We start from the raw sequence: 72,089 nt of genomic DNA, 5'->3' as shown, positions 1-72,089 counted from the left end.
AATCCTACCGCAGGGTGAGATCGACATTCCTATCTCCCAGAAGACACACACGCTGGCACCGTCATCATCCACTAGATCAGAAGTTTTGAGTCTCCTTATCAGGTGGGAGCTTCTTTGCTGGCACTTGGATAGACTGTTGCCCTGCCAGGACTATGATCATCTCAATGTTATGGAGGAGTAAAACACCCTGTTATAAAAAATGTTTCTGTTGCAGTAGAAAACTCAGATGATATATTTCATTTTCAGGAGATTAGGAAGAAATATAGCAAAAAGTCACATAAAACCACCTTGTTATCTCCATATTTTTTCCAGGAGTACATACTGAGTAGATGTTATTGGACATCTTTGGAAAGGGGAGATATGTCAAAGAGTATGAGGTTACCTTTGCTAAATGATGGAGATATCCCTAACAATAAATTAATATTGCTTCTGTTCCATATCCATCCTGATATTGTAAGCTACTGAGGCTGCATAGACAAAGATTTCTCCAGACACCTGAATGCAAAAATCTTCTGCCAAAAGCCTTAGTCCTGGCATGAGTAGACTATTCGAATTAAGCTTTTTAGCAAACAGCAGTAAGTGAGCATTCCTGTGGCCATCAGCAGTAAATATATAAGCATCAAAAAATGCAGCACCTCCAAACTGTTCAGCTTGGGCTTTATCATCCAGTCAGTGTAAGCAGAAGTATCATGGTTTGTACAGTATCTCATGTACTACAAGAACATTTCTTGATGGACAGGTTTGCAAAGGCTTGTTTTCCCTCTCTTTTCCTAGGAGCAGCACCTGTAAGACCACATTCTCAATATATTTAACATGGCCATGGCCTTGAAGAGTTGCATGCAGCTCTGTGCTTGGATCTTTTCACCAATTCCTTTTACAGTTGTATTCCAACTATTTTACATGTCCACATTTAAAAAGCAATGGGAAAAACAACCACCCAAAGACAGAATTCTACATTAGTGATCCAGCCTGTGCATTTTTATTGTTTTTTCTGAATGTGAGTGAGATTTTTATATGCCTTCCTTAACAGATTTCTTTGTAAATAACCTCATTTTTTTTTCTAGAGGAACAATAATAATTCATCTAATATTCATGACTCATATCACATATATCATATTTGATACATTTATTATTTTATAATAGGATTTTTGTTTTCTTTAAGTATGTTGCAAACTTTCAAAATAAATACATAGTAAAAGGCCAAGGCAAGCCCTTAATTAGTCTGTTTGTGACAGGAAGAGATATTTATCTTTTTTCTTTTCTTTGTGATGACCTCAGTGCAATTATACAAGCTGAAGTATATAACAGTATCACAGTATCACTAAGGTTGGAAGAGACCTCAAAGATCATCGAGTCCAACCTGTCATCACAGACCTCACGACTAGACCATGGCACCAAGTCCCCTCTTGAACACCTCCAGGGATGGTGACTCCACCACCTCCCTGGGCAGCACATTCCAATGACGAATGACTCTCTTGGTGAAGAACTTTGTCCTCACCTTGAGCCTAAACTTCCCCTGGCGCAGCTTGAGACTGTGTTCCCTTGTTCTAGTGCTGGTTGCCTGGGAGAAGAGACCAACCCCTTCCTGGCTACAACCACCTTTCAGGTAGTTGTAGAGACCAATGAGGTCACCCCTGATCCTTCTCTTCTCCAGGCTAAACAATCCCAGCTCCCTCAGCCTCTCCTCATAGGGCTTGTGCTCAAGGCCTCTCCCCAGACTCGTTGCCCTTCTCTGGACACGATCAAGTGTCTCAATGTCCTTCTTAAACTGAGGGGCCCAGAACTGGACACAGTACTCAGGGTGCAGCCTAACCAATGCAGAGTACAGGGGCACAATGACTTCCCTGCTCCTGCTGGCCACACTATTCCTAATGCAGGCCAGGATGTCGTTGGCCTTTTTGGCCACCTGGGCACACTGCTGGCTCATGTTTAGGCAGCTGTCAATCAGCACCCCCTGGTCCCTCTCTGTTTGGGAGCTCTCCAGCCACTCTGACCCCAGCCCCATAGCCCATGGGGTTGCCATGGCCAAAGTGCAGCACCTGGCACTTGGACTTGTTAAATGCCATGCCATTAGACTCTGCCCATCTGTCCAGTCAGTCGAGGTCCCTCTGCAGAGCCCTTCAACCCTCTAACTGACCAACATCTGATCCCAGCTTGGTGTCATCTGCAAATTTGCTGATGGCTGACTCAATCCCCTCATCCAGATCATCAATGAAGATGTTAAAGAGGATGGGGCCCAGTACTGATCCCTGGGGGACGCCACTGGTGACTGGCTGCCAGCTGGATGTGGCACCATTCACCACCACTCTCTGGGCTCGGCCCTCCAGCCAGTTCCTAACCCAGCACAGAGTGTTGCGGTCCAAACCACGAGCTGACAGCTTAGCCAGCAGTTTACTGTGGGGGACGGTGTCAAAGGCCTTGCTGAAGTCCAGGTAGACTACATCCATAGGCCTATGGTAACAGGAATTTAACTTTCTACTGATGCAACACGACAGGAGACCATTTCACAAAAAACACTTCAGAGTGGTTAATAGCAAATCATGTGTCTATGGATTTTATTTTTTTAATTGTTTTTTTTTTTGCAAGCTATCAGAATGGTTAGCATGACAAACTTTGTGATTGCTGTTTTCACATCTTTTTTGCAATATCATCTATCTTTCATAGGCCATACTATGAAAATGGTGGCAAAACCCTCTGAAAGCTTCATTTTGTCGATGCTTTTGTGCTATAATTTAATTGACTACTTACCTTTTTAGTTCCTTAGAATCATATGTAGTGCACATTTTGCTATTTACAGCCTTTTTCTTGGCACTAAATAAAACCCAAAAATGTGGCTACCAGTTATTTCACAGCTTTTTCTTCATCTGAAAAGACTGCTCCCATTTTGGAGTGGATACATTGTTGGCAGAATACATATTAACAGCTCCAATTAAAGCTGACTAATATTTTTCACTTTGCCAAACTCTAATGCTTTGCAATTTAAAAAAAAAATTATTGTTATTAATTCAGTCTGTACTGAAAAAAGTTATTTCAGCAAAATTTATTCTTCTGCCTCCTAGAAGGCAATTTGAGAAAAATGTATTGTTTGGATCACATTAATATTTTAAAGTAACTTTTGCTGTACTTCTTAAAATCAAATTTGTCAAGTTCTGAGGTTTTGGAACATCTGTTTATACATGTTCAGAAGAAATATACTTGAGTCAGCAAGAATCTGCTGAACATGTAATCTACACTGAGCATATTCCATTCTCACCTGGATGCCCAAAAACCCTCCTGCCAATATGCTATAACTCACAGATAAAAATAACCAAATTCTAAAGCATTAAAAGCTTTTTGATCAGTGTTCATTTTTTACTCCTTAGAAACTATTATGATGAGGGGAAGTACAATAAAATAGAAGATTTGGGGGTTTCTTTTCTTCCCTTCCTTTTTTGACTTCATGACAGGCCTACTGGAACTGAGGAGCTCTCCTGAAGTTCAGGGTAGTGAGCTTGCTGTGCACCCTGTCCACCATTTCATGATCACTGCAGCCAAGGCTGCCCTAGAATTTCACATTCCCCATCAGACCCTTGTTGTTGGTGAGAACGAGGTCCAGTACAGCCCCATTCCTTGTTGGCTCCTCTGTCAACACATTCCAGGACCCTCCTGCACTGCTTATGGCTTGCTGTGTTGTCTCTCCAACAGATACTGGGGTGGTTGAAATCTCAGGGCTTGTGAAAGTGAGGCTGCTCCTATCTATTTATAGAGGGCCTCATCCACTTGGTCTTCTTGATATGGTGGCTTGTAGCAGGCCTCCACTATACCGGCACCTGACCCTGCCCTCCATTTAATCCTTAGCCATAAGCTCTCAGCTAGCTCCTCATCCATCACCAGGTGGAGCATTATGGACTCCACCTGACCATTGGCACAGAGGGTGATACACCCACCTCACCTTCCCTGTCTGTCCTTCCTAAAGAGCCTGTGCCACTTCATTTCAACACACCAGTCTTAGGAGCCATCTCATCCCATTTCCATGATGCCAATCATATCATAGCCCTGCAGGCATGCGCACATCCAAATTCTCTTGTTTATTCCCTGTGCTATGTATGTTGGCACAGAGGCATCAAGTTGGCTTTAATGTACACATTATTAAATATATTCACATTATTGTCAATTCAAGGAGCTAGACTCAGGAAGCCTTTTCTTGCCCTTTTTTTTTTCCTACTTCCTATGCTGTATATTTAATATGTACTTATCCAAATCAAAATTTGTCCAGGCACCAGACTTTCGGCTTGAATTTTGTGATTAGCAGTGGGTCTTGCAACGATGTTGTTAGAGGATGAGCTCAAGACTAGCTCAGCCTTTTAACTCACCAGTTGCACCCCATCATCACATAAATCCTGATTTAAAATAATCATTTCAGCCTCTGCAAACAGATGGGGCTGTATAAAAGGACACGGCTGCAGGTCACAAAACACTCAATGTACTTTAATTAAAACCAAACACAGGCAGTGGCACGCAGTGGCACGCACTGTCACCAGAGCACTGGCCAATCTGAACAGGCCATTTGGAACTGTCAGAGCCCTTCTCTCTTCATGTTCACAGTCTCTTCAGACTAAGACACTCCAAACAGTCCACTCAATTCCATCCTACAGTGATTTACTGAGTTTGAACACATGAACAAAACTTATTAACTTGTATAACCTCCTACATGCTACAGACCATCAAGTTTCCCACAGTAATATACATACAAGGTCAACAAAACAATCAAATCTGCACTTCAGAAGAACAGAAACTACTTGTTGAAGTATGCTCACATGGCAGGAATCAAGGCTGTGACTACAGCCCACAAAGACAAATCTGAGTTATCCAGTGCTGATAGGGACAGGCACAGAAGCATTGGGTCAGCCTAGGTTGTAAAAACACTTGCTAGCTGTGCTGTGCTCTCTGCTGCTGCCACATTGACATACCAATACCCAATGTGGCTGCTTTGAAGGTCCTTTAATAAAGATCTTTGAGTTAACTTTGAGTGAAGTTCTCACGGACTCTCCATGTTTTGGAAGAAGCCTGTATCTTCTAGCTTTTGAGTTCTACACAGGGTTTGCCTACAGGACCTTTGGAGAGACTCAGCATTAACTTTGTTTAAACATCTTGGATTCAAAGGTCTGGACTAATTCCCACACATGTGCCAGCATTACACACCCATTTACCCAAGCCGTTGCCTTCAGCAATATGGTCAAATCAGGCTCTCCCTATGAAACAATGTCCAGGGTGCAACTTAAATGTCCAGTGGAATGAAATATCTTATATACCTTTCTCTCTACAGACAAAAATGATAATGACTCCATGCAACCTGGAAAATTCTGTACAGGAAGGAAAATTCTGTGATTCTGTGAAAAGAGGATGAAAGCAGGGCAGTTTATGTGTTTTGTTCAAAATCAGGAGCTGAGGCTGGTAATATAACTCAGATCACCTAGTTACATGATCCATGCCCTACTGAAATACAATTGAGTTTATCTTTTTGTTCTGTGATTTTATAGCACCATGTAAAATGAGAGTTGGATTTTGTGATGTAGACACTTATGGAGCTATACATCATAAAAGCCTCCTACTGGAAACATTGCTTTTATGTTATTACTGTTGTTACTCTTGTCATTGCTGCTCATATTGTTATCTTTTCATGTCCTCAAGAAAAATATTGAAAACAGAGAAACTTAAATACTGCTTTGATGTAAATAACACAACTTAAAAGTCACTTTAAAGAGAACTAGAAGCAGGCTGTGGAGCATTTTCTACCCTGATACATGCATGGTATGCTGTAGAACAAGTCTGAGGACTGTTTTAGCTTACACAACACAAGCAGAAGCCATAGCTCAAGAAACTTTTGAGTGTGTCTCTCATCTTCAATTGCATCTGAGTCCCATAACCTTGTCTCATGAATCTCTGCAGCAGGCAATTCCCATTAGTGGTCACACTGGCTAGGTCAGCTTGGTTTCCTTGGCTGAGTTGGGGGTCAAGTGCAGGACAGGGATTAAAGCATTGCTTTGAAAATACATGAGATGGCAGCCTGGCTGTGGGAAAGCACACAAGGCAGGACAACTGTGCAAACCTCACACTTAATGCTTAGGCTTGGACAGGTCTGCAAAAATAATCTTCCTTCTGGTGAGAGGACTGTAGAAGTAAGGAGGGATGTTGTATGGGGAGCAGCTTCTTGTGTGTTCCTACAGCATCAAACATAACAGCTCCCTGATGCTTTTTGAAGCTCTTGGAAACTAGCGTAACAAAAATGATAATAGATTATCTTCACTTTTATTCCCTATCTCTCTTCTCCCAAATGCTTAACTCACTAAGAGGAGGGAGGGGAACTGAACCAGAAATGGGATACACATTCCCTGCAATCCAGAATCACATCGTAACTTAGAGATGTTGTGTGCAGGTTGCTGACAGGTTTGAAGCCATAGCTTAGAGAAGCCCTAAATCAGCTCTTGTATTTACACTTCTCTTTCCCCCTCAGGAGCACTGCACTAATCACTTGCAATCCTCTTCTTGGAACTGGGTGGTAACTTCGTGCAGTCAAAACCACTCTTTGCTACAATTAAAGCTTGTCTCCTTTATTAATAGATGTAATTACAAGGTCACACAGCCCTTGCTTGAAGAAATGTGTACATTCTTCTGACTATAATCCTAGCTTTTATTATCTAGGAGCATGTAGAAAGTGTTGTGTTGTGTTTTGGTGTTTTTTTTCACATGTTCTTAAGAAACAAGAGAAAAAGTGTTGTCCTCAAAAAGAGCATCAGAAGGGCTGGCTATGTAAACAACAATTCTGCCTCACAGTCTGCTGCACAGGTCTCAGTATTTGTGACTTACACCATGGGGTAAGGGTAGACTGAAACTTACTAGGTATGCAAAGAGGAAAGATGTTCTGTTTCACAAAAACAGTGGATCTGGTTTTGCCAATGTATGTGTGAAAGGCAGCCAGAGCCCTACTGCAATCAATAGATATTTTTGCTCTGATGGTTCTGCTTTGCCATTGCTCTTGCTTCTCAAAGCCCATGGTGCTACTAAGCAGTTGCAGTAGGGGCCAAGCAGTAACCTCCATCAGTGTCACTCCAACGCATACATTGTTTGATACCTTGTTCTATTCAGGAAACGGGTGGGAAACTGCTCTGGGCTGGAATGAGTTTTCTATGTATGCCTCAGAGAGCAGGGAGGATAAACAGTTTTGCTTATTCTTGCACTTTTTAAAACCATAACTAGCATACTACAACAGGGAGTAATTGATATATCTATGGTATTTTTGTAGAAGCACACAAAAATATGTTGTAAGAATCTTTTTCAGTATGATTTTCGCATTAAAGATTTTAACCTAATTTAATACTTAACTTGAACCCTTATGGAAGGTAGTGCAACCTAAGAGCTCAACCATGGGTATTTAATGCAGAATAGAACATGTAATTGGTAAAGTGAATCTTAGCATATCTTTTGTTATGGTAAAATGAATCAACAACCTTTCAACATTTCAGTCTGGTTTTGCACAGACATGTCCCTTTGTGGAGTTGTTTGCATGACTGGAGCCTCCATTTACTTCTATTATTAGAGAGATAATTAGTGCATAATGAAAAATATTTGAACAACCATCTCTATTATAGAGAGCTGAATTTAAAATTATTCATGATACTGTACTTTTTGCTCAGCAGGAGCTAGGAACACCACAGGGTTTGCGTGTATAATCTGTCCACCTTCCATCTTATGTGTGGCTGTTTTGTAATGCAAATATTGTTCTGTTTAAGGGTGGAACAGGGACAAAGCTTCTTGTTCCACATATTTTTTTTTTTATTATTTTTTTTTCTTTTCACCTCTGTGTTCTGTAACTGTCTACAAAGCAATTCCAGTACTGTCAAGTAAAATCCTGACCTCCTGGGTTTCATTTCTTTTTCTCTTTCTTCCTTTTTCCCTTTCTTTCTTCCTTCCTTTCTTTCTTTCTTTTCTTTCTCTCTTTTCTTTCTTTCTTTCCTTTCTGTTCCTTCTTTCTTTCCTTTCTTTTTCTTTTTCTTTCTTTCTTTCTTTCTTTCTTTTTCTTTCTTTCTTTCCTTTCTGTTCCTTCTTTCTTTTCTTTCTTTTCTTTCTTTTTTTCTTTTTTTCTTTTTCTTCTCTTTCTTTCTTTCTCTTTCTTTCCTTTCTTCTTTATTTTTAGCTCTTTTTCTTCCTTTCTCTTTTTCTTTTTTATTTTTCTTTTCTCTCTCTCTCCCTTTCTTTCATTTTTATTTTTCCTTTCTCTCTCTCTTCCTTTAATACAGAAGTTATGCCTTTATTACTGATTCATAACTAACTCATAAAACACCAATGCAATTATTTTGTGATAGCGTATGTGCCTTTTGTTGGGTGTTTGTGCTGACCACAGATTTTGAACAAGAAGGTATTCTTATTTGTTGTATTCCATGCTCTTGATCTTGATGAGATGGTCAAGCACTGCTTGAAGCTGAACTTCTGTTCTATCATAAGAGAAGTGATCGAGTGCTTCTTAATTTTCCCTGTGGCTAACTACTAGATGGGGCAGTCATATTCAGCATTGGAGCTGAGGCAATGTTTTCCTATGTTTTTAGTTAATATTTAGGTAAAAACTGTATTTTGTCTGAATGTCAGGATTCTTCTGCATTTGTTTTAAAAACCTTGAAACTACATAATGAGATTTTCTCAGGCTATAGTAAGGTAATAATTTGGTTCTGAGCTCAGAAGCCTTAGGAAGACAGTTCAGTTCTATAGATATGCTATAGAAAAAAAAAATAAATATATATATATATATGAAGCCCTCTAGAGAGAAGAAATCTCCATAAAGCTAGACACAACTCGGCTGTAGCATTCATCCTCAGAAGATTAAGGGATAGAGAACTTCAGTAGGAGAAACAAAACTTCCATTGCAATAATTAAACAGGGTGGGTTAGGGAAAAGAGATCACAAATCAGTGAACCTTATGCCTCCTCTGTACTTGTGCTACATTCAGCTTTGCTTGTCACCTCACATGATATGAACACTGAAATGAGTTCATGCTCAGACTGATGGAAATGGAATAGATCACTTTAGAAGACCATAAGATCTATGTTACTAGGTAATTCATATGGGTGTTGCAAAGAAACATTAAAGGAAGACCACCAGCAAGCTAATCAAAGCCAGGAAAAGACACAAGGTGGTTGCCATAGATTACAATGTGATGACACAGGTTTCTGAATTCTTGTTTCCCTGCACAAATCCAGAGGAAGGGGAGAAGAGAGAAGAGAGAGACAATGGGAAGCACTGTTGAGGATGGGCCAAAACAATTTCAATGACTGTTAGATGAATTAAGAAGGCATCACGACAGAAGAGAAAGATTTCTTTAGTGTGAATGTCTATACCTTCAAGGCATGGTGCAGCTTCACCATGCATATCTTTTGTGCCAACTGCTTTTTTTTTTTTTTTTGTCATTTCTGCCTGTGTTAGATTAAGTTTGACCAACAGGAGGCAGACAGCCAAAGGAATACAGACCTCCTGAGCTCCTTACTGAGGATTTGTGGGAAACATATAGAAAACCAGTTGCTAACTGTTTGAAAGAGTCAGATCTTGAATTCTAAGATTGCATGAGAAATATTTATATTATCTACAGTCAGGAGGGTTTTCTAAATCCTCCTGGATCAGATCAGGTGTAATGTGACAGCGTTGCCACATATTTTACCACAGCAAGTTAACCTAGATCAAAGTCCTTTTCAGATTCCTTCCTCTTGGGAACACCATATTTATTCTACTGGACTCGTGATCTCATTAGCAATACATTTTTAGCTCCTTCTTGGACAAAAACGTATCAATACTTCTTAGTAGTTGCTCTTCACATGGGAAAAATATTAGCAGTTTAGGCAGAGGAACTTTCTTTTAATCTGACTGCTTATAACCGAGTATGTGCATTACTTACTTTTGCTGCATATTTACCAACAAAAAGATACATACAAAGATAGCAATATACTTTTTTATTATTTAAATATAAATACCCTACAAATGAATGGCTGATAGCAGAAAATTCCTTTCCCTTCTAGCTTAGCTCAGAAACCACAAAGTCACTGAATTTTTAATCCATTCCTATTTCTCACTCAGATTTAGTAAAAGAATGATATAGCTCTTTACTGGAACACCACAGGCATTACTGCACTTTTTAGGTGTAGATAAGGCTGCTACATTCTGCATTGGGAAAGTGGCTGAAAGGCTTTCTTGTTAGGCCTTCAGTTCACAATCTCCAGCAAAAGCAGAAATGGAGGCCATGCCTGCAGCAAGCAAAACTGAGCAATGAACAGACATCTCAGAGGAGTGCATATGTTCACACAGCTGAGTGCTATGTAGAGATACTATGTGGGTCTGGTGAGCAAAATATTTATGTTAGCCTAGCACTGCTTTCAGCAGCAACACTTCAACACCACTGGGCAGGCCCAGTACCAAGTTACTGCCTTTTAGGTTTTCAGGTGCCTTGCAAAGGTTAAAGAGAGTCTTCATGGTCTGAGTGGTGATTCTTAGGCAGACAATGGAGGCAGGGAACAAAAATAAAAACTAAGATCTTGCTTGAGGAGCTCAGAGTTTTCTCCTGCAAGGTGGCGGGGACCACAACATGAAAAGTATTCAACTAGGGCACCACTCTGGGAAATGTATTGCTACAGGTCATGCAGAAATGACAGTTCAGTTTTGTAACTACCAGAGAATTGGTTCCTGATTCCTTCCATTCTTTCTCCTCTTCTCCATGGGAAATGGACTCACCTGCAGTACTTAACCAGGAATAGCCTCTTCTTAGACTGATGTTGAAGTCTCTGAATAGAACAGTGGTAGTGACTGGAACCAAATGCAGATGTTCTGTGACTTGGACCCTTTTTCCAGGCTCTTCCAACTCTGGCTGCTCAGCCTGGTAACAAGCTTCCAGGCACTTGCAGAAAAGAGGGTTGGAAAGCAGGAATGTGGATATGTCTTACCTGACTTCTGGAAGGGGACCAGGTGTATTCAATAGTGTGTCATGCTACAGCTATGAGCATGACACCAGAGTGATATTTTCAGGATCAAAATTCAAGGAAAACAAGCACATCTATCAGTAGCAGAAACACTAGAATCAAGTTTGTTCAGATTCCTTATGACTTTTACACCTTTCCATGACAACAAGTGCCTACAGTGATTCTGACTTCTCTTTTTTCATTTTTTCTTCCTAATATACTACTCTCAGTAGCTCTCCTTTTACTGCATATTTCCAGTCTTCCTTCCCCAGTATGAACTCCCATTTCTCATTTATTGTAGCTTCCTTGTTTCCACCACTTCTCTGCATCCAGATTCCTCCCTGCTTAGCTGGGCAACAGGCAATGTGGCAGATTGGGAGACAGCAGATTTGATTATCCAGGGAGTATTTGCTTGATCAGGCAGATAAAGCATTTGCAGTAGTCCTTTCCCCAAAAGGCCAACAAATTATGCACTGCCCTTCATTAAACGTTTTAGGAATTTAAACCTCTTTGAGATCTTTATCCTTCTGTAAAATTCATTTGGAACTGGGCATCACTGGGCAATGCCAGACAGATGGTATAATCACATAAGACTCCTTTCACTGGGAAGTCACATTGAAAAAAAACAACAACAAACATAACAGCAAAACCCACAACAGGCAAATGTAGCAAAAATAGTTATGGTGCTTTTTGGAGACTGGATGGAGGCACAAAGATTTGACAATTTGACAGATTATGCAGTGATCAGGATGAGAAGCAATGTTTAGAGTGCCCCTCAAAATGTTAGGAGTCTTTTGGACAGTGCTTACACCTAGGTGCTATGATGTACAGATACCTCTGGTCACTGGCTACCAACAACAGCAAAGGCTGTGAATCTGTCATGACAAATCCCATACTAGCTCAGAAGGAATCTGCTTCCTTCTGCACATTCAATTCTCTCCTCAAGCTCATCAGTTTGGGGACCTTTGCTGTTATTCTGGTAAGCATGTCCGCAGTGGCAGCCAGAAGCATTTGAGAGGTGCTGAGTATAGGGGCACAATGACTTCCCTGCTCCTGCTGGCCACACTATTCCTGATACAGGCCAGGATGCCATTGGCCTTCTTGGCCACGTGGGCACACTGCTGGGTCATGTTCAGCCTACTATCAACCAGTACCCCCAGGTCCCTTTCTGCTGGGCTGCTCTCCAGCCACTCTGACCCCAGCCTGTAGCACTTGATTAGGGTTTTTGTGGCCAATGGGCAGAACCTGGCACTTAAGATGTGTTACATCTCATTCTGCTGGACTCTGCCCATCTGTCCAGCCTGTCAAGGTCCCTCTGCAGAGTTCTGCTACCCTCTAACAGATCAACACCTGCCCCAACTTGGATGCCACACAACCAGTTTATCACGTGTCTTTTAAAAGGTACTTTCAGTGTTGCTGTGTGGAACAGAGGACACTCAGGTCAATTTCAGTCTACCTTGCTAAAGACATTATTACTATGCTGTGTATGAAATCTGGAAATGTGACACAGTTAACGTGAAATCAGTGAAGCCATTGCATCTAAACAACAAATCCGTAGTGTTGTAATCAAATCAGTGCTGGTGGCCACTGCCTACAGCAGCTATGTGCACCACTGCTCCAAGAACAGCAGCCGCTGTCACAGAGGGCGCTGGGATGGGGCCGCTGAAGATCTGTGCCTGCTGATCTGTGTCCGCTGTCACTTACAGCGTGTTCTTCATAGTTCTGGCCCCTGCTCACCCCACGAACCGCGCCAAGACGAGGGAGGCTGCGGCCCAGCTGCCCCCGGGGTGTGAGATGCAGGGAGGCTGTGGCCCCGCTGCCCCTCGAGGCCGGCGCTGCTCCATGCCTTGCCGGCGGAGTGCCATGCCGTGCCGGGCGCCTCGGGCGCGGCACAGCCAAAGGGAAAGCCGACGCCCGGATGACTTCCCCCTGCCCGAGCGGGGCGGGGCGGGGCGGAGGGGCGGCCACCACCGCCACCGCTTCCCGGTCTCTTGTACCGGCTACGGCCGCGCCCGTTCCCCGCTGGCAGGCCGCACCGCAGCCGTGTCCGCCGCCGCGACAGGCACCATGAGCGGATCCGGCCCCGAGACAGCCCAGCCCAGCGACGCCGAGGAGATCCGTCTCCAAGAGGCCGAGCAGGACTGGGCGGCGGCCAAGGCTTTCTACGACAACCTGGTTTCCAAGAGACCCCGGCCGGTGAGTTCGGGCGGGCGGACGTGCCAGCGGGCCGGGGTCGGGTATCCGGAGGTTGGGGACTGAGGGATGGGGGCTACTCGCCGGCGCTACCCTCCGCTCACTCTGCAGCCCAAGCCCCAGCACGCCATCACGGTGGCCGTCTCCTCCCGAGCCCTCTTCGATCTGGTGGAGGAGCGGCGGATCTACGAGGAGCAAGGGGTAGAGAAGTACGTGGAGTACCAGCAGAACAACGAGAATGTCACACTGAAACCCGGACCGGCTTTCTACTTCGTCAAGGTAACCGGGCCGGGGCGGTGCGACGGGGAGCGGAGGATGCTGCAAGGCCAAATTTCGGGAAGAGGAGGAGTCCGCATCTTCCTTGGGCGGGGAAGCGTTCCGAGAGGTTGACCCCCCCCCCAGCCCGGAGCGCGCCTGGGCCAGGGAGTCTAGCATCAGTTCCACATCCCTCTAAGGCTTTGCAGTCTCCCCTCCTTTCCCCTCCCCTCCTTCTCTCCCCTCTTCTTTCCCTTCCGCCGGCTCTAATTCTAAGCGCCTGCGGGACATCACGTACAGCTAGCGTTACCGGGACCGCAGTTTTACCTCAGCACCACAGTTTGTGTCTCCCGGCTCCGCGCTTCGCACCTGAGCCGGCTGTGAGGAGCAGCTCGCAGTTTCTGCTGGACACGGAGTGCACATGTTCTAAGGTCTTTTCAGTTAGGATAGATCCCCAAATTGAGTTTGTGGCAACCTCGTAGGCAAAAAAACCCCAAAAACAATAAACCAACAACTGAAATCATCTTAGTTCCTCATTCCGTTCTTACGTCCCACTTATAATAGGACTACTATGATTAAAGGCAGTGTTGATTCAGTATTATTCGATTTATTTTATGCAGTATTCAGCATTGTAAAGGTGTTCTTAACATAAAAGCATGGCCATAAAATAGTTCACTTTGTACACCAGTGAGCCTAGACTTTCTGGTGAATTTACTTCATCTTTTCCTCTCTATGGCAGCTAGCCCATCTAGCACAGCAGTTTTCATGAGAATTTTTAGAGCTCTGTCAAATTCATTTTGAATATAAATAAAATTTGACTGTTTCGACTCCTCACACTTTGAAAATCATAGCTGTTAGCTATGCCCAGCTAAAGGCATCTTGACATCTGTTCCCTTCCAGTATGCTGTGTGCATTTGAACTCTTCATACTTTAAGAGTCGTAAATTGCTTAAAGGAATCATTAGATGAGTCACAAGAATCATTAGATGAATCACAGGAATCATTAGAGGTGCATTTTTTGGGTGGTACTTTCTACTTGGAGACAAGGCAGAAAAAGTTGTAACATATTTTTGGTTTGGAATCCTTTACTGATATCTTCAAGATACTAACTTAAAGGCATTATATCTCATGATTGCAGCATTTAATCACAGGCCAAAATCTCTTTGGGCTATAAAGTCTACTGGGCACTGGACAAAAAATGGCATCTCCTCCTCCACTCCCCTGTACTCTCTAATACTTTAAGAAATTATCAGTGCAGTAGAGTATTAGCAGTAGAAATGGGTTATGACAGTGCCAAGATTTTTTTGCCTAAGCCTTATATCAGGCTCTCACTGAAGAGGTTTCCTAAGCACAGTCCTTCATGACATAGCCATGCATTTTAAAGTGAGATTCCTAGAACTTAATTATGAAATCTATGTTTCAGTTAACAACTAGCCTGGCTTTTTAAAGCAGCTTACTCAAAATCCACCCAACTTGCATTCATTTGATGATTCATTGTGGATTTTGATGCTGTAATCACGAAGAATTCCCTTTACAATCACAAACCAGAGGCCTGCATATAAACCTAGAGCAAAAAGTAAGTTTTATTCCAAAGGAATAAGGTTCTAAGTAAGGTGAGAGAACAGATAGATACTAAGAGAGATGAGCAGTTGAAAGGTCAAGGAAATAAGAATGCCAAACTGTGGATGTAACTTGTTGGCCCATTATCTTTAGAGGTCTCGAATCAATCTGTCTCCTCAGTGCTGTCAAGGTAATCATGTTTGACAGGGTATGACTTTGTGCACATTATTTAGAACAGTCTTCAACACGTGAGCACCTGAACTGTGTCAGTGAATCTTTGCATAAGTAAATGGCCCAAATTTGCATTTGTGTATGCAAAACAAGCACGTGAGTAGTTGCACATATAAATTCCTTAACGATTTCTTCTCAATTTCACAAGAGCAATTTTCAAGTGGACAAGATAAAAAAGAGATTAATAGGGATTGTGGCAGTGTTCACCATGCATTGATTTATTCTGGATGATTGTGGCATCCTGAAAAAAAGGATTTCTGTGATAAAATAAATTCTGTAACAACAAAAGAAACTGGCTTGCTTCCTTTCAAATCAACCCAGTCAAATGGTTGTTTGGAGCAGCAGACCAGATGGGAATAAAACAAGTTCAGGAAGTTAAACTATCAGGTTTTCCACATTTTTCTTCAAGACAATCCTATCCTTAGAAACCACAGGGATTAAGAAACAAGACACATTGCACTTGTCTATTGACTTCCACATTTTTAACCTGCAGGCTCTGGAGCACGTCAATGCTCGGCTTCTTGAGCTGTACCCTGACGATGAAGAACGGTTTGATATTGTCCTGATGACTAATAACCATGCCCAAGTGGGCGTGAGACTGATAAACAGCATCAATCACTATGGTAAATGAAATAAATACTGCTTTGTAGAAACTGCTTGCTGTTACATAATAAAATGAATTCATTTTATTTTTTCTGTTCTGGGCTTGGTAAAAGCAGCTTCTTTGATATTACACCCATTCTTCAGAGGATTGCATTTATTTTTGGGTGTCAGCATAAGGATAATGTAAAAGAGACTTAATTGTGTTCAGAGCTTGTCAGCTGTGAATCATAATTTCTGGGAAGCCCTTAGAGTTTTGTCATCTGGTATTTATGCCCTCCCATCCATACACCTTTGCAGCAGTTATTTTGCGGTCTTAGAGGGATTTCTTTTAAAAATTCTCAAGGGCTGACCAAACATTGTATTTAAAGTTGTCTAACTTGTTAACATTACAGTAGACACATTTTTATTTTGTAAGTTTCCTCTCAGCTGTAGGCTAGTGTACCTTTGCACAGGTTCCTTCTACAGGTTTGTAGTGTCAAGGCAGAGTCACACCTTGTTGTGCTCTTCTTACTTTAGGCTTAACAATTGAACGGTTCTGTATGACGGGAGGAAAAAGCCCTATCGGTTACCTGACTGCGTATCTTACCAACTTGTACCTCTCAGCAGATTCTGAAAAAGTGCAAGAAGCAATAGAAGCAGGTTTGAAATTACTCTTTGTTGTTATCTCTCCACTGAGCTTGTTAAAAAATGAATGTATTGTGTGTCTTTCACAAAAAATAATGTTGCTCCGTCGAATGCAGCAAGTCATGAATTTATATGCTGCAAAACTATCACATATTTTTACTTAGCCGAATAAAATCAGGCTAATTCTCTGTATTGGTCTTCTCTGAAGCTTCAGCCTGCTGATACTGACGACTTAATCATCCATGCTACAGGAAATGAACTCACATGCACACCTACTCACGTCTATTCAACTTCTGCTTGAATAGAGTCATCTGTTTGATATGACTTAAAGGAAAAAAAAAAAAGAAAAAAACCTTGTGCATTTTGTAAGGCGTTAAATGTAGAATACTCTAATCTCTAACCTGGGCTTTATTCCAGCAATGGTGCAACAAAGCATTCTTTACATTGTCATTCTGAGTAACAGACTTAGCTGCTGAACTAGAAGGAAAAGAATTTTGTTATTTCTGCAGACAGACCTCCACACCTTCATCCTCTTCTGCATCAGCTGTGCACCTGTGGGCCCTTTGCTGACTGCAGCATTTCTGAAAGCACACTTAAATGCTGATAGAGAACAAAAGGCAGTGACTTTTCTTTCTAAATAATTTATTTGTTAGTTTGTTGCTACCTGTACTCAGGAATACACTTCTTCCCCTTTAGTCTGCTCTCATGAGACTCCACCTCAAATACTGCTTCCAGTTCTGGTGTTCCCATCATAAGAAGGGCACAGAGCTGTTGGAGAGGAAAGCCACAAAGATGACCCAAGGGTTGGAATGAGGATAGTCTGAGGGAGCTTGGGAAAAGAGGCAGCTTGGGTGGGACCTTAGAGCTGCCTTCCAATAGCTGAAGGCATCCTACCGGAAGGCTGCAGAGGGACTTTCCATTAGGGAGTCTACAGACAGGACAAGAGGGAATGGTTTTAAGCTGAGAGAGAGTAGACTTAGACTGGATCTTAGGAAGAAGTTCTTCAGTATGAGGGTGGTGAGACTCTCGAATAGGCTGCCCAGAGAGGTTGTGAATGCCTCCTCCCTGGAGGTGTTCAAAGCCAGGCTGGATGAGGCCTTGAGCAGCCGAGTCTAGTTGTGAGGTGTCTCTTGCCCATGATGGGGAGGTTGGAGTAGATGATCTCTAAGGTCCCTTCCAACCTGAGCCATTCTATGATTCTCATTTGAACAAAAACCAGCAAATAGTTTGATTCAGTGGTCTTGTTGGAACTTCCTGCTTTGTTTCATTTGCAGCACACCTCAGTTTTTGTATATTATATGGAAATGAAAGGAAGTACATCTAAGAAGTTCTGTCAAGGAAACAGATCCTATATATAAATGTTACAGAACAGCCATTAGAAATTAGCTTTAATGATTGTTTCTGCTCAGTGTATATAAAGGTCACCACAAATAAATTGTTGGAACCAATTGACAGTTTAATGAATGAGTTTGCAGGACATGCTAACTGAGGTTTTCTGATCCATTTCCAGGCATCGCATCAGCTACAATGTTCACTGCCAACAAAGATGTTCCTTACTCAGATACACAGTTGAGAGTGGCATTCGATGGGGATGCGGTTCTCTTTTCTGATGAATCAGAACAGATTGTCAAAGAGCAAGGATTAGACAGATTTTTTGAACATGAACAGCTGAATGAAAATAAGCCTCTTGCACAGGTTTGTCCTTTGAATCAGTGAGTTCTAAACATCTGTTATTTCCACTTCAGTTTCCCAACTGAGTCAGCCGTGCTTAGTTAATGTGAATGAGTAACTTTAACCCACCACAGTGTGTATGCTTTAAAATGCATGTTTGAAATAAGAAGCCCACCATTGAAGTTCTTTCACACGATCTTACACTTCACTAGGAGAACATGCACCAGCAGAGGTTTAGATTGGATTTTAGAAGAAAGTTTTTCACTGAAAGGGTTATCAAACACAGGAGTAGGTAGTTGAATCACTGTTGCTGGAGGTATTTAAAAGAAGCATAAATGTGGTGCTAAAAGCTTTGCACTGCACTTGGTAGAGGTAGATAATAGTTGGACTTCACTTAAAAGGTCTTTGCCAACCAAAATGATTATATAATTCTGTAAGGCAGTGATTTACAGTTGTGTTTTAGTTGTAGCATTAGAAAAAGGAACGGCTGCTACTGATTTCCTTGGGTTTGGGTTTTTTGTTTGTTTTGGGGTTTGTTTTTTTGTTTGGTTTTGTTTGTTGTTTAATGTAAGTAATATTATTTTCAAACACTGGGATATTCTAGTTATTGAAACAGGATAATGTCTGTGCTTAATTCCAAGCAGGACTGCGCCATTTGTCTAAAAAACAAATTTTACTACTCGCTTAAACTGGAAGACCAATTCTGCTGTTGTTTAAAATGATGTAAACTCAAAGCTAATTTATGAAAATACTGGACAGTGAAATATATCACAGTTTGACCCAAAGTATCACTTCTTTTAATCAGAGTGTAATCATAATATTGTCATTAATTGGAAAAGTTCACTCATGTCTGTGTAATTGGGTCTGTTACTGGTTTTTGCATAGAAGAAAATTGCAGCTCATGGTTCATAGTAAAAAGAGTTAAGTGTTTTAAAGAACATTAAAGACTATAGTTATACTTCATATTGCAAAAGATGTTGTAAGGCTTAGTGAGAATCAGTTTCATACCAATTAATGAATTTCTAGTGAGACTGCAGGCCTATTTGGACACATTACACAGAGAATTTGCTGAGTAGCACAGCATTAGGGAAGGGATCCTGTATGTAACTGGCAATCTGGAAGACAATAAAAGAATTATTTTGGGAACTATGGGAAAATACTAAATATGCTTCTGATATTTCACCTTCAGGGTCCTTTGAAAGGTTTTCTGGAAGACCTAGGGAAACTCCAGAAGAAGTTCTATGCAAAAAATGAACGATTAAACTGTCCCATAAGGACCTTCCTGGTCACAGCCAGAAGCGCAGCGAGCTCTGGAGCCAGAGTGCTGAAGACTCTTCGTAGCTGGGGCTTGGAAATTGATGAGGCACTTTTCCTAGCAGGAGCTCCTAAAGGACCAATCCTGGTGAAAATCCGCCCTCACATATTCTTTGATGACCAGATGTTTCATGTTGAAGGAGCACAGAAATTAGGCACTATAGCTGCACATGTTCCCTATGGCGTTGCTCAAAAATACCATAAATCTGCGTAACACGACAGCATCATTAGCAATTAGGTTCTTAACTCAGCCAGCCTCTGATATACCATTATATATCTATGTCTGAAAACCTCTACATTTGTATATTGTAAGCACTATGTTTATCAATTTAACTTCTGGGTAGAACAGCTTTTAAAGGAAATATTTTTCATATAGGTAAGTTTTTAACAGAGTTATTTATTAGCATTTTTAAGCCGTTCAGGTTTTTTACTTGCCTGGATTGAACACTGTGTTATTGGGGAAAGATTTGTACTGATTTTATAACCTGAGACATAGTTTGAGAGACAGAAGAGTTACATTTTCTCTAAAAAACTGTTGAAGGGGTCTTTATAATAAAAATCATGCTGCAGTGCTAGTTCTTGATGGCTATTTCTGAAATTACCAAAAGGGCAGTTTACATATAAGTGTTTACCTGTTGGTGATCTGCTTTTTAAGTGTGTGTTCAGTTTGTTATCACAAGGTTTCATCTCCCAGTGAAATGTTAGCTTATTTTGTGTCTACAGGAACCCTTTATTTTTCTATATTATTTTCCTATTCAAATAAAGCTGGCTTTATAGAACATTGTTGTTTCTCTGTGTAGAGGTTTTAGCATAATTTTGTATGCAGAGCTTGTGTAATCAATGTCTCTCTTTCCTCTGGATGTTTAGAGCCCTAAGTGACCACTTGCAACCAAATTTGAAAGAAAGCTCAGAGAAAGAAGCCTCAGAGATACTAAAAGTCCCAACAGATTTCTTAGGGCTGAGCAGAAGTCAGAGATACATGAGTATCTTGAGTGGGTTGAGGGCTGAAGCTTTAAAACATATTCCTTTCAAGGAGCAGAGTATATACCCTGAGTAACACTGTTCATGGAACTCTTAGTTTCTTGACTAGATTCACTAGGATTTACAGATGGTCTGTGATGTACTTGAACTCAGTTTGGCAACCTCACCTAAGTTTCCAGGAGACAGGTGCCTGTTGAAGTCATGTAAATTTGCACCACAGAGCTATTCTGCCTTGTTCCTTTATCTCAGTGTCATCCATGTATGTGAGTGTCTTCCAAAGGACACAACTAACATCTGTCAGGTGGTGTTTGTTCTCTTTCTCTCTCTAATGGAACAAGTGTCCTGTCGTATTGTTGCTGTGTACTTACACCAGAAGAGACAAAAACCAAAAGAATGTGCTTTGTAATAAGAGTAGAAGCTGGTGAAGGCTTGTGATAGTCTGTGGTTTCCTAGGGGAACCCATTCCAGAATCTCAGGTTGGCCTATGAGAAAGTTTTGTCTCTTCTGTCCAAATGAGCTGTCTTACTATTGCAAAAAATTTAATTGCATTAATTTTGGTTTCCCTCCTAGAAACACAGGCAATCTTTTGAACATTCTGGGTGCAAGCCACAAAGTTCTTTGAAAACAGGCAAAAGCCTTGATCCTGCGTGAAACTTGAATAGACACCCTTAGAAAGGTTTTTACATGTTCACACCAGTATGTGTTGTTCATGGGATACACTGCAGAGTTCTGGTGTACTTGGAATTTCCTAAGTGCTAAAGGCTTTGTGCCCAAAACAGATCACATTTCCTAGCCCAGCCAAGAGGTGAGGAAGACATGAATAACCGAGGCCTGGTTGTTGTCTGCCAGGATGGGGTAGAGTTACCTCACCAAATGGAGATTATAAAAGCTGTTATTAGCAGATGTTTTCATGTGAGAGCTCAGAATCAGCAAGGAATACAAAAATATTCCTTAGCTGTGGAATATGCAGTGTGTGTGTACCTTTACTGCAAAAGCATGACTGCAAATTTCTGGGACACCAGTACTGTGTTGTTGAAACAGAACATCTGTCAGCTCTTCCGCATCCATACATTGATAAGAGCTATATAGGCTGGGTGCAGGAAGTCATAAAGAGTCATGTTGTGCACAAGTTGCTGGCACTTGACTCTCACTGACCACAGCAATTCAGTTTTGATTCTGAAAAATGCTACTGGGATCCATGATCCCTATGAGACTTCAGAGGTGTCTCATGTCTGACTGGGTAAACATGTAAACCAGTGAATAAACTGGAAATAGAACCATCTGTTATGTTTATTTCCAATCAATCATCCACCTAGAGAAAAAAATGAAACCTACTGGCCAGGGCTTAGGACCTTCCAGTTCTTGCATCTTTTTGATCTGTATACAAATAGCGCAAGAGGAAGACCTATTACAATGTCATTCCTGACGGCACTAATGCATGTATGAAGAGATACACAGAGTTCATACAGTGTAATTCACATTTAGTTCACATTTAGTGGAATTTTCTCAGTCACAGAATTCAAATTGACAGTAAAGTCCAGACTCATAGAACTGTTTCAGTTGGAAAAGACCTCTTAAGATCATCGAGTCCAACCACTGACCTAACACCACCATGGCTATTAGACCATGCCACAAAGTGGCGTGTCTACATGTGTTTTTAACACTCCAGGAAAGGTGACTCCACCTTCTCCCTGGGCAATTTATTCCAGTGCCTGACCAACCTTCCAGTAAAGAATTTTTTACTGATATCCAATCCAGCTTCTCCTAAGTTAGTTGAGTGAAATGCCCTTTTTTTCGGATCATACACTGTCTTTTAATTGTCAGGCAACTGTCCCTGGCTTGATGGCTGCTTGTCTGCATACCCACCTAGCAGCATGTTGGGAGAATGGAACCTTATTCATCATGCAAGTACCTTCTAGATTAATCTGGATGTCTGGGGAGATTTGGGCTTGCTGAGTAGTCTCTGCCCATTACAATCATTGTCTAATGCTCCAAGGCACAATTTGACTAGTGGGTAATAATTTTTCAAGAAAATTCTCTGAAATTGGAGGGCAGCTGAGGGAAAGGGGTTTCTATTTTTGTAGACATAAACTAGAAGTATCTTAATAATATTCCACTCCACAAAAAAAAAAAAAAAAAGTACAAACAGCAACAAACCCCTAACAACAACAACAAAACCCCAAACCAGAAACCAAAACAAAACATGTAGCTTTTCATGCTCATGAGGGTACCATGAGTTTCTGCCCTCATAGCCCTATGCCTGTCACACTCATGAAGAAGAAACTAATACCCAGCCAAAAAAAATCTAAAGAGGATTAATGATGGCAGATCAAATTTTATGCAGAAAGAAAATTTTTGTTAGCCAAAACCAGTCCCTGTTCAGTTAGGAAACCTGGGGTCTGAATTCTTTACAGCTGGGGGCTAAGCCTGGATCCAGCTGCACGTAGACTCGTCTCTGAGATGCCGCTTAGAAAACAAGGGGGTCCAGTCTGATCCTGGCACCTTGGCAGAAAGGTCTTTCTGGACTTTTCTGTACCGCCATTCTGTGTCAGTTCAGTAACAACCAACAACCCTGAATACTTTCAATTTACCAACATGGACGTCACCATTAGTGAAACATCCTTTGCACACAAGGAGTGACACGCTACTGCTGGGACACTGTGCTACTGCTTGGACAACTGCTGCACTTTATTTTGGCGCCAGGGTGGGAAACGGCAGCTTTGCCGAGGTAACTCTGACCACGACACACCGTTGGCTTTAGATTGTCGTCGAGACCACAGCGTGGCCGAGAAAGCCACCGAATGTTCGTGCACACACCGATCAGCCCATGAGGGGCCCGTTCCGGGGCGACTTTCCGGGCCCCGCGCTTCCCCATCGCGCAGCGCAGGACCACAGCCCCCACAATACCCAGCGTGTCGCCTGGCCAATGCTAATGCACCCCGGAGGCGGCCCGCTGACGGGCGGCGCGGCCACGCCGTGCGGAGCGCCGCTCGGCCCAGCGGGATGGCTGTGGCCGCCACGGCGTTGGCGCTGGGCGGGGGACTCCTCCTGGCCGCCTGGCGTTGGCTGTGGGGCGCGGCCCGGCCCGGGGCCATCGCCGGGGCCTCCATGCGGGGCAAGACGGTGATCATCACGGGGGCCAACAGCGGGCTGGGCCGGGCGGCGGCGGCCGAGCTGCTGCGGATGCAGGCCCGCGTCATCATGGGCTGCCGCGACCGGGCGCGGGCCGAGCGGGCGGCCCGTGAGATCCGGGCCGAGGTGGGCGAGCGGGCGGAGGGCGAGGACGGCGGTGAGTTGGTGGTCCGGGAGCTGGACCTGGCCTCGCTCCGCTCCGTCCGCGCCTTCTGCCACCGCGTCCTTCAGGTACGGCCGGGACAGATGCGGAGTGCGGCCCGCTGGGGCCTTTCAGCCCTGCTGGCGCCCGTAGCGGGTATCGGCAGGTACGGGCCAGTACTGGCCTGCCGCTGAGGCACCGAACTGCCTAAGAGAAGATACGGGATGCATGAGCTCGACATTAGCAGCGCGGTAGTGGCGGCGTCCTCGGGCTTCCCTGTTTATAGAGCTTGTTTCGCCTGCTGGCAGTCCGGTTTGTGGCTTCGGGATGTCGCCGAGTTCACCGCAGGGCTGTGTATAAGTAACTGAAACTGTGATTTTTAAATTAGCGTCTCTCAGCATAAATTCCTAGCTAGTTTGGGTCATTATAGTAGTCTAAGCTACTCGACTACATTTCTGTTCTGAAAATGAAACACACTATGATAATTTTTTTTTTTCCTTTCCATCTTTTCGACTCTACATTAACCTGCCTTTGTTATTTTGAATTAGTCTTACAGCACAGCCTTTTCTCCAAAGAAACAGAAGTTCACAAATGCGCTCACAGGCTCTAGCCATCCTCCTGCCACCTCTCCAGACTACACCTTCCCTCCCCTGCCCTAACCCCCTTCAAACGTCTCGGTCAGTGCTAGCTAAATTTAGGAGGTAAAAATTTTTTAATTATGTAACATTTTTGCAGCTTTTATGAAAACAAGAGTTTGAGAAGCAGGACATCCAGTTAATCCACCTGACAGGCATGCTGCTAGATTAGGTGAAGCTGCATTATTAGACACGAAACAGGCACCATTAGAGGTGCTAGTCCATTCTCATGGAAGGTGTCAGTTCAGACTCTCACCATATGTTGCTGCTTAAGTCATGAAACACAAAGTCATGGGAAGCCAGGCTTAATAAGTTCTGCTGTTGCTCAGAGAGTAGCTTAAGTGCCTGAAAGATGCTGATGCTATAAGGGAAAACAAAAACAAAACCCAAAAACTATTGCATTAATTTTCAAATAGCTTTTCTAAAACTTTAATGTCTGGAGAAAAAAAATACTTTAAAGAGCTGTTCCACCCATGTTTATGATATCTTCTCTAACCTGTGATGCATTTTTGGAGCTGTTTGGGGTTAGGTGTTTGTTTGGTTTTGTATGTGTGTTGTTTGTGATGAAAGACTTAAATACTTTCAGGATGGGGAAACAATGCACTCCTACTGCCTAACTCAAGTAGGAGTTTTCCTTTCTGTAACTGCAAGGGATTACATCTTTATACTCCATAGCCTCATTGCAAAAAATAAAAGACTTAGAGATGTTGGAAAGCTCCACGGATGAATGGGAAGTGAGCTCAGAAGCTCTAAGCAGTAGCACTGCTTGTCAAAACAATGTTTTTGCTCTTACATTTGATTGTAGCTGCCTGCTTGGTACTGATGACATTAATCTAGATTATTTAATCTCAAGAGTCATAAAAATTAACACTAGTGGAGTTCTTGCTACTTGAAGTGTTAAGTCTTGGAAAATAAATCTTTCAGTCAGATAGTACATTTTTTTAATCTAAAAAGGAAAGAAATACCACCTCTAAAGGCCTTCCTTGTTTAGTGATAGTAACCATTATGTTCCTTTGAATGAAGAGAGATGAGTTTGATGCTCTCTGGATCATGCCTCAGGGAGCCAATTGCATGAAAGTCCTGAGTGACCTCAAGTCCCACAGAAACCAGTCTGAGGTTGAAGTACTTCATGTTTTGTGTGATTGGGTGCCAGCATCATTAACTGAATGCCAAGTGCAGCTTGGGGTTTTGCTTTCTTTGTATCTTTGCTGCTAATGGCAATCAAATAGAAGGGAAATGTTCTAAATTTATTTTTGAGGTTCTCTATTTTTGTCATCAAAATAACCCAAAATAATCTCATCTTGCATTACAGTCTGTGCACTGTGTTTGAAAAATTAGCAGTAAAGGAAACTCCTGCTGCTTTCCCTGTAATAGTTTTGTTTCTGATTCTTGCAGTCCTTTTCTGTGATACTTTCTCAGTCTTTTGTTGTTAGTGGTGAATAAAACTGCTGAATTCAGAGCTTGAATCTGCATTTTTTAAAAAAGTTACTGTTCTGTGTAGATTGGAGAGTTCTTAATGTTTGGATGCTGAGGCATGAAGTGCGCGATGTATCATACATACATTTAAATAATCCATACCACTCTCTTTGGTGATTTTGTTTCCTGATTCTGTACGGTGTAAAATACCTTCTTGAGTCTTAGTTTTTGTCAGCCCTGAAGCAGAACATCAAATAGCATGTACTGAGCGAGTCACAAAAATTTGAAGACAAGGGCTTGTAGACACACCAAAGTTCATGACTAACCCTGTTAGACTCAAATTGTTTCATGAAGCCTTGGGATCATAAGTGTTAATTTTCTGTAAGGAATTGTGCTCTGTAGATGTTACCAAGCAACACAATGAATTGTAATGATCTTAACGATGGTAGAATCATGGGAACACAATTTTGCATAGTTTTTCATGACATCTCCCCAGTGAGAGATCTACAATTTGACATTTTTTTCTTTAACCATGAGGTTAGTTCTGTGAGCTAACTTTTTGTTCAGTTTTTGCACAGTAGAGCCTTTGCCTGTGGCTGAAGTTTGCCATAATTAAAGTGTTACACAGGTTACTTACTAGAGGAAAAGTTACCACTGAATTGATCTAGAAAAAGCTGTGCCAGGAGCAGCTAATGATTATGTTGTCTGCCAGCATTAAGAGCAGCTAGGGACCTACTCTAATGTACCTGCATCCTAAGGCCATGTACACAGTTTAGCAGTAGTTCAGGATACAGGTTTTTTTTCAGCGATACTTCTAAGAGAATATCAAGAAGTTACAATTTAGAAAACTGGGAAGAAAATTACTTCTCACATGGGCCAATGAGAAATGTTAAGCATAATAGTGTGTTTTGTGTGACAATTATAAAACTGAATGATTTTTTTCTTTCCTGTTTAAAGGAAGAGCCAAGGCTGGATGTTCTGATAAATAATGCAGGGGTATTCCAGTGTCCATACATGAAGACAGAGGATGGTTTTGAGATGCAGTTTGGTGTGAACCACTTGGGTCACTTCTTGCTCACCAACCTTCTTCTGGGCCTACTTAAAAATTCTGCTCCAAGCAGGATTGTGGTAGTATCCTCAAAGCTTTACAAGTATGGAGAGATCAACTTTGAAGACTTGAACAGTGAAATAAGTTACAATAAAAGCTTTTGTTACAGTCGGAGTAAACTGGCAAACATACTATTTGCAAGGGAGCTGGCCCGTCGGTTAGAAGGCACAGGAGTCACCGTCAATTCACTTCATCCTGGGATTGTCAGAACAAATCTAGGCAGATATGTGAACATTCCTTTGCTGGCAAAACCCCTATTCAACTTGGTGTCATGGGCTTTCTTCAAAACGCCTCTGGAAGGAGCCCAGACCTCTATTTATTTGGCCTCTTCTCCTGATGTTGAAGGAGTCTCAGGAAAATATTTTGGGGACTGCAAAGAGGAGGAACTCCTGCCCAAAGCCATGGATGATTTGGTTGCAAGAAAGTTGTGGGATATCAGTGAAGTGATGGTTGGCTTACTGAAATAAGTGCCGGGGGGTTATCTGTACAATACAATGCAGATAACTATGCAACATGCATTTACAGCAGGGTAAGTTCTCACTTTAAATGCTGTGGGAATACAGATTATTTTTGCTCAGAAAGTATTAGAGGAGTGATTTCTACTGGAACTCTGCTTTGAAATAAAGGACAATCTATTTATTAGACACAGGCATTCAAAACAGATCTGAAATGGAGCTCGAGGGTGTGAATATAATTCTTGGTTAAATCTGCTTGGAAACTCATGTTTTATAAATAAAAATTCAACAAGATGTTTGCAATATAGATGCACATTTGTCATGTTCCACTACTTGTAGTCAGGCTGGACAACCCAACGTGCTGATGCTGAAACACTTCTGTAAATGTAATAATAGTAGTCATAATAGGATTGTTGTCATTTTTTTTGAGCCAAAAAAAAAATAATTGATCAGTTTTACTGATGTTTTACACTGTAAGCACTTAGGCCTCTGAGTGCCATTAAAGGACTTGTCAGCCCTGTGGTTTAGTGAACAAGCCTGCCAAGCTGTATCAGTTTAACTGTGAAGCACAAAGTCAACTTTCTGGAGTGATGTTGCTGCTATTCGATGAGTACATACACTTGGTTGTGCAAGCTGTTGTTGTGCGTGTGCTGAACTTGCTATTTCTTGATATGCGGACACCTTGGGTTTCATTAAAGCTTAGTTGCCGGATGTATTAGGGTCTTGCTAGGGGTTTGCCTGCCACAGATTTTGTGCATGCAAAGTTTACAAGACCTCTCTGCGATTAGCCTGAAGAGAATATGCTAAATTTACAGTGTGTGTTTGGCTTGACTGATGACACTTCAACTCACTGTGGAGATAAGCCTGTCAAATACAGTTTACTGAATATTCTTTAATAAAAGCATTTTTAAAAAAGAGTTAACATTAATTTTTTCACTGTGGGAGATCTGTCAGAAATCAGCAATCTTGACACAGTAACATTGTTTTAAACCAGAAGATTTGGCTGTATTGGGTTAGGGAGCTTGTCATGTAGGGCTGGTAGAAATAAAATGAGCTCTGAATAAATACGCAGATATGACATGGAACTATACTGATTTCTTCTTTTTTTAATGCATGGTACTGGTGGGTTCATAAGGACATTTGTGATTAATGTAATAAAATGGTTTAGAAATTAAGATACATAGAATAAATATGGAAGAATTATTTAGAGTGACCTGTTTTAATAAATATTACTGAAGGAAAGTAATGTCAGTAATAAATCAGGCATTCAGTAGATCCTTATTACCTACTTATAAATACATATTAGTTCTGCACTTCAGGTATCAACCAAGAAGATTTTGGTTTTCTCCAGTTGTTGTTCAGACTCGGCATATTTTACCTTCTGTACAATGGAGTGGACCTGACCTAGCCTTGCCTTTTCTTCAGCAAAATTGTGCTCTGGGCAAACAAATTGGATAGAGCTAGAAAGTGGCATTCCAAGAAGTCACAAGGCAAGCTATGAAACAGAGGTTTTTAAGATCTTTTTAACATGTTGAGCTTTCCACTGCTCAGTGTAAGGCAAAGTATAGAGGTGAGCGTGTGGTCAAGAGAAATCTGAGCATTGAACAAAGTTCTCCAAGTAATAACCAGAAGGAGGTGTGTAATATGCTTAGGGAAGATTTTTAGTGATGTGTTTCACATTTTTGTTCCAAATGGTCGTTGCATTTAGCACCCTTGACACAATTAAAAGTTCATTAACATGACCATGGGGACATACAGAGACGGTAAACACAACGTGGGTTTTCAATACTAAAGGAACATTACTGTTTTCGTTGCTGAAATGTGTATACCTCTTGCAAGGAAAGCTGTAATTGCAAAGCTGGGGAGTGGAGATTGATGGTCTGAAAATGCTCTAGTAAAGAACTGCACTGAAACTGGCTGAGGAGTGAAGATGACTGAATGATCAACTGAAGATGTGCAATTGCCTTCAGATTAGCAGAGGTGAATTTGTACTCGAGAAGCCGATTAAGAAATTTCAGTAATGTAGTATGGCTTTGTTACATATAATGCTTCATACATTTACTGGGTGCTTGGTTTTATTTTCTTTTGCAGAAAATGAACCATTGTCAGAAATCAGTAACATTCCTACAATTGTAATCAAATACAGCTCTCATTCCAGAGTAGAACAATGATCACAATACACTTTATGTAATAAATGAGTGAGTATTGTCTGAAAACAATTTGAAAGGATGGATTTTTAGGAATTTGCCAAAAGGTAAGATTTTTTTTCAATATCTGAAATAACTAAAATTGCCACTTTTGAGCTTGAATGTAATTTAGCTGCTCTGGACCAGAAAGTTGAGACTGTTGTATGTTTATGTGATGCCTTTGTTACTCTAGTAGTACCCAATAACTGGAGACCTTGTAGGTCAACAGGTCTTGCAAAATGGAAGTACAAAACCAAAGGAGCTCTTCTTTCAGCTGCACTAACTTAGTCTAGGTTGGAACCAAGTATTTTGGCTAAGGAAGTATTTTTTTCCTCTCTTCTCTCTCTCCCCTCTCCCTTCTCTCTCCTCTTTCTAAACTCAGATGCACGTGTATGATTCAGGACTGGCTGAATGTCTCCTCTTGGAGCTCATAGAGGATGCTGTTAAGAGGAGATCAGCACCTCCACACTTCATCCCAGTGTAACAGGTCCTCCAGAATGATGTGGCAAGCTGTGTATGTTGATTTTGTATAAATTATATCAAGAGCAACAGCCAAAACTGGGATGCATTCCAGACCTTGTTAGGAGGCAGTTCTTTCCAAAGCCAAAATATACCTTCACCTATCTTGCATGAAGTGTCTAAGTGCTTGATTTGGGGTCCACCATCAGTGTTGGGCCAGTGCTCTGTACCTGTGCTCTGGGAATTAAACTGGCTAGGATGCATACAGGGCGCACTGACTCTTGAGAATGTAGGCCATGCCCTTTTGCTTTTCACAGGGGTAATGCCTTTGCCCTGGTATAGCTGAGAGGTGGGAGGCCACAGCAGACTTTTCCCACTAGAGCCTTTGACCAGTCTCCGTAAGGAGTAGAAATGCTTCCAAGTGGCCCCATTTCTCAATGATTACATTTTGTGTGGCAATGACATCACATGCTAACTGTACTCTAAAAGGGTTGTTTTAAAATTGGTGTAGGTGAGCATGTGTGTGCAGACACGACTGCATGTGTAATTTAATCTCGTTTTAAAAGATGGATGGGAAGAGCTGTCAGTGGTTTATCAAGGATCTGAGGGGAGAGTAGAGAAGATTGTTGGGGTGTCAGCTACCACCTGCACTTCTTTGGTATGTGATGAGACTTTGGGCTTGCAGGCAGATCTGCTGGGCTTGAGCTCAGTGTTGAGCTCAGTTACTTAAAGTCTCATCCAGGTAGACATTGCCATTGTCTAGTTTTGTAGCCAGAGAGCACAGAGGCATGGCCACGGGAAGGAAATAATTCCATATAAATGGTTGAGGTAAGTGGGCTTTGATTTTCTTAAGGGGAAAATTTTTTAACTGCTTCAGCATAATTTATTCATCTTTGGCTATGGTGTCCCAGTAACCAACTTCCATCATGGATAAACCAAGACTTAAAAAAATAATTTCAATTTTTAAAAAATGTTTTGTTTCTTTTGATTCTCAGTCCAAGGCCCTAGCTATTTGTCAGTCCTCCCTGCACATATTTAGCTCTTAGAACTGAGGTTTCTGCAAATTAACTAAATTGCAATTACATGTATTTATTTTATATGCCACATCTGTTTAAGTCAAGGTAGACTCATGTACGGTTTTTTTCTGTCACTGATTTACCTTCTTTACCTTTCCACAAAGGCCAGCATCTATCCCCAGGCAAAAGGACAACACTGCTCTTTCAGCTACTAATGCCAATGCAGCAGTAAAGCTTATAAACCCAGCAGGGGTTCTCCAGTAAAAATTCTTCATCTTAATGAGATAAATTATCATATTTTCCATGATGCAATAAAACCAGAAGTATTTAAACTCTCCTTTCTTTCTTCAGCAGTTGGATGGTTTGCCTAAGCTTCCTATTAACTGAATGCTTCACAGGCTTTAAAGCCTGTGAATGCGCAACGTGATTATGCCTTTGCTGAAAAATGTGGATAATTCCCACTTCAAACACACTTAATTTCTTTCCACCTAAGGCTATAAAGAAAATAAACAACTTGGAAGAGTCATTCAAATAGTTTTAAAATGGGAGGTCTGTTCACTTTTATGCATAAGTTTTTCCAAACTAATCATTTAGAGAGTAATTGACTTGCAAAATGATCCAGCAGGCCTCCACAGTTGAATTATTATTTTTGATCTGTCCCAGAATAGTGCTGCTGTTTCTCATAACAGAAAATGACAACATCCCTCTAGATTTTTTGCTTACTGCTTCAGCTACCACTAGCAGCCTCACACCTGTTGGAACTGGATTCAGATCAGAGAAATTAATTTTAATATATAATTATTTCAAAGTGTCCTATGCAACGTAGAGAAAGCAGTATTTTCCTAATTGATTTTGGTGGGAGAATGGTTGGTACACTGACCACCTAACAAAGCTGATGGCCCTTTTTTCTGAATTTAAGAATAATAATTTCAGATAATGTGAAAGAAACTTAGTTAATTTGGATAGAGAAGGAATCAATAGCTTATTTGCTGTGAAAGATTCAGGAGGGGTTTCACATGCTTGAAATCTGTAATAATTGCTTTAGCACGGTACTGAGCATTTCTTGTTATCTGCTTCATGGACGAAGCAAGCAGTCCAAAATTGTTCTCCATCTAAAAGCATTGGGAGTCAGACACCTAAATGTTTTTGCTGATCTTCATCTCCCAGCTTTAGGTTTGGGCAGGAGAACTCTTACATCCATTTGGATGATGATTCTTTCAAGCCTGATGCATGAAGCTTTATGCACTTCTGTGTATGTGTGGCATTTAAAAACAAAAAGCTTCACAAATAATGGGGGTGATGCAGTGGTGGGAATGGTTGCTACATATGTATTAAATAACCCTACAACATTCTCCAGAAATGCCTGTGTTTTTTCCTCAAAGAAATGTGAGCCTATATCTGTATGTGTTGGGATATTTATCAATTTTCTGCCTGGACTGCAGTTCAGCAATGAATTGTATTTACCTAAGTCCTGTTGCAACCTTCCCCAAAAGTAGGACAGTGTTCTGGGTTCCCCTAAGTCACTGCATGACCATCCACTCACCAAATCTCATTTGCCCTTGAGACATGCAATGTCAGGGTCTCTCTAGATGCTTCAAGAAAGGGGTTGTGAAAAGCATCCATAGAAAGAGAAGTGACATGCTTGGAGGCCCAGAACCTGCATGCACTGGAACAAGTAGGTTTGTTATCATTTTACATACTCATTCACTGGCAGAAACTCTTTCTCTGGTGTGTATGGATAAGTATTCTAGACTTCAACCTGCCCCAAAGGCAGTGCCAGGGGAGGTTTAGGCTGGATGTTAGGAAGAAGTTCTTCATAGAAAGTGAGATTGGCCATTGGAATGTGCTGTCCGGGGAGGTGGTAGAGTCACCATCACTGGAGGTGTTTAGGAAGAGACTGGATGGGGTGCTTGGTGCCATGGTTTAGTTGATTAGATAGTGTTGGACGATAAGTTGGACTTGATGATCTCAAAGGTCTCTTCCAACCTGATTAATTTTATTTCTATTTCTATTCTATTCTGTATATACAGCACTGTAGATGTAGCCCATGAATAAAACAGCACAGCAGATTGAAAAGTGCTTCAGTACAATCCATTTTCTGTTCTGAAGGACTGAGATCCTACAAGTCCAGTTGAAGTCACCACAGATACTGAAAACGAAAATGTGAGCCTACTTTATGGAGATATTCATCCATAAAATTTTGCTGTAAGCAGAAAAATGTCAAAAATAATAACTTCTCAATAATACTGAATTTTCATTTTATGTAGTAGCCAGATGATATTATGAACTAATTGTATCACAAGTACAGCTGAGACTTGGGACATGAATAGAATATGCAATAATAAGTTGTTTGTAGATACAAAAGAGGCAATCTGAAAATGCAGAATGAATCATTAGAAGCTTTGATGAGTGTTATTTTGTTTTTATTTGTGAGGGCTTTGTTATTTAAGTCTAGATACCTTTAAAAAAAGGAAGAAGTTTAAACCTGCAGAAAATGTAAAAATAGCCATGTTTCAACAAAGTGACCCAGTTTTTCACTGTGGAAAACCCATAAAATGACAGGAAATGGCTTAATGTGGTAGGTGTTCATTTTTAAGGATTCTGTTGACAGAAGTTGATGAATGAAAATATTTTATTTCATTTTTGCCTTTTGTTCAGTAAATAGCATGGAATTTTGATGCTGCCTAGAGGGACAGCTTTGTATGGTGGTGGTCTAAAATTAATGTAGCCAATCAAGAGTAGGTGTTTTTTTTTTTTTCTGGTTTTGTATTGTTGGGTTTTTTAAAAGAAAAAAGCTGAAGTCAAAGAGAAGACCAAGCAAAAGCGCCACAAAGTTTATCTTTTACTCATCTGGAAGAGTTTATTTTAAACACGGAACATTGTTTGCTGCTGTGGAAATGAAAGTGAGAGAGTTTCAGCTTTCTTCCAATGCCATCTGGCAGATGATTTACTTGCGTATGGTATTCACTAATCCAAATAACCCTGTGTGTGGTAGCATTGTCTCTTTACTGATTATGCAGCTGAGCTGGCTGAACCTTAGATGGCTCACACAAGGCTATCAACAGCACAGTGCAACAGACTGTTTAAAATTAGAAATGTATTGCAGAAAGGGATAGGCCAAATTCATCATACCTTTACCTCTACTAAGCATTTGCCTTTTCATTCTCTCCATGGTTTTATCTATATTAGTTCTACCTGTGCTTTAACCCATTGAATTTGACACTTACATGTAGCATCCAAGCTAAGATGGGACTCTAGATTACTATCCTTGCCATGATGATTACAGTGTTTGCTCTTGTAAGGTCCCTTCCCGATCTCATGAAACTTGTATTCCTGTTGGGAAGTAAGGCTGCTTCAGCAGAACAGCCATAGCCAGTAGCTTTGTGGTCAAGAAACACTTCTAGATCCTAGCAGCCAAAATTGTCTCCAGATCAGGATATTCTCATTTATCAGGCAAAATATCTAGCTACTTCATTATTATATTAATTTCAGGCTGCCTTCTGTTGCTGTGATAGGAAAGAAAGAGTCTTGAGTAACTACTTTGGGATGCAAAATAATTAGAGGATTATGGCTTAAGGAGCAGATCCCAAGTTATGAGAGGAGACATTCACTTGTATCTTTCTATTAAATTCTAGGAAGGGGTTGCTTGATTTTCAGATGCTTTCCTATGTGCAAGACAATATATTGATTCTGTTCTCAGTGTGTGTGGGGGTTGAGTGATTTTTTTGTTTGATTGAGTGTTCTCCAGAAGAGGCATGGGTGCATCCTAACTGCTTGGTAGCAGTGTCCATGGCCCATGCTGACTCCTGAATAATGCAGAGTTCTTTTTAAAAGTGCTAGTTAGCCAGAGCTGAGACTGCGCAAAGAACTGTCCTAGCTGCTAAACAGTGCAGATGATGGAATTTCATGCCTGGACTGGCACACTGGCACTCCTTAAGTGAGTGGGATAAGCAGAACCAGAAAATGCCCTCTTCCTCCCTTGAGTGTTAACAGAATAGATGTGAATTTTTTTTCGATTTACTTCAATGACATTCAGAAACCATCCTGGAAAACCAAAGAGTATTTTGTCTGGCTAAAATTCCACTGACTTTGCTTCAATTTCTGTTGACTGATCATGTAAACACATGGAGCATCAGCATTGTTAATATCACTGTGACATCATGCTTTATTTGTTTTCAGCTTTATAACTATAGTCTGATCTTTTGGAATAGTATTCACTAAGGCAGCACTGGACTGTGGACATCTTATTTTATCAAAACATGTTATTCTTGGACTAGAATTCACAGTTACACAGTTGTACTTTATAGATCCATAGGCTTCTTGTTTTTTACACTTTTTTTGTTTTAATAGCCAGAAAAGGCCCTTAGGTTATTTAGTCCTACTTCCTGAACAACACAAGACATTTAATTTAATCCAATGAGCCTGTGTCAAGTCCAGTAATCTGTGTTTGGCTAAGATTTATCTTCTAGAAAGGCATCCATTCTAGATCTGAAGCCATTGGTAGTTGGAGAATCCATCCTTTCCTTTGGCAGTACAGTTCAGTGGTTATCACCTTCACTCTTAAAAAAATGTGCTTTGATTCTTGCCTGAATTTGTCTGACTTTCACTTCCAGCTGTCACCTCTTACTATGATTTCTTTTTTGTGCGCAAGATGAGAGTGCTGCTATTGCTGCTTAGTATTTTCTCGCCGTGGTGATACTCACACATTGTAATCACTGAAATCATTGATTGCTAGATATTATTATTAAACTCAACAGGCTGAACCCCTTTAATCTGTTGCTGCAACACCATTTTCCAAGATTTCTGATAATTTCTGTGGCTCTCCTCCATCCAATTTTTTACCTCTTGTGAAACAGGGGAAGCAAGAACTGGATGTAATACTCCAGCATGTGTCCATTAATCAACAATCCTAGCGCTTCCCGAGTGCTTTTCCTCTGTTGCTCAGGCACTGAGCTCAGCTGGAATATGTGTATCTGTACTCTTGAGTGCTCTTTGTATTCCACAGCAGGGTGTCTGTTTCCAAACTATTTTAAAGAATGCTTCCTGGCAATTCCTGACACTTAGTCTGTGTTTGGGAATTATCTGTCAAAATGCTGGCAGAAGCCAAAATCATGCCAGGGATGAAAATAACCATCTCATGGTAAAGATGTTCAAGTACTAATGCCTAGGAACATTTCTTGGCATATTTTATTCAGTAGAGTAGTTTAAGAGTTCCCAGTTAGTATCAAAGAATCACTGATATTTTTAGCTTCAGTGAAAGCATTTTAAAAAGACATATTTCTCTTACTTCTTTTTAAGAACCTAAGAGATATGTGGGCTCAGCTGGTCACCTTGGTTATGGGAAGACATTGTCAAGATACATACAGGCATCTCCTGATTGTTATTCATCTCATTTCTTTTAGATGCCTTTTGTTTTAACCAATTCTCTTGTCTGGTGGGATTTGTTTCTCCCCACCATACCACTGATCATAAAGGGTAATTGGGTGATTAAGAGCCCAAGTTCAATTTTTCACCATGAGATTTAGCTGAAATGTGTGATGACTCCCATTCCTGTAGTGTTTACTCCTATCTGTGGCACCTATGAATCTAAATCTAAGAAGCACTTTTCTAAAGGTATTAGCCATAGATATATTTGAATTGATTATTACACTTTTAAGTAATCCTGTCCTGTTAAATGGAGCCTTTAGACAACATAAAGGGCTTTCATTAGTGCTTATATGTGGTTAGTTAAGAGCTATAGGTGTTTCTTGCTGTTGATCTCCACTTCCTCCAAAACCCTGTGAAGGAGCACTGGACACAGCATATTGAAGTTGTGAATATAAGACTCTCATATTCAGATACTGTCACTGGTTTCAGCTGCAGACCAGGCTATGAGTTGTGACAATTTTAGCCCAAATTGCTGCTCTGTTCCCTTGCTATGGTAACCATTCAGGATTGGAAGGGATAGCAGGTATTCTGTTTAATTCACCTGAGGTAACTACTAGCAAATATGAATAGGAGCCTTGAGTTTCCTCTCACTTGTAAACCAGCTTTCATATTAGCTTGTGTGAAAGTACAATGACAATGTAAATCCCTGTTCTTACCTCAAAAAGCATCTGTGTTCAGGAATAATTTGAAATGGTAGCTGATTTGGCAGGAACCAGAGCAAAGCCTATGGATTAATTATTACTTTCATTAGGTTTTATTATCATCACCTTCAGTGACACATGCAGTGTTTCTTTCATCACTCTGTAAAGGGAGTTGATACAACAGCAGCCTAATATTTCTCAGCACCTGCCCAAGCTATTTTCTCAAGTTTGTTCTGCCACCACTGATTTTAGATTGGCACTTTTGAAGCTGGTCAAAGTGGTGAGATTACTGAAACCAAGGACTTCCTGGGAAAATATATCAGTATTGGTCTAGTCTGGCTCTACAGAGCCCAGTCAGCTAAAGGCCTCTGGACAGACTGGGCTAGCAAAAATGAATGTGCATGCAGACTTTTATGATGCCTCTCAGTTATTTTTAGTGCACTCTACATTCCACATTTTCTTCCCATTATAGTGGAACATCATTTAGATGCTTCTTTGAAGACTAATTTAGGAATCTTGGCAAAGTCCAGTTAGTGTAACATGTGCAATTTGTTATGTTAACAATGTCTGATGAAACAACAAATATGAATAATCCTGCTGAGTACAGAGAAAACAAATGCACTCATTTTGTGCTGCAGTTTGATCTGATATTGGTAGACTACAGATAATATTTTTGAAACAAAATATGCATGGTTAACTGTTTCCATAAAGCTCTAATAGAAGTCTTTCTCATTTTATTTTTTTTTCCTCTCAATCTTCCCTTTGTTTTGTTTAAATTAATTAAAAACCCTAAATAAAACCAAACCAAACCCAACAAAAACACACACACACACACACAGAGGCAAACACACACCAAAAATAACAAAGCAAAACAAAACAAATAAACCCCGTGCATTTCACCATCTGTAAAAAACTTACATTCTCCTCAGCTGCTGCTGTTAAAATGCTGGAACCACGTTCCATGAGGTTCCTGTTCACCCTATGTGCAATAAATAATATAACATGGAAAACAGTCCAGAATCCAATGTTATTCACAGAGATATTAATAAACTCTGTGCTTTCTTTTTGGTGGGGAAATTGAACAGCTAAACAAGTTGGGCCTTCATTGCCTGAAGACGACTGAAATATAAAGTAGGGCACAGACAGCAGGCAGTTAATATAGTGAGCAATCCATTTTCATTGATGACTCAGTCATGTAATTGCTATGTGATTGATTTGATCTTTGCCAAGAGAGACCTAAGGGCTTGATCACAGCTTTGCTGAATGTGTTGTGAGGTCTTAGACAGAATGGCTGGGAGAAAATGGTAATGGGCAGGTTGTAATTGGGCAGGATTGGAAAAAGCCTAGAAATTTCTGACTATAAAAGTCAAACAACTTCTCTTTGTTCCTCAATCCCTTCAAATTGGGCCAGGCTTACTTCAGTGTGTTGAGTGTATGGATCCCATATGCCCATGTGCCATCACACTAGGCAGGAGACTGTGTATCCTTAAAGCATCATAGATTCACTTCCATCAGTCTTGGAGAAATACTTAAAACTTTCCACTGCTCACTGGGGGAGATGCAGAAGTGCCAGTGATTTTCCTTTTTTTTTTTTTCTTTCCCCTTTTTTCCTTAATTTTAATAGATGAGGTTTTTTTAAAAACCTTCTTCCTGATTACTAACTACCAACAGGGTAGCTGAAGGAAGTAAAAAATGAACTCATGCATAAATGAAAGGCATTAACCATCAAATTAACTTCCTCAGCAGTGGGGAATAACATACTTCATTGCAGTTCCACTCCTATTGTCAATTTGCATCTAATTTACAATTTTAGTCTAGGAAAGTTTATCCCTGGTTTTTGTTAGCTAGATTAACTTTAGACACAGTACTTAAATTATGTTTTTTGGATCTTTCAGCAAGTCAAAGTGGCTGCCAGTTCTCTGGAAATGAGCAAACTGACTGTTTCTTATGAAACATATTGTTTGTTTGAATTTTGCAGTGGGGCATGGCCATGTGTTTGTACATATGTTTCAAGGATGGATCTGCTCTTTGTTCATAAATTACAAAATTGCTGTTCATACTTCCTACAAATTCATCTTGAGTTTGATGTTAGTTCAGCATCCAGTAAGATTTCAAAGAAGAGACCAGATAATTTCATATCTATGTGCCGTGACTGCTCCACTCTTTATTGGACCTGGAGGGGAACATTGTAACTAAAGATGAGGAAAAGGCTGAGGTACTAAATACCTTCTTTACCTCCATTGTCAACAGTAAGACAGGAGGACTTCAGGATAAGTGGCCTCCTGACTAGTTGATGGGATCAGGGAGCAGTATAATTCCCCTGAAATCCATGAGGAAGTAGTTAGGGACTTGCTGAGCCACTTGGACCGGATAGGATCCATCCTAGGGTGCTGAGAGAGCTGGCAGATGAGCTGGCCAAGCCGCTCTCCATCATTTACCACCAGTCCTGGCTCACTGGAGAGGTCCCAGATGACTGGAAACTGGCCAATGTGATCCCCATCCACAAGAAGGGCTAGATGGAGGAACCTGGAAACTACAGGCCAGTCAGCCTGACCTCAGTGCCAGGGGAGATCTTATTGCTGTCTACAAGGGTGAGAGGCCCTGAACACAAGCCCTGCAAGGAGAGGCTGAGGGAGCTGGGGTTGTTTAGCCTGGAAAAGAGGAGGCTCAGGGGAGATCTTATTGCTGTCTACAACTACCTGAAGAGGGGTTGTAGCTAGGAGGGGGTTGGGTGACAGGTTGGACTTGATGATCCCTGAAGTCTTTTCCAACCTTATTGATTCTATGATCTCTTTGATAACAATAACCTGCTGGTGAAGATAACTAGCAAAGAAACCCACCCTCTAGGGTTATCTGTGGGAGTGTTGCCAAAGGTGTTACAGAAAATAAGGTTTTATTTTTCTACATTCTTTTCACTGGTAAGAAATTCAGGTCTTCTGTTGCCTAGAAAACTTGGTAAGTGAATGGAGAGGCAATAAAATGAGAACTTGAGGAATAACTGGAGGCTGTGCAGTTTTCAGTGTTAACCTGACTGCTTAAAATGTGTTATCAGATTGAACAAATGAATATATTCAGTAAAGGATTTTTGCTTGTTTGTTTTGTTTAATTTCTTGTTCAACAATTACGCCTAATTCATTTTCCAGTAAAATGTCCTGTTTCTGATATTTCTGAAGTTTAGAAAGACCAGGAAAAAAAATAATAGTATTTTCAGAAAGAGTAATATACTGTATACTTTGAACAACTAATTAAATATTTTGTGTAAAATACAATGGCAAACAGAAATACATATGACATATGCCTTATACATAATACAGTTGCCTTCATATCTTAGAGCATTGCTCTATTTGAAAGCTGGTGTTTGGACTATTGCAGTGAAATACCCCCTTTGACTAAATTTACTGCGTACATATACTGCCCACTCTAGCCTCAAGACTTGAAACCTACAGCTTTAGCTGTGCTGTCAAACAAAAGAGAAAAAATATTATCTAGAAATCCAGATCAGCAACCTTTTTCAGCATGACTTTGACATACATACTAAAATCCTCTGAAGCTGACCCAACTCACAAGTGTTTATTGAATTAAGCAGCAGACTCCTTTAAGATCATGAATCACAGAATCACCAAGGTTGGAAGAGACCTCAAAGATCATCAAGTCCAACCTGTCACCACAGACCTCATGACTAAACCATGGCACCAAGTGCCACATCCAATCCCCTCTTGAACACCTCCAGGGACGGTGACTCCACCACCTCCCTGGGCAGCACATTCCAATGGTGAATGACTCTCTCAGTGAAGAACTTTCTCCTCACCTCCAGCCTAAACATTGCCATAACTCTACCAGGTCCAGTGCTAAATACTCTTTCCTGGAAGGAGAGCTGCTCCTGTGACTAACTGGGTTTCAGCTTTTCTTGCTGTGGCTGCAGAGTGCTGGCCTAGGACTCTGAGATCATGACATTCAGTTTGACTTGAGACAGAGTTAAGCTTATTTCAGACTAAAATCATCCTTTCATATATTTGTTGTCACATCATGATTTTGACTCTTACCAAAAGACATAAACATAAACTATTTTTCTTTTTAAAACTATTTTTCTTTTTTAAATGGTTGCTTCTCTTCTTCCTTAGAAAATAGTCTTGCTTCCCTTAGGCAATGGAGACATCAAAATGCCAGCTCAGGAATGGCACTTCATGTTTAGCCCAGATGTGTCAATAATTGTATTAAATACTGTATTAGAGCAGTGAGGTGGCTCAAGCTGTGCCAGGAGAAATTTAGGCTCAAGGTGAGGAGAAAGTGCTTCACAGAAAGAGTAATTGGCCATTGGAATAGGCTGCCATCCCTTGAGGGGTTCATAAAAGGATTGCATGTGGCACTTGGAGCCATGGTTTAGTTGTCATGAGGTGTTAGGTATTAGGTAATAGGTTGGACTTGATGATATCTGAGGTCTTTCCAACCTGGCTGATTCTATGAGTCTATGATCTGTAATAGTGTGTACTATGTTATGTGTGGGCTAGATGTGAGAAGCGCGCTGACACTTGCTGTTCTGGCTGAGTGTATTCTTCAGTCAAATGCCATTTCTGGAACAGATACTATAAAACGTAGAATCTTTTATGTATGATAATTGAAAAATTTCTCTTGCTTTCTCAGGCAAGCAGCTGAAGCAGGTCAGAGTTTGTAGTATTTCTGTCAGCAAAAATTAAAGTAAAGGTCTCCTGTGTAACAATAATAGCAACTTTAAACTGTTTATAGACTTGATTTTAATAAACAGTGCATAACATAAAGCAGTACCCAGCACAACCCGTTGACTCAGTGCCAACGCAATATCATCTTTCATTGGTGCTGTGAAGAAATAGCACAAACAACGAAGATGTCTGAGGTATGTCACAATACCATGATCAAAAGGATTGTATTATTTAAATATTATAATAAGCCCAGCAATGTCTTTTGAAATAGAATTATTTTAATTCAAAAACATCTGCTTGAAAGTCCAAGGAGATTAGAAATGTCCATTTATGAAAACATACTAATTAAAGGCTCTAAATACTTAAAATATTTCTATGCCTATGTAAGTTAGTCCAACTGATAGCAAAACTTGACATGTTTCATATTATTTCAACTTCTTCTATTTGAACAAGGGAATAGATAAACAAAAGGAAATGATCTTGTTGTTTTTAAAATTTTGTGAAAATATGACTTGAACAGAGGTCAGGCTTCAAATGCATGGTCCATATGGCTTGGCTGACACAAGTAGCTGTAAGGATAACATCACTTTGTAGGAACAGTGGGACTCGGCTCTCTCCAGCTCTGTGCAGTAGCAGAGTGGAAAGAAAATGTAACCCAAAATGCTCCTTTATCCACCATTTTTGATGCCTTAGATGTATCTGAGCCATTGGAGGCACAAGTGATGTAGATTCCGGGTCTGTTACTAACAATTCCAAAAATAATTTTCCTCTACTTTATCTAAAAAATTGGTGTAACTGTTTTGTAATTGACCTCCATGTCATCAGATGTCATTATTCTAAGTGGTCTTCAAAAGCAGCTCTATTGTAGAGGAAAGGAGAAACGTTTGTGGTAATTGTTGTGTCATTATTTAGAAGAAGTTGTTGCACAATTTTCTGCTTTACACTATGTCTTCCCTTTCTGCTCTTTGCTTGCAGCCGCAGATTCCTGCACCCTGCTTTAGCTGCACATCAGAAGCACTTTTAATAGACAAAACTGACCACACATGTAATCTTTCTAAATAACTGTTTATGGAGACTCACTTCCTGGTGTGTGACGCTTATCAGCAAGTAGTCAGATTTGTGTAGAAGAAGAAACAAAGAAGAAGGGGGTGCTTTGGTGTCATTCTTTCTTTTAGCTTAAGTTCTTTTGTTTCTACAGGAATTTTGAGTTAGTCCCACTGGCTGCTTTAGGAAGGCATGTTTGTGCTGTCTCTATGGACTCTTCTGAAAGACAGAGTCCATTAATTATAGTCATAACTTAGCTCAGCTCATGAGTTTTATCTAGGTATGTCTTACTCTCAAATTATTATGTCTCCATTTTATCTACCGTGGTCCCCTGGCAGTCTACTCTGTGTAAAGATAATGCAGTTCATTTACAGGCTTCCTTCTGGAGTGGGTTAGTTAGCTCCCTTAGAAACCACCATGTACATTTTATACCCAGACTGCTCCCAGCAGACAGAATAGATAGGTACACCAGGTTTGGATCTCTTTGCTCCACACTGCCCTTCAAACCTCTCCTATGAGGCTGCTAGGAGACTTCAAGAACTCCTAGACACTATCATACCATGGTACCAAGGTATACAACACATTTTATGTCTGTCCCAAACTGTAAAAGTACTATTTTAGTAGGCTGGAAGACAGCCCAGAAACTACTTCTAATGCTATAAACTGATAAAAATTATAAAATAATCAACTCTTAGGACCAGAGAGATACTATGCAGGGACAGAGGAGACCTATCTTGTGCAAATATGCTCAGTTTGCTCTGGACAGTATGGATGTGACCATAGTGTACTGCTTAGGCTTCATTCACTCCAGTCCAAATCTAACCTTTTCCCCCGCACTTTATTTTCTACATAGCCTTCCAGTCTGGGTTTTGCTAGCATTTGTTAGTACTGAACTAAAAATAAATGCACATCTCCCTTTATGGGAGGAATAATGTTCTAATAACCAGATTGTTTATTTTTACCTTTGGAAGTCATTCAGATATACCATTGCCATGGATATAGTATAAAGCATCAACTGAACAGACCAATAATAACACCCATCTGTTAAAGTAGTACTCTGCAGATCTCAAGGTGCTTTGTGAATGGAGTCCATGTAATGTTTTGCTTTGGACAGACACAGGAATTGAAAGAACAAAAAGCTCAGATTCTCTTTTCCCATGAACATTCATATGCCAGTAGCAGAAATCAGTATGCTGGATTCTAAGGCTGTATCTAATAGGTCATGCTAGGCTGTCTTTGAGGAGTTGGTACAAACTCTCTTGCAGTCATAATCTAATTGGTTTTAGCTAGAAAATGCTTTGATGGAAACTAGAATTACATCTTACAAGCAGGGCACTGAAACTGTTCCTTATCTGCAGAGGCCAGATTACTATATTTTAGGGACTATTTTTCTACTTTGGGAATTGCTCTGGGTTCTTGGCCAATAGCTCTCTCTGAACATACTCTGCCAGTTCTGTGGGCTGAGACAACTAGCCAAAAGCACACTGGCAGCAAACTGGGAGCTCTGTGAGTATCTATGAGCATGAGGCTCATCTTGGAAGCACCTCTACATTGTACAGAACAGAGAATCCCAGAAAATAAGTGAAAAAGCTAAAGAATCAGATAGAAAAATCTCCTTTTTAGCTCTGTTTTCCATGAGGATTTACAACACAACAATTATTGCTTTGGCCATATGATACAACCAAGTAAAAATCTGCATCGAAAGCTTACTGAATTTAGCAACAATGACTTAGATGCAACTGAAAAGACTTTTTAATAAAACTTTTGAATTTAAACTGATGTCTTTTCTGTAATATTGTCTAGTGGCTATGAGAAGAGGCTGGGATTTGAGATTGCCTAACAACCCAAGGGTCTGCCACATTTAGAGGACACGGTCTCAAGCTACACCAGGGGAAGTTTAGGCTTGAGGTGAGGAGAAAGTTCTTCACTGGGAGAGTTGTTAGCTTTTGGAATGAGCTGCCCAGGGAGGTGGTGGAGTCGCTGTCCCTGGAGGTGTTCAAGAGAGGATTGGACGTGGCGCTTGGTGCCAGGGTTTAGTAGTCATGAGGTGTTGGGTGACAGGTTGGACTTGATGATCTTTGAGGTCTTTTCCAACCTTGTTGATTCGTTGATTCTATGATTCTATGATTTATTTAGCTGTAGAATATTTAAATCAACGCTCCCCAACCTCTTAGGCACCTTTTTATACTTCAGTAACATTTGTATATTTCCTGAAGGATTTCCAGATGAAAGGTGTGTTAAAGAGCAAGATACTGTAATTGTTTGCTGTAGTTAATATAATCCAATATGTAATCCAGATTGAGGGAAATTTAAGTACATGACCCCAGCACCAATCTGAGGGTCTAGTGTAAGCACACTCTGAGGAGGCACATGGAAAGGAAACATTACTTCAGCTTCATGTTGGAAAAAAATAAAAAGGAAAAAAGTTTGAACAAGATGTGATTTCAAATAACAGTTGATGACACTGGCCTACCAAGCTGGAGGTCTGTATAAATGTTTACTCAAAAAATTGAGCTTGCTGACCTCTGTTCAATTTTGTGACTGCATTACCTGTTGGAGGTTTACAGTCAGTGCTGATCATGGGTTGTTCTGCACAACCAGAACAAAGCAGTTGATTTGCATTAACAAAATCTATGGGGAAGCTTGCTCAGAACTTACCCATGGCAATTCCATAACCAAGATTTCTTGCCTAGTTGGGCAAAGTCCTCCACCAGTTATGTGGGCTCATTACCATTGGACCCAATCGGATAGGGACTTCATGAGTTACACAAGGTGTAGCTCATTATAGACTCATGGAATATGAGACCAATGAGACCACTGTGGTCAGTTATTTTGATCTCCTCCTTAATACAAGCCACAGGACTTCCCTGAATCCTTTCAGACACAAATGTCTCCTTTCCATAAAATGGAAAACTAAGAACATGCTCATTACTTGGAGGTACTTCTGTTTATATTACATATGGTTCTGTAGGGCTGTTAAGTGAAATGGAGCTGTTCTATCTCAACTGGATCACAAATGAAACACCCTATAATATGCATGGAAGCACTCATATGGTACAAATAATATTTTTAATCAGTCATTGAAATAATAATATAAAGTTCATTTTATTAGCATTTGAAAAATAAATGTCTTCACCTCCTTTCACTGGACTTTAAAGGAGGAAAATTTTATGTTCCCTATGAAAAAAATAAAGTAAAAAATATTTAGAGAAAGGAGCAATCTGACTGGTTAGAGATCACAAATCACTAATAACAGTAAGCTCTGAATATCAGATGCCAAACAGCTGCAGAGCCTCTTAAAGCTAATCCCTCTTTCTTGGAGGATATGGTAAGTTTGGAAAAGAGAGGATTGCCAAAGCCACCACAAAATGCAGGCAGAAATTTTTCTTTGAATAAATTACTGTCACTCTTGATGAACACATGCGCAATTACCTTGGCATGACAGAATGCTGCACATTTGTTCGTGAAATGAGGACAAGGCCCATGAAGCCTGAAGACAGAAAACACAAACCTGCCCCAGATAGTCTAGTAAACCCCCTACTCAAAAGCAGGAGGTGATAGGTGTAGAGTTGATTTGATGTATCACTAGATATTGCATGCTTTCCCATTACGTGACAAGGTACTACGCAGTTTATTCCATTGCAGTTTGCCACCTGGTATAACAATGTATAAAATTCAAAGAGCAATTATTTGGAAAAGCCATATGAATTTTCAAAAACTATATAGAAGATAATTATGCCTGTGAGTCCTTTCCTCACACTTGCACTTTACAGGGCAGGTGTCAAAATTTCAATTTATATATTTAAGAATGACGGAAAGTTTTAAGTTCTCAATATGGAATATTCATCCCTGACAAGTACCAAATGTCCCAGCTTTACAGATACTGGAAAAGCAGTCTGTCTGCCACTCTTTGTGAGCTCCCTTCATAGTTCTAATACCCTCCAAACTATATAAATACAAATCACTGTTATTTTTCACCGCTTTGTGTGATGGAAACAGGCAGGAGGGTAATACAAGTTCCATCCTACTTCAGAAAAAAATTATGTTGATGAGCACTTCTTTTCTGCCTTCATCTATTTGTGCTTCATTGGATATCAATAGCAATATAATAAACTAAAAAGTCTGACCTGCCAGTGCCTGAGGAACAACAGATTTAGGGTTTTTTAAACAATTACAAAAAAAAAAACCCAAACCCAACAACCAAACAATAAAACTCTTTCTACTTTCATTTTGTTCCTTTTTTTTTTGCCCTGTGTCACTGGAAATAAGTTACACATTACCTTGTCATGGGGAAACAAGAAATATCTAACTGTACTAGAAAAGGATATTTTCCTTCTGATTTACTCCATAGTTATTATTTGTCTGCTAAATCCAAATCCCTTCTGCCATGCTCCATCCAGGATCATTCCTAATTCTTAAATAATGCTGACTAGTATGGTGGGGAAAGTATTTCCAGGAAAACAGGAAAGATTACTCCTTAGTGAAGGAAGATGGATTTACAGAAAAACACTGTCTCACACAGTTGAAAAAAGCAGTTCAGTTCCAGTGGTGCACAAAATCAAAATGACTTGTCAGATTCAAGACCCTTAATAGAAAACTTACTGATATGGCTAATTGAAAACAGAAGAACAAAGCAGGGACATTACTAAAATCCTGCTCTTCTGGAACTGGAGAATCCTTCCTACTTAGGATTCACATTTTTAAGTGCTGCTGGGGAGCCAGGGCTTGATTCAACAATGACTCTAGACAAGTCCTTTTTTCACAGCTGAAAAAATATAATTTCCTCCTCATTTGTCACTACTGACAACACATTAGTTACAGTAATTATTTGGGATCAAGGCTATCACTGCTTAAGTCTTTCTTCTGCATAGGACTTCTGGAAGAATCAAATATGGCCCTGTATCATCACTGAGTGGGAGAAAGGCAGTCTCAAATGCCAGTCAATACTTAATATGATCCAGATGAAACTGAAAATAGCCCTTCCAGGAGGGTCCCCTTGTGCTTACTCTTCAGCTCATGTAGCTGGTTTTGCCTTTACACTGTGTGCGTACAGCTGGCCCTCCTTCCAACCCTCTGTCCTCCCACATAACCTGCAAAACATGGTAAGGCCTGAGGTCTGTGGGACTACATCCATGGACCTCCACATTGTCTGTAAGCAGTGTTGGATAAAAGACAGAGAATGACAACGTTTTGCCTGCAGCCCATTCTGCAGGGTGTGGGCAGAGTGACAAAATATTGAGCAGAGGAGCATTTAATTTGTACCTTCTGTCATGGCACAGGAATGGTTTAACCATGGAGTTGCTTAGTGCTGCTGAAATTGAGAGCTGAGAATCCAAGCTGAGGCACTCAGGGAATGTTAATATGGACCTGAGGATTATGGACTTTGGTTAAACAAAGCTCAGACAGTTGCTGAAAAAAAAAGAAAAGATGCTGCTGCATTTATGAGTACTGAGCTGTAATTGAGGATGAACATAGCTGGCTAAAATTTTTATTAAGGGTTTCTCTCTTCTTCTAATGATGTACAAACTGGGACACCCATTGACTTGCCTATCTCCCATTTGTAAACTGGGATAGTAAAAGTTATACACTCAGAGGTACACTAACAGAGAAATTGTATCATGGTTTGAGGATTGATGGTGGGCAGGACAAAAAAAAGGAATTGTTTTATAGAATCACATTTATTATCACCTCTGTTAACCATACTGTGAAAATATGAAAACACTGAAGTATTTTGGTCAGAAATTAAAAAATAAAACTGCTGTGCCCGGATGTGTACACCAACGTCCTTCCTGCGCCGTCTCAAGCCCCTCTTTCTGCTGTGCCCCTGTTGTATACCAGGGAGCAGCACTCTGGCTTGTTGTATGCGTGTCCTCGATGTGTTCAAAACGCTCCATGCTGGAACATCCCAAATGTAAAAAATTGTCTCTCTCTGTAGCCACCTTTTTATTATGATAAGCAACATTATATATTGCTTCCTCTGATAGCTTTTATCTAAGCATTAGCTGGATTTATAGATTCTTTATTTTTGCTACTTGTGGCTGTTTCCTTGTTAATAGTGATGCATGCACATGAATATTATATAATAATCCAAAGTGTTTCACAAACTATTGAAATGCAATGCTAAAAACTCAATGAAAAACTTGAATTTGGTTGGGATTTTTGTTTGTTTGGGTTTTTTGGTTTGTTTGTTTCCCCCCTGGAATGTACTACAGTGCTTCAAAGGGATGCTCTTAGTAATACCTCCCTATTCTCTTTTTTCTTCTTCAGCCTACAGCATATTTTAGTTCCTCAGTGCTTTCTGGTTTTCTTTGGCCAAAATTTTGTGGTTGTTGTTTTTTTAATTGCTGTCACAGATTTTGCTGAGATGGGAACATTTTCTGCATAACAGTGCATATGCTTTTTCCTTGGCTGTCTTCCTCTGTTAAAACATTTCCTATTATCTTCACCAGGGTCCTGGACCACAGTAATACTGCTGTTAGTTTCCTTACAATGTGACTGAAGAGCCCTAGTTAGATATTGCACCACAAAGAAATTTTGGCTAGGACAAAAAATAACATCTGGCTCCAAAATTGTATTAACATTTAGAAATGCCAAATATTTTTTTCTACCTATTTTTTTTCCCCCATATGATGACCTTTGGCAAGTTCTATTCATTGATCATGCATTGGTATACATCATCTTCCAGAAATATGATAAAGCTTTGGTAATCCAACAGAAGTGCTAATATTCCATTAGTCTTTTCCTTTTTGTTATTCAGGACCAGATTACATTTAGGTGCCTGGTAAGAATGAAGTGAGATTGTGGTCAGAAGTGGAACTGAAGCTGAAGAAGTGCAGTGCTGAGTCTTGTTGTAACATGGTCCACAATTCCAGTGAAAAATGGCATTGCCTGGTTTTATCCTAGATTCCCAGGTCTTCTTCAGCAAGCAACAAGGAGCATTTTGGTGAGAAGGCATCCTGGCAACAGCACAAAGATGTTCATCAACATCTCTATGGTAGTTGCCATAGTATAAGATTAAAACAAATATGTCTTCACAAATGGTATCACTATGGCTTTCAAATAGCCTCCCTAGATTTTTCCTAGTCTGTTCCTGCTATCTTCATTACTTACTACTGTGCATTAAGTATTACGTAACGTCTGTGACTTGTAAATATTTGATTAAAAATTCTAATACCTGTAAAACTCACAGTTAAATATTAGCTATAGCTAGTTTGAAACACAGATGTTTCTTGCTGGAATTAGTTCAGAAAGCTAGATTTAACACCGTGACTTCCCAGCAAAACAGTTACAGACTCCTGAAGGACAGGCGTACGGCTGGTCCCAGTCACAACGGCCTCCACGTGTACTCAGGGAAATCTTATGACTCCTTGACCACAGTATTTGAAACTTTTTCATTGGTAATACACTAATGTCTCTCAGTCTTACTTATTGTCATCCTTTCCCTGTTATCCTGCTTACAACCCTCCCCTAAGTTGAAGATGTGCTATAACTACCCTGCTGCAGCCAGTGGCTTTAACAACTCTCCTCCCACTACTACACACCCAATGCTACACACCCGATGCTTTGACCTTTCATCTCCCTCCTGCTACAAGATCTTCTGCCTCTATTACCCTGCTTCCCTCCACAGCTCCATGGTAATTTTACCATGGTGTCCTTCATTGAGTATGTCACAAACTAGGAGTAAAGAAGAACATTTTAACCCATTCCATTAGTCATATATTGGTAGTACTATCAAGGTACCTTGGAAGTGCTTTAAAAGTTCATCATGCTGTACCTATTAGCACAAGATGGTGGAAGGCGTTTTCCTTATACCACAAGTATGAGACAACAGTGTATTTGAGTCATGTTAACTGCAAATGGATTGAGCAGCAATTTCAAAATGTCATGTATTTCACCACAAACCTTGTGTCCAAAAAGTCTACAAAATGTAAGCTCAACTAACACTGTACTCTGTCTTTTGCACTTATTCCTGAATAAATGGCTAAACTTTCCTAGTCACTCAAAACAGCAGGCGACTAACAACAGAAAATATCTTGCTTTCCTCCCCTTAGACCTCCTATGCAATAATTTTCCCTGCTCCCTGAGCCCATGGATCAGTGACAAAACCTCCAATATTATAGCTGAATTATAGCTGCAGAGATGTCAGCGCCATTTACTCACTTATCTTCCCAGAACAACTAGCGCCTGATTCCCTGTTTGGCTAAATAGTCTTGCCCTCATCTTACCTCAACATTTCCTGCACATAAAGATAAAGCTTGTTGTCTGTGCTTGCCAGCCCACTTGCTGTGACAGAAACCAATAGGAAAAAACATCATCCAGCAACTCAAAAAAAGTTGGCTGCTCACTGCAAAGACCTTTGGAATGCAGTTTTTTCATTTCACCAGGACTTCCAGGCATTTTAACATAGGTTGGAAAGGACCTACTCCTTTAGTCTCCCGGGTCTGATGAGATTATATTTTAAGGAGGGAACTCGTTATTTGTGATAGATACTGGGGGAAAAACAAACCCTTGGTTACATTTTGAACTATGAGCAGGATTTAACAAAGGCATTTCCCTTATCAAAATGTCTTGCAAAATCTGAGGGTGAGGAAATGGTTGGAGAAGTCATAACTTTTCAGAGCTGCAGCTAAGCATGTGAAAGCAGAGCCCAGGAACTGGCAGAGAAATGTCTTTCCATGAGAGGGGAGTTGACTGAAAAACCTTGCAATGACCCAGGAATCGGTGGGAAAGGACAGGGAGATTAATGTGATTATGAACAGACAAGCAGCCCTTACGGAAAACATGCTACACTGAAGCTTCCCTCCCACTTTCTTCTTTCCTTGGCACCATCCTACAGCCTCAAATAGCTCCATCTCTGGATACCTAGGCCTCTGAAGGGTCATCAGAACAGAAAAGCAAGATGCTCAAAGGTGCAAAATGCAGTTCCTTCTCACAAGGTGCTGACTTCAGCAGTGCCCACCTCAGATCCCTCCAACCAAAGCAAGATTTTAGTGTTGCAACAATATTGCTTCCGACTCTTCAGATTTTTGTAGGTCATCAGGCAGAAAACCCATAGCCACAAACAGCTGTAGCCTGTAATGTTCAGAGCTGTGGGAGCTGTCTGCATTACACTGTCACTGATAAGTTTGAATCATATTTTTTACCCTATTTTCCTTTTTTTCCCTTAAATTAAATTTATAGTGTTCACAGTGTGTATTCACTGTTTTCTCATGTTTGCATCTTTCCACTGTCTATTTTTGCAGAAAAAATCCCAAATGTTTTTAATCATTGCTGCAATTTCAGCTTGCATTCAATATTAATGGCTTGGAGCTATTAAAAGACATGTTTGATTTATTTTTAGACACACTTGCAGGATTTGGAAAGATTGTGGTCCAGTTTAATGTCCTTTAAAAGCTATCTAATTTAGACAGTCCAATCAGTGTCATCTTACTGAATTTGTGGAAGTGTATGTTCCAGTGCCAACCTGACCTTACCCAGGTAATTATTAAAGTAATACTTGTTTGTTGTTTTGCTTGTTGTTGTTATCATGAGTGTTGTTGTTACTCAGTAAATATTTTATCAAGATAGGAAGAGTATGAAGTGATCAAGGAGAATGTAAGACTAATTGGCAGTCACTGTATTAACAGACTAACCAAGGCCTGGACACAAATCCACTAATGTCACTCAGCCATCCACTGAGTTAAATTTGCTGTCTGGTACTATTTTTAGTGCCAAAGAGCCTCTCAGATAATACCTGGGCACAATTCAGGTAGCACAAGCAACAGACCACCCATCTATTTCTTTTGGAGTGGTGACAAAGCCCTGCAGTATGAATGTGAGTTGTACCATGCCAAATGGCCTCAGGGACAAATAACAGTCCTTGGCCTATTTAATTTCTTAGTACAGATATTGTTCCTCTCCCATGTAGTGGACTTGAGACTTCATGTTCATCAAAAGTAGAATGAGCTGCTACAGCTCAAGCACTGTGCATCAGGTCATTACAAATCATTCTGGAACTGCCTGATTAATCCTTTGTTATCTGGACCTTCTTCCGGCACCCTGTCACTGCCTCTCATCCTGATTCTGCAGCCTGACCCTTTCCCATCAGGTAACACTCAGTTAGACTGCCCAGAAAGTCTTCAGGACTGGAGTGTCTTCAGGAGTGTGCTGTGAGAGCACTCAGTCTGGACTGGGAAGGCCTGTAAGTAACACATAATAGATGTATGAGCAGATTGTTTCCTATCAGATACGAAAAATATACAGAGAAAGACTGGGCTAAAAGGCTTTTGGTTTTGATGTCCTGCACTCAAAAGTTACAGAATGAAGCAAAGTGAGATTTACAACTGTCATAAAGTCAGTACTGTGTATAAAAAAAAACTTCTTTCATATAAGATACCTCTCATCTGGGATGAGTCCCTGTTGGTATTTAGGACCAGTATTGAAGCTGATCACAGTTGTCCCAAGCTCTATGCACCTCCTTTACCTATTTGCATCACACCTTTCAGCCTGCTCCAAATTATTAAGTGTTTTCCTGAAGGGCCCTTCTAGAAATTAGTTTACAAACTCATTTTCTCTGTTGTGGAACTGTCTTGAAATACAGGTGACACAGAGACACCCACTGTTAAGGTACAAACTGGGCTGTCCAGAAAATTGATTTGTGGCCAAAGATTGTTCTGTCTCTTCTCTCCAAGTAGGATTCTTGCTTTGTCCACTTGTTTCATTTATGTCTACATACCAAAATTGCCTCTTTTTTTTCTGATTTCAATTTTAGACTTCTAGCCCAGAAAGCCATTGCCATGGTTTACTGTACATGTAAGTCAATTTGTTAAAAAAAAGGAATCCCCCTCTTCCCTCACACTCCAAACATGCTTCTTCACCTGTCCTTAACTGCAGTTGTCAGTTTTTCTCCCATATCCAGTAGCCTGTGAATGGTACTAGTGGTCAGACAACAAGTCACTGACATTTTATAGTGTGAGACAAGAAAAGAGTATTCATTATTAAAAAAAAATAAAAAATTTAAAATGCTTTGTTCAGATAAAATCTCCCAATACTATTTAGTTTCAGGCTAACATCCACCACTGTAAACCATAATACTGGTTGTGAAAGTTTATAAAAGTCACAAAGAAGTCACAGTAGTGCTAGTTTCTATCAAGCATGTGATTTTCTCTTTAGAAGCAGAAGCTTACACTTGTCTGAAGGAACCTAGGGTTTCCATGCTACATTTATGTCTTCTGTCCTACTAAATGACTACCTCATCTGCTGGAACAAAGGCTACATGCTGGGAGGAACACATCTATCTTCATGAAGTACGTTTGGCCCAGAGCCTGAAGCCACAGCTCTGTGGCTGGAGATGGTTCAGTAGATTTGGTAGAATGGCTGTTAAAATCGACTGCCAAGTCCTGAGCCAGCTGCTAAAAGCTGCCTCCAGCAAGCACTGCTCCTGGTGATTTCTGTCCTGTCTCATCATCTTCAGAGCTTGCTCTTCCCTCTGCTACCATTCACTTATTTGTGCTTGGGTTTGGAGTCCCTGGCTGCGCCCTATGACCCTATCTGCACTTGCAAAGCTCTCACCACCTCTATGTCTCTTGACTTTGTCTGCATGGCCTCTGTGACCCCTTTGGCCCACTGCTGAGTTTGAAGCATTATGCAGTCAGACCAGCTCCTTCACTGGGAGGTAGCAGACACTGGACTTTCTGGTGGGAGGCCTTGAAATGTTTTCTCTCCTTGAGGGCAAAGGAAAAGAGGCTAATTAAAACCAGTGAACTTGGAGAGGTGCTAGCTGCTGCCTCACACATTGGGTTTATAGGCTGAATCTTGTTCTCTTTAGGCTTCCAGATTTTTCTCAGTTACTATTTCTCCTGTCACATACTCACTGTTTCTTCTGTCATACACACACTACTTGTGCCTGCCTTTTGGAAGAACTTTTCTACAGTCCTGCACTTCATCAGTACAATAATTATTTCAGGCTTCCTTGTTAGACATAGTGAGCTCGTGTGAGACACAGAGAAGTGAAAGGAAGTCCTCTTTTTGATTTCAATAAGCTTTGATGAATCCTGCTTTTTCCTTCTCTTCTTTCACTCACTTTGATATTCATCATGCGTGTGAGTGTGTGACTGTGTGTTTGTTTTCTCTATCTCATGGACTTTTAGTGTTGAGAAGGATACAAATTTGGGAGATAAACTCTAAAGACATCATTGATGAAGCACTGAAGCAAATTCCTGTGTAAATTATCCTGGAACACAGCCCACATTTATGACGTGTGAGAGAACTGAAAAATAATGGGATTACTCAGAAGTTTCTGATGATTATAAACATATGGTGCAGGACGGTATAAGAACAAAACATACTGAGGGAAATATCATCAGTAAATGAAAGGTTAATAATGGAAAAAGTAAGTTTGGAACTTCATATGTGGCCTATTATCAAACACTACTGACATGAAAGAATTCCTGCAGAACTGTTAAAAGTGGACAGCTAGTAGTTTAATGATTGTAACAAGAAAACTTTAAGGCATTGGAAAGGAAACTATATGATTATAAAAGAACTCATCACATATTTAAGCCTCATATGAAAAATGGTAGTTTTATGCCTGAGGTTCCGGACTGGGACTCAGATCTTGATTTATTTCCCAGTTCTGCTATAGATTTCCTCTGTGACCTTGGGCCAGTTACTTTGGGAGAAACAATCTAAAGCTCCTAAATGACTTATGAAACCAAGTGCCTTTTCCAAAAGGGGCATAGGACCAGATTCATAAAAGGACAAGCATGTGGGAACACAGACTGTAGCCAGTGCTATCCCCAAAGTGAGTGTACTGCCCCATTGCTTTCCAGTTCTGAGCACTAGCAGGCTAGCATGCTACAGGGAAGATGACTGCCTTCTGAATGCCCTTAGAAAATGAGCAGGAGATCACATGGGAGAAATCAGCTGCCATCTGACCTCCTGTGGATACTGTGCAGGAGGCAGTATTGGGAACTTCTCCCTCTCATGGTTTCCTGTTTCTGCTCAATTTTGATTGGTGGCTCATCTCTGGGGGAGGTAGGCTTACCTTGAGAAACACAGGAGCTTCTGGCTCTTTGCATCCTGCTTCATTTGAAAAAAAAAACAAAACACAAACCCAAACCAACAAAGAAAGAACCAGGAACAACCACTTCTCTCAAAGACAAGTGTGGGAACCTTCCACCTGGTTCATTGTCTGCCCATGACTCTTAGCCTCTGTGCTCAAAACCACTTTCCCAATGTCCATGGGAAATGGGAAGAAAGAGGCGCAGAGGCATACTGCCCTTGCTTGCCTCCAATTTGTGAAGCAGAACTGTAGCAAAAAGACAACTCTTTGTTTCTTGCTTAGATACTTGGGCTTCAGTATCAGGATTAGGAATTAAATAAGTGTTCATTTGTTTTCCAATGCTGGAATTAGCTTCCTAAGAAAACTTACATAGCAACTGTGCAAGCACATAAACTTGAAACACCTAAGTGTTACTGCCTCCAGATTTCAGACAGCTTTGAGAAATGGACCTTTTTTACTGTTCCCAGATTGTGAAGTACAAATAGCAATAGCAGAATGTTTTGCGTTTCTCTCATCCTCTATTAGTCCATGCTGTATATAGTCTCACAACTCACACACACAACATAGGAATGCAAGAAGCAGTAAGCCTGTAATGTAGGTAAGAGAGCCAAGGATGGATGTGGCCTCTAGCTTTCCATATGCTATAACAATGATGAAAGGATCTTACAGGCGTTTCTTTCTCCACCTTAACATGTAGTATGGTCGTAACTCAGAAACTGTTTTGGACAGGATTCACAAACTGCCTGTGTCTGTGTAAAGTCAGCTGAAAGTAAATAACATATTTTCCACTTCAGTGTCTTGGATATCTCCATTTGCCATGGTTTGTTTCATTCTACATGGATGTATATGCAGCTTAAGGTATGTGGTAGTTTACTAAGGTGAAGAGTATCAGGTTTCTGAGAATCAAAAGTGTCCTAGCATATATTTTCTTGTCAGTGGTTTTGACATAAGCAAAAGATCCATATGAAACACTGACAAAATACAGTATAAAGAGATAAAAGTGCATGCTTACCATTCAAAATGGAATATTTTAACAATCAATGTTTGCTGACAGGAGTGGTGAAGTACAAAGCAATTTAGAAGGTACATGTTTTCATTTTACCATGAAGGTAAATATTTTCACTTCCACTAAGACATTTTCAACCTGTGAGTTCTCACCTACACCTACTCCCTTCTCAGCAAAACAAAGGAAAGCTGATCTCACTGCTAGCAGATCTTGATGCAGTAGGGGGAAAGTATTACAAGTGCTGTCTGCTGCAAAATTGCATTTCATCAAAGTCTTTTGACTCTTATGGGTGAGAGTAGAAACAATTTCACATACCCAATAGCTAAAGTCCCAGATAACAGGTTAGATTCCACATTCAGAAATGAAATAGAAAGTTTCTGTCACTGTGACCTTCTGTGTCTGCTTATACAATCAATGTGATCAAAGCTGTCCTTCTGTCATGGGACAGGATTCCCTTCTGGAATATTTCCACAGGACTGGAGACAGCTGTTACAAAAACATATTGCAAAAAGCTGCAGGAAATCTGTCTGTAACTGATGCTTCTCTCAAGTTTTAAGTTTTGAAAGAATCTTACTCTTTCCTATAAGTACATGTCTATTTACATTTGATATATCTGCTTGTAGAAGGGAATCCTTTCAGTGACAGTTTTTCACTGGTATTTGTCTGAAATCTTTGGTCAAAATTACTTTTTTCTAAATCCATTGGCTACTGTATTTGTGACAAACTACCACTGATTCATAAGCTTCTAGGTCAAGGGGTCATTATGATCATCCCATCTGACCTTGGGCATAAGACACAGCACAACTTTAGTGATTCCTGTAGAAAGCTTTTTGCTTCTACCTGACATGTTTGTCCTTCAGAGGAACAGATTTCCTGGGCATTAGGCTGCCCCTACTAGGACTGCCTCTCCTATTACTACCAAGGCCAGGGAAACAGCTGTAGTTGTAGTGACTCTTTCTGAATGTCCTGGATGTATCTCATGTGTGTCCTACCTGCTCATTTCTGGAATCACAGAATCAAAGAATGTTAGGGGTTGGAAGGGACCTTGAAAGATATCTACTCCATCCCCACTGCCAGAGCAGGATCACCTAGAGTAGGTCACACAGGAACACATCCAGGCAGATTTTTAATGTCTCCAGTGAAGGAGACTCCACAACCTCTCTGTGTACTTCCAATGTTCTGTCACCCTCACAGTGAAAAAGTTTTTCCTTCTGTTTACGTGTAATCTCCTATAGTCCAGCTTGCATCCATTGCCCCTTGTCCTGTCATTGGACATCTGAGAAGAGCCTGGCTTCATCCTCCCAACACTCACCCTTCTCATAGTTTCTTTTATCTGGCAATACACTGAAGTAAGACCATTGTTGCTCATCACATTTCCTTTATACTTAAACATTCTGACTTGAAAATACGAGATGGTAAATATGGCAAATAGGTTTCTAATTTGACCTGATGGATAACAGTATCTGAGGGCCTTTCAACATTTCATAGCAAAAAAAGTTCTTACTGCAGTCCTATTTTCTATTTATGAGAAATACAAATCACACCTATTTCAGTCTGTATTTCTAATTCTCAATTTATTTTATTCAGGAAGACTGAGGAGTTTTCCTGTCTTTCAAATTTAAATAATTAATTCTGTTCATAGATTCATTTATCCCATAGTCTGTGAACTCCCCTAATAAGGTCATATGTTGTAGATTCTTCTTCAAAAGGAATGTAGAGTATTTTTAAGTGACTGAACTGTGATTAACATGTGGGTCTACATGACTGACAGAAACATTCATCTTATTCCATTTTCAAATGAAGGGTCAGACCCTGTTTGAAAGATATAATTTAAGAACAAGCTATTGGCCTTAGCTATTGGCCTTAATCCAGATATAACTAAATTATATAGCAGTGTCTTCTCAGGTTAAAATAAAATTAGTAAGTTCATAAGTCTTTCACTTGTTTGGGTTTTTTTGGTTGTCCAGTTCTGTAACTGTGAAAAAGATGGTATAGATTTCAGTTAATGTGAGAAGAAGCCAATTAGGTAAAAGAGAATCCCAGATTTTAACAAGTGCATTACAGTCTCTCTCTAGAAAATAGGTCAGCTGAAAAACTTTCAGAGCTAATTGTTTCTGAAAGTGGAATAACTATTACTTACTGCCACAGGCTCCTCTGATGTTCCTGCAACTCTACAGTAGTATGTTTACTAAAGTTTCCTTTAAAAGTGGAGCCCTTCTGCCCACCCCCACCCCCTTTTTCTCCACCCCCCCCTTTTTTTTTTTAATGTGCTCAGTAATTAAAGAGTGGAGGAATAAAGACTAAAAACCAAATGAGATTATCTGTGACTAATACATTAATCCAGAGCACTGGAATTCCTTGTGTGCATTTAGAGTTGTTGAGCTACAGGCTGACTGGAGACTCTGTGCTTCTTTCTTTCTCTGTGTTGAATGTGGAATCAGAGAATATTAGTAAGTGGATGAGTGAAATACATGAATAAGAGTGAAACTGCAAACATTGAAGAGAAAGACATTAATTGATATCTATACTTGTCTTACAGAATGTACCTTGTTGTGCTTTCCCCCCTAATTTTCAGCGTTCCTCTCAGAGTTATATCATGTATCTTGTTCAAAGCTTCCTTCTAGAGAGAACAGTTCCTTGTATCTTATTTTGTGTACAGGACAGACAATGGAACACACAGTGTGAATTTCAGGAACTTACTGAAGCAATCCTCCTAAGTAAAAGGATTAAGATACCAATTTTATCAATGGAAATGGAGACAAATCAAAGGAATGAGAGTTTCTATTAATAAGAGTAAGATAAAGTGTTGTCTTCATCGAATTTAGACAAGAGGTGAATAGCAAAAAAACCAACCAAACAAAAAACAACAAAACAACTGACATCATCTGATCAGAAAGCTAAAGATGTACTAGATGTATTCTGAGACAGCTGGAGATGACCTAAGCTTTACAAGTTTGGTGATGATGTATCAAATACAGAGAAGTCCATAGGAATTAACATTATATCTCTCTAAAATGGCCTTGAAAAATCTCTTAGGACCTTGCCAGTTACTGATGTATCTAAGTCTATTATAAAGATTTCTGTGCTTCTCATTGAGCCTATACAAGAAAGGAAGCTATCACAGTAAGGATTTGCTCTAAGCACTTTTCTTTGCCTGGTTCATGCATCCATCCAGGTAAGTGTAGCACATCATGTCAAAAAGGTGTTTTATTACTGGTGTCCTAAGATATATCAATGGAGCACCAGATTCATTCATTCTGGAGGTACTGAAATGCATTAAGTTTATGTTGTGTATGTTTAACAAGAAGGAATAAATTCTGTCCTCTGCTGTTACACAACAACTCCAGTGAAAAGGTTTTGGATAACAGTTTTCTGAAATCAGAGAAAGCATACATTTCCCATACTTATGAACAAACAGCTTGCAAGCAGGAACAGCAGTGGATATACAGCTCGTATGGACTATAAAGACTAGGTGAAGGACTGTATACAGTGCCCACTTCTCCTCAAGCCTTTGTAGCTGTTCCCCTTTGTACCTAATTCTTGCTCAGCAAATACACATTTTGAATTTGTACAACAAGGGTTCTGGCTGCTAAATGGGCTTTAAGCAATCTTAACTGGCAAAATATCCAAGGAGAAATACAGTGGAGGGGTGATAAATCTTATGGACTTCACATGCCCCCTGGTGGAAAACCCTCAGTCTAGCTGTTAAGTACTTGACAAAAAACTGTCTCTTATAAACAAATGTGTGGTTCATGAAACATATCTGAGTCACATTCTCATTTAAACCACTGCGCTATTATCAGTGTATAGCCCATGAATAAGAACACACAAGATCCCAAGTTACAAATGAGCACCTGGACTCATTTAAGTGCTGCTAGCATGATGTACATTGCTCGTACGGTATAAATTGCTGGCCTAAAATTTCTTGCAGGCAAATGATGCCAAGCTCTTAATATATATAAAATGAACTCTAGTAACTTAAGCAAAATAATCACAATTTTCCCCACAGTCTTTCCAGGATTTCAATCTGGAGGGTTTTGAAGGATACACAATACCTTGTTACAAACCATATAATGTTTTTAAAAGAATCCAACTGACAACCTTGGCTAACATTGTATCTTCTATCTAGATTACTTCAATATGTCATGTCCATATCACACCGCTCTGTCCATGGTCCCAATGCCAAGGATTTCTGTCCTGTCCAACCTTTGCATCTGGAAGTAATGAGCTTAATATTCTGGCTCTACCTCTATAAAAGCTATGTCACAAAAAAGTAGCAGTCTTACAAACTGTTGTATACCCTGAAGACAAATTTAAGATCCACACAGCCTCTCAAAGTTCTACTCGGATTCTTTTAAAGTTTTCCACTCAACTCCCATAAGGCCAACAGCATACTATGAAACTGTGAGAGCAATCTGACAGCCAGTCATGCTTAAATCCTGTCCTAGACATGTCAAAGGACAGTGCTTAACAGATAATGAAGGGATAGGATATTCCTTAGGGTCAAAACACTGTGTTAAAAAATTTGGGTTTAAGATGGCCATTCCTTTCATTGCAATCCTCTGAAAGGCTAAAACAAAGGAAAGAGGAGTTCTTCATTCTCAAGTCTTTTCTCATCATGTGTAAAGTAAATTCAGGCTCTCTAGGAGCTCCTTGTATCATCATCATCACAACGTGGTGGATGAGAGCATCAGCAGTTCTCCCTTCACTGTTGCTTCATGGAGAGATTGTGACCTTTTATGAGGAGGGTCCACTTTAAATATCTTTTCTTTCCATTTTCTTTCTTTTCCACAGGGTAAGAAGGGTGGGATATCACTCTGAGGATAGGCTTTACAAGTCACATAAGAAATAACAAGAACTACCAAGAACTACCATAACACTGATTGTGAGTTGTTTTCATTATCTTACAAGCCACTTTTTGTTTCATTTTCTAGTATTATCAGCAGTCTGCAAAAATCTGGAATCCTGAGCCAAAATGTGACAGCATTCCTCAGACACCTCACCCAGGCTGCATAAATTTACAGAGGGAAAAGTATCTCACCTATCTTAGGCACCAGTTTTAGGATGGGATGAATTTTCTGTTGGAAGTGCCTCTCTCCGCATATTACCTATCAACAACGATAGACCTAGAATTATATTTGAAGAACTAAAATATGATGCTATTAATCCCATTTATTTTTAATGCCAGGTTTAAAACCAGAACTTATTGAGTGAGATCTTATGTCTGTCATATTCTTACACCATTATAAGAACTAATAATTGTATATAAACTGAACTCTTCAGCATTTAAAACTTAGTTCAGCACCTCTAAAAATAGAAACCTATTTTAAGAATATTGTCTTACTCTTCACTAGGAAGATGTTCAGGTACAGGTGATTTAATCATGTGTTCTTAGAAACAATATTATATCTTTGCTGCTCAGAAGGGGAAAAAAAATTAAAAGCTGAAAAATACTTTCTACAGGTTTAATAAATTTGCTGAAATCCAGTTTTGATAGATAGCAATATTCTGACATTGCCAAAATGTCTTGTTTTATAATTTTGAACCAGGGCATCTAATATTTCCTTTCAAGAGTTTTTCTTGTTTAATGTTCCCATGACATATTTAATTTTGTGTTCTTAATACAATTAAAAAGTCATCCATATTACAAATGCTGCCCTCTGAAACATTTCAGTTTGAAAAGCTGAAAGGAAAAGAGATTCACTGTTCCTCAGGGAGGATTTCACACTTACTGGGCCAGGGTTTGACTGGTTTCCACAACTGCAAGAATACCCTGTACCAAAACACTTCTATTCAGATGAAACTGAGAAGAAATTGGTGGCATTTTTCATGTCACCTTGCAAAATTTAAACTGGTTAGAAAACACTAAATGAAAGAATAGAATAGAAGTAGAATAGGAATAGAATAGAATAGAATAGAATAGAATAGAATAGAATAGAATAGTCCAGGTTGGAACAGACCTTCAAGATCATTGCATCCAACCCATCATCCAACACCATCTAATCAACTTAGCCACAGCACCAAGCACCCCATCAAGTCTCCTTCTAAATACCTCCAGTGATGGTGACTCCACCACCTCCCTGGGCAGCCCATTCCAATGGGCAATCTCTCTCTCTGTGAAGAATATTTTCATAACATCCAGCCTAAACCTCCCCCGGTGCAGCTTGAGACTGTGTCCCCATGTTCTGGTGCCTCTGCCTGTCTGCAACCTCCCTTCAGGTAGTTGTAGAGAGCAATAAGGTCTCCCCTGAACCTCCTCTTCTCCAGGCTAAGCAACCCTAGCTCACTCAGCCTGTCCTCATAGGGCTTGTGCTCCAAACACCTCACCAACTTTGTTGCCCTTCTCTGGACATGTTCCAGCAAGTCAACATCTTTCCTAAACTGAGGGCCCCAGAACTGGACACAGTACTCAAAGTAATCTCTGAAAATACAGCTGTATTAGTTTATAACTGATTAGTTAAAGTTGCTCTCATATTCCTCTGTGAGGGGCATGTTCAAGAAACCAAAAATGAGGTATTTCTACATAGCTATAAAGTCAGAGACAGCAGATTTGATATTTTTATTTATTAACGGCTTTCTGTGTTTTCAAATACAAATTTGCTATAAGGAGCCAGATTCCTCAGCCTACTGAGTTCCTTTTGTGCTGCTTAGTAGGTCACTTCATAGCAGTGGAAATTGATGTGTACCAGCTGGAGGGTCTTCCTAAATATTGCCTCTGAGAAGATGGACTCTTTAGTTTTAAAGTCAGACGAGGTACCTTCGCTATCTGTGACACGTCTGCTGTGCTGCCTGGCATGAGGGAAATGGGTTTATTTACAGAGAAGACAGAGGATATGGGGAGAGAAGCATTTTTGCTGCCTCATTTTCCCATAGCTTATGAGTTCAACTCACTGGCAATATTTTAAAGGATTTCTCAGCAGTGTTTCTTTTGAGTGCTGGTAGTGCTTCAGAGCTGACTGCAGTTTTCAGCCACTGTTCTTCCCTGCTTTCCTCACTAGCAGACTAGATTTCAGCCTAAAATTGTTCCCTAGCATTTAAACATCTTTGCTTTTTGGTGCTGTCCAAGCTGTCCTTCTGGGTGTGGATTGACACAGGTGATTGACCCTGACTACAGCTGAACTTTGCAGGGAGATAGTCACCTCCTTGTGAGGTGCTCTGCCAGGCTGAACTTGGTGAAGAAGTCTTCTATTGCCATAAAATGTATATGCAGCTCCTTGCCTTTCATGTTTCCTTTATTTCAGTTTTTTGTTTCTTTTTTTTTTTCTTCTTTTTTCCTGTTTCTTTCTTTGTTTTGGGTTGGGTATTTTTGTTGTTGTTGTTGTGGTGTTTTTTTTCCCCCAATTGTATTTCCTATTTCCTTTATTTCAGGTACTCCAGAATGTACTGTATCATCAAAGCCCAAACCCCTTAACAACCAGACAATCCCTATCCCACCCACAATACACATACTCACATGCAAATTAATGATGTTTAAATTTCAGCTTTTGTTCAGTGTCATAATGATCTAGTTGTGCACTGAAATTCCATTACAGAAGCAGAGTAAAGCCATTTATCAGGGGCCTAGAACAAGGACAGGCTGAGGGAGATGGGGTAGTTCAGCCTGGATAAGAGAAGGCTCCAGGGAAACCTAGTAGTAGCCTTCCAGTACTCGAAGAGGACCTACAAGAAGGCTGGAGAGGGACTGTTTACAAAGGCCTGTAGTGATAGGACGAGGACAAGTGGTTTTAAATCAAAGTAGAGTAGATTTAGGCTGGATGTTAGGAGCAAGTTCTTTACCAGAGGGTGGTGGAACACTAGAACATGTTGCCCTGGGAGGTAGTTGAGGCCCCATCCCTGGAAATAATCAAGGTCAGGCTCAACAAGGCTCTGAGCAACCTGATCGAGTGGATGATGTTCCTGCTCACTGCAGGGGGTTTCAACTGGATGACCTTTGGAGGTTCCTTTCAACCCAAACCATTCAATGACTGTCTCTTTCCAAAAGGGTTTATAGTACTAATGTAAAGAAAGCAAGCTAGGATAGACACAGGTGGGAAAAATAAGGAATTACTGAGGCAAAATTAGGTTTTGTGATTTGCATTAGCATAAGCTCTAAAATCTGAGCTAAATTATCATGCTTTGTTTGGCCTTCTTACCTGTATGCCTGCACTTGCTGGAGTTCAGTTTTGACAATGTTCATGATCAACATTTTTATAATAGAGAGTGGAATAAATGTCCTTTAGTATAAATGTGTTCAGGATTAAAATTATTTACTGTAAAGATTGCAACTGTTCTGAGAGTGCTGCGAGATTTAGAATTACTATTACTCTAAAATGCCAGAAGACCTAGCACCTATCTCTGAATGTTGTTCTGATATCCAATTCTTTCTGCTTAGGTCACATAAATTCACATTGCTAAACAGGTTACTTTCATGTACTACTGTTGAAATCTAAATACAACTGCTTTTCAAGCTTCATCTAATTTTTCAAGACTGTCTTTCAGAGGAAATGGAACCTAATGTGATTTAACTTTTTGGGGAGGCAGAGGGGGGTTAAATTCAGTCAATTTATGTTCATTATAAACAAATCCAAATTCCTAGCTAGTATGGTATGACTAACATATGTCACATACTACAGCACGTCTGGTGTACCCTTTAACATTTTAACAGTCCATCAGACATTAATGTGACTTAAACATCAAAAACAGGTTCATTTTGCCATTAATATCCTGAAACAAGAACATCTAATATACACATCCTGAGATTTAATCTGTAAACATAACCAAAAATGTCTGGACGAAGGGGACTTGTTTATATTTCAGTAGTGCTACTTCCATGAAGCATGTGTCTGCTATCTTTAGTATCCAAGTCTAGCATCCTACCATTAAGAAAGACCTAATGTCTTTGATACTGTTAGGGAGACTTATAAGTCTTTGCTGACATACCAGTCCCTTTGTAGATCCCCTAAAGTTAAAGCTACTGATAAACATAACTTGTCTTATAAAGAGGGGAAGAATTTTAAAACCACTTCAAACATGTTCAGGACTTCCCTATTCATTTTTCCATGGTGTGAAAGCAGGTTCTGAAGTGCACTGGAATTAAGAGGACATGCTTTTCTTTACAGAAGTAATGACTTGTTTAATAAACAAGAAGGGAAAAGGAAAAATGTGAAGACATACGCAGAGTGACAAAGAATATCTGAGGAAAACTTAATAAAATGCAAAAGAAATTTCAGTTCAATCAAATCCCTTTGTTTATTTTTCTATCATTATTCAGATAATTGGTTCTTGCACTGATGAATGCTCAAGGAGGTACATTTCTTAGGAATCTGTGTAGGACAAAGCATATGTGCCCTAGGAGTCTCCAAACACACTGTATCTATCAACAGTATTAGGAGTGACTGAAGTCACTATATTCAGGAAGAGAATGAGGAAAAAAGGGAAGGAGAAAAAAAAAAGTTATACCCTTTGATATCAGCAAGATTGTTTAATCCAGCTGTTATGTAGGTAAAACCACAATGTAATTGCTATGGAGTAAACTGCATTAGCAACTGTGGCCTTGGAAAACCAGCCAGATACATTCAAGGTCTGAAGATGAATATTTTAATGAAGGCATGCCTTAAATCAATCATTGCACTGGTGGAATTTGTCAACAGCATGATTTTTCAAAGAAAAAAAGTACAGATTCATCTGAACTTTTTACACCAGTGCATGTGTTTCCATTAAATTTTGGTCAGGACAGTTCTGCAGATGAGGGTAGAATTTCTCATCAAAACCAGGCAAAAATTCTCAAAACAGCTAATGGGAGGGAAACTCCATTGGCAAGGAACAAAAGCAAGGACTTCAGTAGGGTCTCCTGAGCAATCTTATTTCAGTATGAGGAACAGGGCCAAGGGCAAGCCTGAACATGGACAGATGGTTATCTGTACAGTTATATTGTTAGCATGGTCTTTGGCAATATTTTGGCCCGGGCTAACTACCTCTCTCCCAAAAATGTCCCAGTACAGCTGAGGGGATGCTTTGAGCAGTCAGCATGTTTTGGGGAGTAAAAGCAATTAACTGTGTCAATACAAGCTGTGCAAGCTGGCCTCAGGGCAGACAGCAGTCCCCAGGCAATTTCCTTTACTAGTACAGCTGCAATACAGTAGTCCCTGTGAGCACAAGGGGGAGTTATAAGATACTAGGGGAAAATACTTTTTCTCATGCATTTTGCTGCAGGGTGGGGTTTTTTTTGTTGTTTTTTTTTTTCTTTTTTCTTTTTTCTGGAATGGTCTCAACATTGCCCCAGAACAGACTGAAAATTATTTCTGAGACCATACTTGCATTCTGGCCAACTCTAGTACCAATCTGACAACAGTGACATAGAAATCCCTAGCGTGAGTACAGTTACGCAGATAAAAGAATAGTTTATATGTATTTTTTTTTCCTGTAGTGCCTCAACATTAAGGTTTCACTCAAATTCCCCACTCAGATTCTGTTAAGTTTTGTTCATTTCCTTCTCTTTGAACAAAGTAGTGTGAAAAAATACCAACACACAGGAACATAGAGGGAGTGTGATGTGGATGAAAAAAGACAGCATGTCTAAACACCTGTGTATTCTGAACATAGAGAGCATTCAAAGCATAGACATGTGTATGTTGCTCTGATAAGGTTTATAGTAGTTGCTAAAACTTAGGGAACACACTGATAATTCATTTTAGGGGATATTGCTTTACTCATCTGAAAGATGTGCACATAGTTTTGAAACATGCATTCATCGTTCCCTGTGTAGATAGCTGAGTTTGTCAACCAAGGACACTTGTCTTCCAAGCTCAGATATATGTTGAAAATCCCAACTCTACTTCTGTCCATGTTCTGTAAGAGTACTTTAGAAAACATTCATGAATGCACATGTCTACACTTAGAACTCCTTGAAGATAGATGGGAGTTCTTACATCACATTACATTTTCAGCCTTGAACAAGGGCTTTACTAGTAAAGATCTATGCATGTATTCTTTGAGGTTTCTAGTCTTCTTTGCATAAGAATATTTCCTTTATCAAACATAAAACTTGGAAAATATGAAATACAGGAATGGGAGGAAGAGGGAAGTGGTCTCAAGAAGAAGAAACAAGTTAGAAAGTTGCAAATATATACTTACCTAAGATAACATAATGGTCTTACCTAGGACCAGTGCTAAAATCTGTAATGAGCCACTGAATATATCTGAGGGAGTTTTTCAATAAGTGATGCTTCATGTAAGCATAGACTACAAGATTCTTCTGCAGCCTGACATCTAAGTGCCCATAAGATGCTTGTATCCTTACTGGCTTCATTTGCAAAGTTCTGTAACTGCTGTGCATTTGGTGTGAGATAGATGATGTTCATTTCATTTTTCAGTTTCTAGAGACGTAGGTAATTATAGAAAGCCAGGCTGAAAGGGACCTCTGGACCATCTGCTCCAACCTTTCTTGGCAAATCACAATCCAGATAAGACAGCTCAGCACCTTGACCAACCAAATCTTAAGTGTTCTGTGTTGGGGAACTCACCACTTCCCTGGGAAGATTATTCCAATGGCTGACTGCTCTCATTGTGAAAATTTTCCTGATATTTCCTATTGGAATTGTCCCAGGAGTAACACGTACCTCTCATCTTCCATGTGACTCCCTGTAAAATGGGAGTCTCCAACTTCTTTGTAGCTGTCCTTGAAATACTGGAACATACTGATGAGGTCTTCCCTAAGCTGCCTTTTCTCAAGACTGAAGAAACCCAGTTCTCTCAGCCTTTCTTCACAAGTGAGTTTCATGGTCCTTTAATGACCATTGTGGCCCTTCAGTAGACTCTTTTCACCCTGAACACATGTTTTTCTGTATAGCAGAGGTCAGAACTGACCACAGTATTCCAGGTGTGGCCTGACAAGCACTGCATAGAGTGGGATAGTGATGTCTTTATCTCTGCTGGTGATGCCCTTTTTTTGCTACTGCAGCATGCTGTTCACTCATATTGAGTTTTTTGTCTACCAGGACCTCCAGGTCCCTTTCCATATATCTGTTCTTCATCCATGTAGATCCCAGCTTGTGCTGCATTTATGGATTATGCTTTCCTAGGTGCAACACATTATACGTGCTCTTGTTGAACTTCATAAGGTTCTTATTTTCCCATTCTTCCAGCCTATCTTCCTGTAGTGTAGCTCTGTGTTCCAAAGTGTCCGTTTCCTCACCCAGTTTGTTGTCATCAGCAATCTTCATCAGGGTACCCTTGATCTCATCATTCAGATCAGTTACAAAGACACTAAACAGCATTTGGCATGATATCAGTTCTGGGAGGACCCAGTTGTGACAGGTTGCCAGTTTGAAAAGGAGCTATTTACCACCACCTTCTCTGTGTCTTCTGTCAGACCACTTGTTTAGGCTGTACTGTAACATGAGTTATGGCTTTCTAGGAGGAGACTGTAGGAAATTGTATTGAAGGCCTTGGAAAAATCCAAGGCGACAGTGTCCTGGTAGAAATGTTGCTGTGCTTTAACCTCCAATAAAAAGCAGTGGCACTCCTCCCCAATCTATGTGAGGAAATAAAAAGTATGAACAATGAAGCAAGCACCATTCATTATTTTCTTACTATTTCACACTTCTAAGGTAATTGCTTTAAAGAGAGAAAAACTGACTTATGTTCATTGAACTCTTTGACTTAAAAATGCAGAGTTAAAGATACTTCCAACAGGCTGGTGGCTTTCTCTCTTTTATTAAGACCAATAAAAATTGATCACTGTGACCTTGTGTTAATATTTAATTCCTAAACACACAGAAATATGGTCCTCCACAAGGATTAGCTATTGGGAACCATCTTTCTTTCCTTTCATTTTGGATTACTTGTGTTGTGCCTTACAGCCAAAATGAAACCTGGTTTCTCTCCTTTGACCACATCTCAATGTGGATAGTATAAAGCACTAAGAGCTTTCCATTGCTGTGGTATATGCTGTTAATTGCTAACATATTACACCACATCATTTTTCACAGTATTGGAACTTTTTAACTATACCACAACTCAACAAATATTAACAGGACCAGACATGTCTTGGAAGATGGTACTGCTAGTATTTCCTTCCTCCTTTGTTTCCCACTGAGCAGATGTAAATCACTTTGGGACTGCATTTGAGTTCTGAAACCTGTTTCAGTTTTGCTCAGACTGAAGGTTATGGAGGTTATGTGGAGTTTTCTTTCTTTCTCAAAAGCAGCAAAAATGCAGCCTTTGAGCTTTAATTACCAAGAAGCTCTCCCCCACAGAATCCACTTAGGCAAATATATTGTAGGAAACCCATGAAAAAACACAGCCCCTAACTTATACTGAGAAACTAGACAAAATTGGAACTGGCAAATACTTAGCCTCTCAAGATCCTGACCACATGTCCTGCTCATTTTCCCTCTGGCAATTTCTTTCTCAAGCACTTTTTAGGAGCTGGTCTGCCTTAGGTGATGCATTCAGCACTGAGTCTTCACAAAGGCATGATCCTCAGTATAGACCTTGACTACTCCTAAGATTCAAACAAATTACTAATAAATAGCAGATCCAAGGTTGTAAATTGCATTTCATTCACACCATTCACATCTTGCTCCTACAAAAGGAGCCTGTCTACATTCATTTGAGGCAAAATGAGGGATGAACTCAGGTTTTAGGAGTCTAAAATCAGAGTTTTCTTTCTCCATTGGGAAGGAACAGAATTCTGAAAAGAAATTTAGATTAAATACAAAATACATTGTTGTTTTCCCAGCCTTCTTGGCTGGGAACCAGGTATTCCTCTCTGTAATTCTGGTTTATTCTATTTATTCTTTACAAGTGGTTTCTGAACATTTGTGTTGCCCTCGGCAAGTGCCTGAATATAAGTCTATTTTTCCCAAAAGCAAGATGAGAACAGTACTGGTTATGACATCTTCTGACCAGTGGGGTTAGGCTGCCTAACATCTGAATCAGTGAGTAGCATTTATATAATATATTTTTCTTATCTCTTTGAGAACATAAAAATATATATAAAAATACTTTTTGATGTTGTTGTTATTAGTTGAATTAGTTTCTTGACTAATTAAAGAAAAAATGGTAAAAATCACAGAATCACAAAATGTTAGGGGCTAGAAGGGACCTTGAAAGATCATCTAGTCCAACCCCCCTGCCAGAGCAGGATCACCTGTACCAGATCACATATGAATGCATCCAGGTGGGTTTTGAATATCTTCAGAGAAGGAGACTCCCTGCTGGGCAGCCTGTTCCAGTGTTCTGTCACCCTCACAGTGAATTTTTTTTTCCTCATGTTTCCATGGAACTTCCTATGCTTCAACCTGCACCCTTGTCCTGCCATTGGGCAGTACTGAGAAGAGCCTGGCTCCATCCTCTTGGCACTCACCCTTTGCGTATTTATAAACATTAATGACGTCACCCCTTAGTCTCCTCCTTCCCAAGCTAAAGAGTCCCAGCTCCTACAGTCTCTCCTTGTAAGGAGGATGTTCCACTCCCTTAACCATCTTTGTGGCTCTGTGCTGGACTCTTTCAAGCATTTCCCTGTCCTTCTTTGAACTGAGGGGCCTGGAACTGGACACAATATTCCAGATGCAGCCTCACCAGGGCAGAGTAGAGGGGGAGGAGACCCTCTCTTGACCTACTAACCACAGCCCTTCTAATCCACCCCAGAATGGCATTGGCCTTCTTGGCCACAAGAGCATATTGCTGGCTCATGGTCAACCTTCCATTCACTAGGACCCGCAGGTCCTTTTCCTCTTCACTGCTCTCCAACAGGTCAGTCCTGAACCTAAACTGATACATTGGGTTTTTCTTTCCCAGGTGCAAGACTCTACACTTGCCCTTGTAGATAATTTCTCCCTGCCTAACTCTCCAGCCTGCCTAAGTCTTGCTGAATGGCAGCACAACCTTTCAGTGTGTCAGCCACTCCACACAGTTTAGTGTCATCAGCAAACTCGCTGATAGTGCACTCTGTTGATTAATATATTGAACAGTACTGGTCCCAGTACTGATCCCTGAAAGACTCCACTAGATGCAGATCCAATTAGACTCCATCCTATTGACCACAACTCTTTTTTTTTTTTTTTTTAATTAGCTAAATTGCTTTCTTAAGTAATTAAAAAACCAAAAGAGGCAAAACCAAAGATTAATAAACCAAAATAAAACCCAAACTTCTGCCTCAAGAAATCAGACTTCAATCCATTTCCTAATTTTCTTCTAAAAATGCTTTTAAAGATCATCAACACTATGGAAGAATAGGGGAAAGTCAAACAAACTTGAAAAAGAGAGGGAGATTCATATTATTTCCTTTCTTATTTTCATATGTTATTTAACAAGGCA

At 40.3% G+C, this 72,089-nt stretch overlaps 2 protein-coding genes across 2 annotated transcripts; both read left to right on the top strand.

Moving 5' to 3' along the window:
• Window positions 1-12,852: 12,852 nt before the first annotated feature.
• On the top strand, window positions 12,853-20,171 carry NT5C1B (5'-nucleotidase, cytosolic IB). The gene is made up of 6 exons (XM_009909461.2): window positions 12,853-13,169; window positions 13,278-13,445; window positions 15,705-15,834; window positions 16,331-16,453; window positions 17,949-18,133; window positions 19,299-20,171. Exons 1-6 carry the CDS (start codon window positions 13,041-13,043, stop codon window positions 19,635-19,637), a joined length of 1,074 nt encoding a protein of 357 aa, XP_009907763.1. The 5' UTR covers window positions 12,853-13,040; the 3' UTR covers window positions 19,638-20,171.
• Window positions 20,172-23,367: 3,196 nt separating this feature from the next.
• Window positions 23,368-28,372, top strand: RDH14 (retinol dehydrogenase 14). The gene is made up of 2 exons (XM_054179881.1): window positions 23,368-23,767; window positions 26,687-28,372. Exons 1-2 carry the CDS (start codon window positions 23,408-23,410, stop codon window positions 27,302-27,304), a joined length of 978 nt encoding a protein of 325 aa, XP_054035856.1. The 5' UTR covers window positions 23,368-23,407; the 3' UTR covers window positions 27,305-28,372.
• The last annotated feature ends 43,717 nt before the right edge of the window (window positions 28,373-72,089 follow it).

This window comes from Dryobates pubescens, chromosome 3 (assembly GCF_014839835.1).
Source record: "Dryobates pubescens isolate bDryPub1 chromosome 3, bDryPub1.pri, whole genome shotgun sequence".
Classification (NCBI taxonomy): domain Eukaryota; kingdom Metazoa; phylum Chordata; class Aves; order Piciformes; family Picidae; genus Dryobates; species Dryobates pubescens.
This window is presented reverse-complemented; position numbering and strand designations above follow the sequence as displayed.

What these genes read in the sequence shown, in the direction of transcription:
- NT5C1B (XM_009909461.2), top strand. Translation starts at nt 13,041, where the DNA reads ATGAGCGGATCCGGCCCCGAGACAGCCCAGCCCAGCGACGCCGAGGAG. An exon ending in GCAAGAAGCAATAGAAGCAG is followed by an intron (nt 16,454 to 17,948) that starts GTTTGAAATTAC and finishes ATCCATTTCCAG; the next exon opens with GCATCGCATCAGCTACAATG. An exon ending in AAAATAAGCCTCTTGCACAG is followed by an intron (nt 18,134 to 19,298) that starts GTTTGTCCTTTG and finishes TTTCACCTTCAG; the next exon opens with GGTCCTTTGAAAGGTTTTCT.
- RDH14 (XM_054179881.1), top strand. Translation starts at nt 23,408, where the DNA reads ATGGCTGTGGCCGCCACGGCGTTGGCGCTGGGCGGGGGACTCCTCCTG. An exon ending in TCTGCCACCGCGTCCTTCAG is followed by an intron (nt 23,768 to 26,686) that starts GTACGGCCGGGA and finishes TCCTGTTTAAAG; the next exon opens with GAAGAGCCAAGGCTGGATGT.